Source organism: Monodelphis domestica, chromosome 2 (assembly GCF_027887165.1).
Source record: "Monodelphis domestica isolate mMonDom1 chromosome 2, mMonDom1.pri, whole genome shotgun sequence".
Classification (NCBI taxonomy): domain Eukaryota; kingdom Metazoa; phylum Chordata; class Mammalia; order Didelphimorphia; family Didelphidae; genus Monodelphis; species Monodelphis domestica.
Genome location: NC_077228.1, coordinates 452,838,147 through 452,910,235, shown reverse-complemented (window position 1 = coordinate 452,910,235; position 72,089 = coordinate 452,838,147). Strand labels below are relative to the sequence as shown.

At 37.9% G+C, this 72,089-nt stretch overlaps 1 long non-coding RNA gene across 1 annotated transcript; it reads right to left on the bottom strand.

Annotated features, from left to right (window-relative positions):
• Nucleotides 1–46,891: 46,891 nt before the first annotated feature.
• Nucleotides 46,892–50,987, bottom strand: LOC107650982 (uncharacterized). The gene is made up of 2 exons (XR_001627233.2): nt 50,586–50,987; nt 46,892–47,047 (listed from the first exon to the last, which is right to left on the bottom strand). It is a non-coding gene; the product is annotated as an uncharacterized LOC107650982 (long non-coding RNA).
• Nucleotides 50,988–72,089: the final 21,102 nt, after the last annotated feature.

The following is a 72,089-nucleotide window of genomic DNA, read 5'->3' as shown; positions in this document are numbered from 1 at the left end:
GTTCATTCTAAGAGGCAGGTCAAAACAATGACTCTAGTTGAAAGTGACTCCTGAGACCAACTTTCTTCCTTAAACCAAACTCATTTCTTGAAGCTGACTTCCTTCTTCAAGCTAAACTCCCAGCCCCAGAAATTCAGAGCCTTTTCTAGTGGCTACTTGTCCGTTCTCTTTTTCACAGGGGCCAATCATAGCTTCCAAATTGCCTAGCACTGCCCAAAGGGGCAGTATCTGTGGGATCCACTTCCCATCATCTGGATGTGTGAATTCTCATCAAAGGGGTTCACAGTTTCCTGACTGATTGAGTTTCTGAAGATGTGAAATCTCTAAGTGTTTTGCTAGCTCTGTGACAGAGGTAAGAACTCAAGGAAGAGTGACAGGCTAAAGTGCTGCTGAATCTTCTCTCCTTGGTGGGGAAGGAGTCCCAGGAGGTCTGGAATCTTAAGGAACAAGAAGGTTCTGACTGGTAGGTAGTTAGATCTCTCAGCCTTGAGACAGGAAAGGGGAAGGTCTGACCAAGACTTGATCCTGAGGAAAGACTCATCTTTCTCTCCTGGTGACTAGACATCCTTTCCCCAATCAATTCCCAACCAAAGTGGCCCCAGCTGGAAAAGACATTAAGCCTCTGGCAAGACTACCTCACAACTCCTGATGCCCTGGGTCTGAACTGTGCCAATTGGACCGAGACCAGGGCTAGCCAAGCCTGACTCTTTCAGGAGGCCCAAGGCTGCCAAGGCCTGGGTTCCCCAATTTGAGGAGGGAGGAAGGGGTAGCTAGAATAGGGACCCCTTTCCCTCTTTCTTCACGAACTTTTCCTGCAGCCATTTCCCTGTGCTATCCCCAACTGAATTGATTTAAAATAAAGGTTGTTTTCTTTCCCAAATTGACTTGAGTGTGAGTGGGCCAGCTTGAGAGGGAGAGTAATCTCCCTGAGGAGGAAAGCTCTAGACATTAGTAGTAGAGGAAGACAAGAGTCAGTTTGGAAGAGCAGCCATAGCTGAGGGAAGGCTGAAGGGGGAAAATACTCACTCCCCCTCTCCTCTCTCTTGGCCCATTTTAACATCAGCTGTCTCCCCTGAACCCTGCTTTGAGAGAGAAGATATATCCATTCTTCCTCTCTCCTTTTACCATCATCTAATTCCTCTATTACATCTTCTCCACCTAATTCAAGCTTCTGTTGACTCAATCAAAAGGTAAACAAAGGAGAGTCTTCACAATCTGGTGAGGTACTAAGAAGGGGTACTAAAATTATTGTTAACCAAGTGTTAACTTAAAATAGGCAAAGAGAATAAAGGATTCCCTTTTTACACATATAAACTCAAAATAGACAAAGAGAACCAAGAATTTCCTTTCACACTTATATGCACTTACCAACCTCCTCCCTTCATTTCTAGCTCTGTAATATCAGGAAATTTCCTTCCTTCTTCATCAAGATACTAATTGCCATTTTTACTATACGGGTTCAAATCTTGACTCTCCATCTTACTTTAAGACTGAAACTTTTGAACCCAACTTAGATCTTTTAATGATAACACATGGAGTATCATCTATTCTACACATCTAAATTCATACCAATTATGGACAATTGAGCTCTCTACAGCCATTGTTGGGTTCTTATTTCAACAAACAAGTTTCGAACTATGTCCCAAAAGCCACTAAATCATTGACTCAAATGATATCACTACTAGGCATATACCCCCAAAAACATAAAATGAAAAGGGAAAGGATACATTTAAACAAAAACATCCATGACAGAACTTCTTTTTGTTATTATCTTTCAAAGATATTTTATTTTCCCAATTATATATAATAGCAATTTTCAGCATACATTTTCCAAAATCTTGAGATCCAAGTGATAGCACATTTTATGAAAGCAAAGTACTAAAAATTAAGGGAATGCTCATCAAATGGGCACTCAAAAAAATCATGGTATATGTTCTAAATAGAATTTTTTTTGACCATAAGAAATCATGAAATGAATGGATTCAGAGAAACCTGAGAAGAGTTGTATGAATTTATGTAGAGAGCATTTCATTGTACCATGAGTATAGAAATATTTAAAAATTGCTTTCTTCTGAACAACCAACAAAACAAATATACCAAGCCTTCATTTGTAGCAGTCATCAATTTCAAAATTATTAATCATCTCATTGAAAATTTAACTGCCTTCCAACATTTTGCAAATTAGAAAATTGAAGCACAGAGAATTTAATGAGTTACCAGAGTCAGCCAGCTAATAAGTGTTTGGAATAAGTTTTGAACTTTGAGTTCCTAACCCCAGTTCCCGAATACTGTGTCATACAGTGTTTTCTTCCTTGTACCCCAACTCAGGCATCTTTTAGTCACAACAGAAGTTGGGCCCAAATTATGTTCAGGGAGCTCTGTTTCTCCCAGGTTCCAATGCTTTTCAAGTCAATATCTCCCTGAAATTCAGCTGACAAACTAATGCAACCTATGGGGATAAAGGAGCATATTAGAGTTGTGATCACTGCATTTTCATTTGTATATGTCAGAACCTGTCATTTCATTGTCTTAGCAGATACCTACTGAGGACATTTTCTCTACCAAATTGAATTGGCTATTATTCTGCAATTTATAGTTTTTAAGAGTTATCTGGGTCTGAGGAGTTTAAGTGATTTCCCAAACACAAAACCAGACTATATCAGAGAAGGAACTCGAACCTGGGTCTTCTGATTCTTAAAGCTATTCTCTAGCCCTTAAACCAGGCTGCTTCTCATGGTGCTGAAACCCATGGGATTGGAGGAGATGCTGGGATCATATTCTTTCAGTAACAGTCAATAGGCATTTGCAATGTACTTATTCCCAGCAAAGTACTGAGGAGAAGGAGAATGAAAGGTCCCTTGGCCACTGAATTTATAATCTAATTGGGGAAACAAGAACTGGACCAAATAACTCTAATACCAAGTAGAATGTGAAAGTGTTTGAAAGATACCAAGTTAACTATTGTATATATGAAGAGAGTTGAAAGAAGAGTAATAACAAAGAAGAGGTCTGGCCCCCCTGAAAAGCTTCAAGGCCACTAAAGAGACTAAAAAAGAATCAGGTGTGGCCTGTTAACAGCCTGCTGCTTTTGACTTCTAATCCAGACTCTGAGGAAAGCCTGTCTCCAGTTCTGGCTGAGACCCAAAGCAAGTCTCTGCCTGCTTCCCTCCCAGCATTCCCTTACATCATTGAGGTTTACATAAGGGTTAATTATTTTGTGTCTCTAAAGTACTTTGAAGATGAAACACTGGTGAATATTATATCGGTTGTGTCCCAAGAGCTGATGGTGTCCAATTGCAGTTAACTAATGTTAACCTGCCCAGATGGAAAATTAAAGATAGCAGCCTCCTTAAGTGAAGTAACCTGAGTGACCAGGTACCAGCAAAGGTCCCAATGACCTTAGCTCATCTATTCAGAGAAGCATTTTGCAGTGTGTTGCAAAGGAGGCACAACATCCTCCAGACATAACACATACCCACACACACGTACACACAACAAGACCCAGTGCATCATAGGCAGCAATCACCAGAAAGGCTATTTTCCTTGAGAGTTAATGAAAGGAAAACTGTGCAGATGGATGGTCTTGCAGGCAGACAGCAATTTAGATTTTCTATCCTGTCATCAAACTGACTGTCACTTTCAGTGTGTGGCAATTTTTGAGTCTGCTTGGTAACTTTTTCCAGAAGCTAATTTAAATCTCCTTCTGTGACCCAAAGAACCCTTTCTTTTGGTCAAACCTTTGGGACTCTTGTTTAGGAGGTGTTACTGCTACTCCTTGAAGCCATGGCAGTGCTTTCTTTCCCTGATCACCAGGTTGCCAGAGGTACAGAACACATGACCCAAACTCTTCCATTGTGCCTTGGCTGGCTTCATGAAGCATCCTACCACTTCCCTTGAAGTCTCTCTGGGTGACTGCTTACAATGTCTCAAATGGAAAGGAGATAGGAACTGAAGCTTACTCTTCCCTGTGAGGTCTCAGTAGAAAAAGAACCCTCCTGGACCATTCATTCAACGAACTCTTTGGCAGGGATAGTTAACAAAAGCTTAAAATGAAGTTGGAGGGAATGAAGAAGTGGGTTTCTGGTAAATTCCTACATGGCTTAACACAAGCTCCCTTCCCTTTCAGGTGCTGGGCTTTCCATAGCATTATGTTATAAATCTAATTTTACGATTAGGTCAAACTAATGAAAAGAGTAAGTGTGATGTGGATTCAAGAAAGATCTATAACTCAACTGGTTTTGTTAACTAACTGCTTCATAAATGTGGCTCTATCTTTAAAACAGTTAAAGTCTGAAAAGCCTCTTTCATGAGCAAACAATCTAATTTGGAGCTGGTATCTCTGTTTTGGGTCTTAAGCCTGAAAGAAGCTAGAATTCTATGTCATGCGCTGCTCATCTTATTCATTCGAAACCCTTTTCTTCTGTGGCTTTGTTGTAAGAGTGCAGGTACACTTTGAGGGCTGCTCAAATCTCACTGGTTCATCTGCTCCTATCTAGGGAAAACCTGAGGATATCAGTATCTGGCACTTCCCACAGTTTGGCCATCTTCTCACTACTCATACTAATTAACCCAGTTCATCTGCTCCTACCCAAATTCCATGCACTTGGGGATGTTAACATATGGCACTTCCCCCAAAAAAGTAGTCATATGTTCCCCAAATATAAGCACTCAGACTCACAGGGTATCACACAGAATAGAATGTATTTAATAGGGTAAAGAACACAGAAAAGACTTATGTCCAAATCCAAAAACAGTCAAGAAATCTACATTCCCTCTATAGTGTACCACCCACCACCTTTTTCACAGGGACCAAACAAACCTCCAAATTTGTACTGTTCTATGGGCCCTGCCCCCAAAGGGAAAGAACTTAAAGTCCTTTTACATATTTTATTTATAATTTTTAACACTTTCCTTTCATCTTAGAGTCAATACTGTATATTGGTTCCAAGGTAGTAGAAGGGTAAAAGCTAGGTACTGGGGGTTAAGTGACTCCCCAGGGTCACACAGCTAGGAAGTATCTGAAGCCAAATTTGAATTCAGGATTTCCCAAGTCTAGATCTAACTTTCTATCCACTAAGCCACCAAACTGCCCCTCAGACATGTTTTTAACCATCTTTTTGCTTCCCAAATATGCCTTTGCCTCCTGAAACCCTGACTTACCAGAAGCAAGTATAATAAAATCACCACCTACTTACCAAAGATCTTCAGTTTCTGGCCCAAAAATTCATACTCACTAGATTCCTAAACATGATGGTCATTCCTTGGAAAGACAAAATATTCAGTTATCATTCACGTCAGGTCAACATATAACCACACTGGTCTCTCTCAACAGAGCTTCACCAGATACTATGACTCATCTTCTTCATTAACCAAAGCCATATAGCCTTCCTTCCAGTGGTACCTGTGCATCTTCACCAATATTCCACAAGGAACTACTTCCTCCTCAGAAAGGCAATCCCTGCCGCTTTGGCAATATCACCAAAAAAAAAAAAAATAGTCTGTCTCTTAGGGAACCTGCATCCTCCTGAAGGAATACATGAGATATAAACAGATAATATAATGAAAAATAATTTAAGGAGTGAGAGCACTGTGAATTTAAGGAGTCATGGAAAACTTCACCAAAGAGGTAACACCTCAACTGAGCCTTGATGGAAGATCAGGATTTCTAAAGGTAGAAATGAAAAAGAGTTACATTCCTGAATTGGAACAGCTTGTGAAAATGCATAGAGGCAAGATATAGAATGTCAAGTTTGGTGAATAGCTAATAATACAGTTTAACTAGAATGAAAAATTTGGGAAAGGAAATAACGTCAAATATGTCTAAAAGGGAAGGTGTGAGTCAGATTGTTAAGGATCTTGAATGCCAGACTGAGAGGCAATGAAGAATCACTAAAGATTTTCAGAAAGGAAATGGCTTGTCACAGTAGACGTATGCCATAGGAAAGTTATTTCAGCAGTAGTGGTGAGAATAATATGACAAGGGGAGAGACTAGACTAGAGGAAAGCAAACAGGCTATTATGATAGTCAAGGCAAGAGGTGAAAAAGACCTGAAGTAAAGTGGTGACCATATTAGTAGAGAAAAAAGTGCAAAAGATATTGTGAATAGACTCAATATTTGTCAACTGATTGGACATAGGATAGGATATAGACCAGTCAAATATAATGCCAAGATACCTGACTCAGATGCCTAAGAGGATGGTGGAACCCTCAACAGAAACAGGAAAGTTTTGAAAAAGTAGAATAGTGGATAAAATGACAAGATCTGTCTTCAATGTATTAAGCTCCATATAAATCAAAGATCTTGGGGTAAAATGGAGGTGAGAAAATAGTAATGATTATATCTTTTCTCTCCTTTCAAAACTGATCAGATTTCAGATATATTCAGCTCATTTCTTGCTACTTTAATATCTCAGAATCTTATGTATGTAGTAGGCATAGAGATCATGGAAATGGCCCCCAGCTATCTCCAGGATCTTTCTTCTTGGGTGAGGGCTGGCTCTCTCACCCCCAATAAACCCATGCTGTCAAGTCAAAGTGATTCCCCAAAGAGGAATCATTCTGAGGCAGTTAAGTGGATAGTCAGGCCTAAAATAGGAGGTCCTGGGTTCAAATATGACCTCAGAAACTACCTCATTGTGTCTCCTTGGTCAAGTCACTTAAACACAGTTGCCTAGTTCTAGGCTCTCTTCTGCCTTGGGACTGATAGTTATTGATTTTAAAACAGAAAGTAAGGGTTTAAAAAAAAAGAGGAATCATGCTGCTATAATTCATTCTTAAGGTCATAGGATAAGAATTACTTTCCTTCTACTTGCCACTCTAGTTCTTAAAACCCCAAATTATATTCTTATTTATGTAAAGCAGTTTACAAAGGCACCATTAATTCTTAAAACACAAAATATTTTCTAAACTAGAAAAAATGAGAATATTCATAATATAACATTTACTAAATAAAATAGCAAAAATAATCAAAGCAGAACATTCCATCCAAAAGCCTCAGTCACACTTTCTTTCTAATGCACATAGTTTTAAGATTGGATTGAGGAAGGAAAAATAAGCATAAATTTACATAAATTTAGTAGTGAGGCACATGAATAAGGATATCCATATGCCAGGGGGGCATCACTCAGCTCTGAGTCTAGATGTCTATAGTTTCTTTGGAGAACAGTCTACACTACTTATCTTCTCTTAAGTGGACCTGTTCCTCTTCTGATACTCTGCCCTCTTGCCTAACAAATTTGTTTCTCTGTTATCCTCAAGATATAGAAAGGAACAAACAAAAAGATGGAAAAGTAATGTCGAACTCTCAGCAAACAGAGAGAGGTTGGATCTGCAGGACTTCCCAGGGCTGTTCTGTTGGCAAAACACTAAAATCACATGAGACTTTCAGTGAAAGCAATTTTCTTTAAGCCTGGGATGGCCAAATATTGTTAGGTCTTCTTTTTATGAGTTTTGTGGGGTCTCTCCCTCTTGAGCCACATAAGTCAATAAAGGGCAATATAGGAGAGCTTTTAAAGGCTTTTAAGTTGTGAGTGACGTTAAAGAGTAAGGCAGCCTTTCCCTAAACAGATTTGCACATAGCATAGTATACTTTTTTTTCCCAGTCAGCTTCCAACACTCAAAGGTTTCTTACATTCAGATCAGTTCTCTGCATCAATTGCAGAGCCTTTCTGTTTCTAAACAGCTGGTCTTCTAATCTTCAACTGTCAGCTTTCAGCTCTGACAATTCAGATCCTGTCTTCTGAAATCTTTGTTTCTATATACTGCTTTTCTCATCAGTTTCTCTGTTCTGATTTGGCCTATAAAGCCTCTAATCAGGACCTCTTCATACATAGTGACAGTGTAAGAAACCCAAAATCCACTTTTCTGCCAAATAATCATATACAAGAATCCCATAGTTTCCCACTCACCCCTCCCCTCCCAAAAAAAAGTTCTTTGACTTAACGGTCTCTAGCAATAAATTTCCAAGTCCTAAAAATAAAACATAAAAACCATAAATTAGCAGCTTAGAAACAATGCAAGTCTCAACCATTCTTACAATCAGTTGATGCATTTACCTCTCATGAGAATGCTTTCACTCTGGTCCTCACAGAACTTTGTCTCTCCTCACACTTTTATCTAAGGGGTTGTGTTATCGCCTGGGTCCTTTTAGAACAATTTGTATTTTTCCTCAAGCAGCTTATCTCTGTGTTTTGCATTAAATGTACTTTTTCTGCTTTTTCAGTGAATAAAATGCTCACTTAAGAAAGGCACAGTGCCTTGTTCATCTACATCGATAAACGTCAATATTTCAAACTATCTATGATCTTATCAAGGTGGACATTTATTGAATGAGTGCAAACTGTAACCCTTCCATTCTCTCTGTGGAATTTGTTCTCATCTTTCCATAAACTCTCCATTGGGGGGAAAAAAAACGAAAAGAACTGGGCAAAGATCTGAGCAAAAACTGACTTTTATTGTAAGCTCTACAGATCACAAAAGCCAGGATCTAGAAATATACCCAGAATGCTCTGAGACCCCAAGTTCGTAGATCCTACAGATTTTATAATCATTGGCCATAACACAACACTATTCAACCAAAGTGTTTTGACTAGGGTTTTTGAACAGAGATAACAACAGAGTAAGGAACAGGAATTTTGAGTAGGGGTTCTAAGCAGGGCACACTTCCTCTTTTCTACACTCTCTCAGATAGCTTGGTCATGAAACTGTGGGGCTATGGGCCTGATTTCCTTATGTCACAACTTCCAGAGTGTATGGTAAGGAGAAGTGTACAGGCACTTTCAACATAGCAGAGGCTTCTAATATTATTCCTATTATCTTATTTCTAAGACACAATCTTGTATCTATTTTTAGCTACTCTTCTGAGTACTATATTCTATACAGTTATTCAAATCAACTACTATAAAACACATAGTTACAACTTATCAAACTATTAGAGAGGAATCTTTATAAGTGATTAAAAGTTACTTCATTAAGTTTCTTCTAACACCATGAGGATCTACTTAATACATTGGCAGCCTTCCCCTAGTGCTTCACATCACAATACTTGCTGTCCACTTGTTATCCCTCACTTTCATTACATGGCAAGCCCACCCAACAGAATTTCATTATGTGGGGAAAATTTATTTTTCTTCTATTTTGCTTTTCCTCTGTATATGAATAGATTTATCCTTTTAAGTGGTTGGGTTTTGATTTCGTTGAATGAGACACTTTGCTGAGCTTGATGCAATCAGAAGAATGCATCTACATATATATCTGAAGAGACTAATCATTTATATACAAAATTCTTCTTTCATTTGGATTTTTCACACGACAACAATCTTGGCAATGCCAAACAATGGTGAGAAGCATATGTTGCATAGTTTTATGCCTTATTTTCAGCTAGGGGTGACCTCCAAGCCTTTTTCAATAAGGAAATTAAAATACCATTCAAATGTACTGTGTATGTAAGAAAAAGAAAGGAATTGATGGGGTTTTCAGGAGACAGAAAATGAGGGGGTAAAGACAATATTAAGAGTTCTCCTGGTTCCACTGTTTAATTAACTATATGACTTTGGCCAAACAACAAACTCTACAGTTTTTTTATTGGTAAAGTGATGGTTAATAATGTTTCCACTATCTTCATCATATTGTTTGGGTAATGATCTGGTACCCTGTAAAGCTCTATTAGTAAATTGTCAATGTGATATTAGATATGTTGAGTTTGAAGTGAAGAGACAGCCAAATGAAAATTCCTATTAGTCACTTGGAGATCTGGAACTAGAATTTAAAAGAGAAGCCAAGGATGGAGATAGAGAATTGAGGGATAATGTGTAATGCCAACAAAATAAGAAACCTTATAAACAAAGAATCAAAGTTAAGAGATCTGAATTACATCAAAAACATACAAAACTTAAAAAAAAAAGATGAGCTGATCATTTGGTAAGAGGAAGGAATGACCTTTGAACAGCCGTTATGTTTCATTGGTATCTCCAGTGTTAAGAGAAAATAAGGAAGGTTCCTGGGTCAATATCTAGATTCACCCCCTTCCCCATAGGGAGTTTAGAGAAGGACATAGACAAAAGTCACACGGCAACACTCATCCATTTGTATTTTCAAAATGTATGGAGAAAAAATAGAGAACTTTGTATTTCCCCCAGAATCTCCATACAATAGGACCAGAATCAATGAATCTATGAACAAAAGAAGAGAGCCAGCACTGACATTGGGAGATGATTATCTTATCTAACCTGTGGATGGTCATACTCTAGTTTATGTAAAACGAATGTTGGAAACTAAGTTAGAAATTATTTCAACTTAAGAAATAAAAAATTTAATGAACCCTGATAACTATTTTGTTAAGCTAGACCTGTCAGAAACTTGTCTGAGAAGATTGCACAATATATAATTTCATGAAGATCGATGGGATAACTTCTAGCTATGTTATCTTGGGTTTAAATCACTCCCAAGTTCATTAAAATGAAGACTGTCAGTGGCCAGTGCCTTAAGACAGGATCATAAAACTATAAAGGTAAGTTAATAACTAACAGAAATGTAAACCCATCTTTAAAATATTTTTTTCAGAAATGTAGAGGTAATGTAGGCAGAGTGCTGGTCTTAGAATCAGGAAAGTCTAGGTTCAAATTTCATTTCTGATGTTTACTAATTCTGTGACCCTGGAGAGGTCACTGAAGACTTTTCTGCTAAAGCACAGATGTTGTGAATCCTTTTGCTTTGTCTTGTTTTAAGTAAGTTTTTTTTTTTATTTTTATTTGGTCATTTCCAAACACTATTCATTGGAAACAAAGATCATTTTCTTTTCTTCCCTTCCCCCTCCCACCACCTCTCCCATAGCCCACGCGCGATTCCATTGGGTATCACATGTGTTCTTGATTCAAACCCATTTCCATGTTGTTGGTATTTGCATTAGAGTGTTCATTTAGAGTCTCTCCTCAGTCATATCCCATCCACCCCTGTAGTCAAGCAGTTGTTTTTTCTCGATGTTTTTACTCCCACAGTTTGTCCTCTGCTTGTGGATAGTGTTTTTTAGATCCCTGCAGATTGTTCAGGGACATTGCATCGCCACTAATGGAGAAGTCCATTACCTTCGATTGTACCACAGTGTATCAGTCTCTGTGTACAATGTTTTCCTGGTTCTGCTCCTTTCGCTCTGCATCACTTCCTGGAGGTTGTTCCAGTCTCCATGGAATTCCTCCACTTTATTATTCCTTTTAGCACAATAGTATTCCATCACCAACATATACCACAATTTGTTCAGCCATTCCCCAATTGAAGGGCATCCCCTCATTTTCCAATTTTGGGCCACCACAAAGAGTGCAGCTATGAATATTCTTGTACAAGTCTTTTTCCTTATTATCTCTTTGGGGTACAAGCCCAGTAGTGCTATGGCTGGATCAAAGGGCAGACAGTCTTTTATCACCCTTTGGACATAGTTCCAAATTGCCCTCCAGAATGGTTGGATCAATTCACAACTCCACCAGCAATGAATTAGTGTCCCCACTTTGCCACATCCCCTCCAGCATTCATTACTTTCCATATTAAATAAGTTTTAATTAATGATTTGGGGGAGTTTTTATCATCATAAATTCCCTCCAAATCTCTTCCCTCCTCCTCCTCCCACAGAACTAGACTATATATATATATATATATATATATATATATATATATATTTTTATATATATGTGTGTGTGTGTGTGTGTGTGTGTGGTATATGTATACATATATATGTATATACACATATATGTATATGCATATATATATATAATTTTCTAAAATCAAAGGAAAAGAGAAAAGGAAATAATCAGGACAACTGATCAAAACATCCAAAAATGCAAAAATGTGTGCATTGTACATTTTGTATCTCTCAGTTATACAAAGGGTGGTTTAGGGGTATCTTCTCATATCTCTTCTTTTGAGCTATGTTTGTTCTTTATAATTTTGTTCATTTACTTTTGAGTTTTGCTATTGTTCTTAATTGTTACATTGTTGTAGTCATATATATTGTTTTCTCAGCTCTGCTTACTTTCCACAGAATCCATTCATTTCATGCTTCTCAGTATTCGTTACATTCATTATTGTTTTAAAGACAGAAATGTTCTATTCCATTCATGTATTAAACAATTTATTTAACCACTCCCCAATCAAAGGACATCTACTTTACTTCTAATTCTTTGTTATCTCAAAGAGTACTGCCATAAAAATTTTGATGTAAATTAGAACTTTTTTCTTATCAATGACCTACTTAGAATGTAAACCTAGCAATGGAATCTCTCCATCCAAAGGGATGAAACTTCTGGTCACTTTATTTGCATAATTCCAAATTGCTTTTCATAATGTTTATGCTGATTCACAGCTCCACCAACCATGCATTACTGTGCCTATCTTCCCACAACCCTTCCAATATTTAATATTCCCATCCTTTGTCATCCCTGCCAACTTGTAGTGTCTGAGGGAAAACCTCAGAGTTCTTATTTGCATTTCCCATGTTTTTATGCTTCAGAGTATTGTGTTATTATTCATGATTCAGAACATTCATATGTTTGTAATAACTTGCAATTCCTCTTTCAAGAACTGTTTGTACATATCCTTTAACTATTTATCTCTTGGGAAATGACTCTGGTTTTACATATTTGTTATTTATTTGTTTATCTTTCATACCAAGCCCTTATCAGAAAACTTTAATACAAAGATTTTTATGATAAAGATCTTTTTATGGCAAGGATTCCTACACTAGAGTAGGAAGTTACAAAGGAAATCACAAGTCATTTATTTTAGACATGAGCAAAGATAGTGCTAAATTTCCTATTGCAAAAACCAAGTACTACCTAATCAGACATAGTAATAAATATATGTAGTAATATAATCATCATAAAGCTTTATGGTTTGCAAAACTCTACAAATAGTCTCTCATTTGATCTCATATACATTCTAGATTAGTAAAGCCAAGCGGAAAATAAAGTTCAGTTTAGTTATTGATTCTTGGTCCTACATGGGGCTAGATTTAATATCTCCATGTGAAAAGTCTATAGGTTTCAGCTGAAAAACATCTCTTTTTTCTTCTGGTTATCATTTGAATTAAATGAAGAAAACTATATCTATACAATTGCCATGAGTTTCTCTTTATCTTTGCAGTATGGACAAAGTAGTGATTAAAATTAAATGTTGCTACTTTTAAAATATTTTAACAGACTCTAGTACTCATACTTTGACTTCAGTATAGAATCTTATTAGTGTTGATGATTTTTACTATGTATTTTTCTTACATTTGACTTCCAATAAATAGTGGCTGCTTAGAAAATGGGATTTTCTAGTGTCCAGGAAAAATGAGAACTATTAGAAATGCTCCCTTCTCTATAAGAAGGGGAGGAGGAAAAGTAACCTTCAAGTTTTTTCTACATGAAAACTTTCCTGTTTCCCCAACTGTTAATGCCCTCCCTATCTTGTATTTAACTACTTGGAAGATATTTGTATTTATTCAATTTACACATACACACGTGTTTGTGTACATAAAACATGAAAACGTATTTGAGTGTATACATATATGTAAATATGTATGGGCATAAATACTGCATATACACTCATCTAACCCCAAAAGAATGTAAGTTCTCAGACAGTAAAGATTATTTTATTTTATTTATACTGATGTCTGGCAGTAGAAGGCACTTTATAAAAGTTTGTCAATTAATTGATAACAACCCTTGCAAAAGAGGAGAAATGTAAAGGAGTTGGTCCTTGAAAGTCCAAGGACCAAATCACAGAAAAGGATCTGAAAACAAGGTGTTAAAACTAATTGTAAAGATAGAACCAGTGATCCCTTTATGTGATGTGAATAGATCCCTTGAGTGAAATGCAAAAGAAGCAACAGGATTGGATGAACAAGGATGGGCCACTCTTCTTAGTGAACAGTGGAGGTCCTCTAAGTGAAAGACAAAGAAAGGGGAAAGACAATGCTTGAACATGGAGGATAAAAGCAAATGCCTCTTTCCACCTCCAGAAATACTTTTCCTGCGGGCAGCTGGGTGGCCCAGTGGTTTGAGAGCAGGGCCCAGAGATGGGTGGTCCCAGGTTCAAATTTTACCTCAGACACTTCCTAGCTGTGTGACCCTGGGCAAGTCACTTAACCCCCATTGCCTAGTCCTTACCACTCTTCTGCTTTGGAATTGACACTTAGTATTGATCCTAAGATGGACAGTAAGGGTTTAAAAAAATAATAAAAATGAAAATAAAAATACTTTTCCCAAGCATTTCCAAATAAGAGCCAGACTGGAAAGAAGACAGTGGCAATTAGAGGATCCAGATGTTTTACCACAAGCATTCTCATATCTTTTCCAAAGGCTATTACAATAAGCAAGCAAGCTTCCAGGACTATCATTTTAATACTTGCATATATAGTATATGTATATACATATATATATATATATATACATATATATATTCTGCTTTCTTCATAAATAACAAACTGCTCTTTGAGCACAGGTTCTTAGCATGAGGTCTGCCATTTTTTAATATTTTTAGACTGCATTCAAAATATTTGGTTTCCCTTGTAATCTTACAGGTTTCTTTTTATTTTATGAATTTAAAAGCATTTGAGTTGATGCCCATAGACTTCACCAGACTATTAAAGTGAAGTCTAAGACACAAAAATGTTTTAAAACTGCTACTCTAGAATTTTTTAGGGTTTTGTCCCTCCACCTTCCAGGTTAACTCCCTAGATTAAAGAGATTGTTGGCCCCGAGATTCTTCCCAGTGAATAACTAGAGGATACCCTGAGGGGTTGTTTAAATAGTCTTTAGGAAAGCAAGTGCTGCCTTTAGGTGTCTTTCTTCTGCAGATGGGAGAAAAAAATCACTGGATTAGAAGAAAAGTAAATGGAGTGAGAATGAAAGAAAAGAACCCTAGAAAGCTAAGAAGAAAAATAATAAAAAGAAAGAAGGAAAGGAGGGAGGGAGGAAAGGAAGGAAGGAAGGGAAGGAAGGAAGGAAGGAAGGGAGGGAAAGAAGGAAGGAAGGAAGGAAGGAAGGAAGGAAGGAAGGAAGGAAGGAAGGAAGGAAGGAAGGAAGGAAGGAAGGAAGGAAGGAAGGAAGGAAGGAAGGAAAGAAGGAAGGGAGGGAGGGAGGGAGGGAGGAAGGAAGGAAGGAAGGGAGAGAGGGAGAGAGAGAGAGAGAGGGAGGGAGGGAGAGAGAGAGAGAGAGAGAGAGAGAGAGAGAGAGAGAGAGAGAAAGAGAAAGAGAGAAAGAGAAAGAGAGAAAGAGAGAAAGAGAGAAAGAAAGAAAGAAAGAAAGAAAGAAAGAAAGAAAGAAAGAAAGAAAGAAAGAAAGAAAGAAAGAAAGAAAGAAAGAGAGAAAGAGAGAAAGAGAGAAAGAGAGAAAGAGAGAAAGAAAGAAAGAGAGAGAGAAAGAAAGAAAGAGAGAGAGAAAGAAAGAAAGAGAGAGAGAAAGAAAGAAAGAGAGAGAGAAAGAAAGAAAGAAAGAAAGAAAGAAAGAAAGAAAGAAAGAAAGAAAGAAAGAAAGAAAGAAAGAAAGAAAGAAAGAAAGAAAGAAAGAAAGAAAGAAAGAAAGAAAGAAAGAAAGAAAGAAAGAAAGAAAGAAAGAAAGAAAGAAAGAAAGAAAGAAAGAAAGAAAGATCCGAATGAAGGGGACTTAATAGGAATGCTTTCAGAGGAATGAGCACAATTCATCATCTCAAACCAAGAGAGAGAGAGAATGTCATTTAAAAGAGAGAGCTCATGTGTAAAAAGCTGCTGCTTCTACCTCCTGTGGAGAGAATGAGGTCTCTAGGAAAGAAGCAGAGTGAAAATGAGAAATGGGATCTGATTGAAATCTGGATGGCAATTTTATGTGTCTTCTTGGAATGGGCCAACTGTTCGATGATCCCACATCTCTTTGCATCTTAAATTATTACCTTTTTGTTATTGTTTGAAAAATGTGTCAGTTGTTTCCCTTTGCTTGCTGTAACTATTCTCTTAATGTCTGACTTGGGGATGAGAGTGAATATAAAAAATATATATATATACACATATAAATATATATGCACATACACATTCATTCACACTTGGAGGGTGAAATGACATTTGAATCCAAGATCCACTATACACAAATGGAACTTCCCTTTAACTATGGCTGTTAGGTGGTACAATGGGAGCCTGGAGTCAAGAAAGCCTGAATTCAAATTCCACCTCAGAAACTTATTAACTGTGTGTCCCTGGGGGAATCAATTAATCTTTGCTTTAATTTTCTTCACCTGTAAAATGAGGATAAGAATAGGAACTACTTGCCAAGGCTGTTAGGATAAGATAATATTAAGTGCTTTTCAAATCTTAAAGCTCTATGTAAATATTATTAGTATTATTCATTATTGTATTGTTATTCTGTAAGGCTCAGTGTATCCATTATGCTAAAAGAAACTCCCAGCAGGCTTTGTAATTTGGCCTTTCCTTTTTCATTCCAAAGTAACTGACCAATCAGGCCTGACTTGATTTCTTACTATAGGTTGTCCATCTGTGTCACCCATCCTTTGAACATTGGCCACTAGGGGAAATAGGAGTTGCAACCTGAAAAAATAGAAAGTGGATGGTTTGGATATTTAGGCTAGGTGTAGGGGTTTGGGGAGGGGCTGGTTTTTCACTCAAAAGATAAAAGGGGAAAGAGAAGGGTCAGGAGCTCATTTTGTATCTCACTCATTGGCCTGCCCATTCATCTCCTGGAATTTTCCATCTCAATCACTCCTGTCTTATTGTCATTGTCCATAAATGCAACCTGCTAGAGTCTTAATATACCAAGGACACAAGGTGCCAGAATGTGCCTGTTTAACACCCTGCCATGAGTTTTAAGTGCAATTTGGCAGAATGGATTCATACTTTTAAAAGAAAAAAATTTCCCCCAAGACCCTTCCCAAATCAAAAATCATCACAGACTTAATTAAAACCTGGGAATCAGGGCCAAATCACCAGTCAAAATGTCCGTTCCCTTCTCCCAAGTCATTGCTCTATCTGATTGTAGCTAAAGGCAGGTGTTTATATAGTAGATGCACAAATACACACATATGTATGTGCCATATATGTTTCATTTACACAGTGTATATATACATAATTTTCCAAAAATCTTAGCACATTTTTAAGCCTTACCTTTTGTCTTTGCATGAATACTAAGTATTGGTTCCAAGGTAGAATTGTGGTAAGGGCTAGGGATTAAGTGACTTGCCCAGGGTCACACAGCAAAACAGTGCAATTTTAAGTTAGGCTGATCAGTAGATAGAGAACAAGACCTAAATTCAAATCTGACTTCACACTTAGGAAACTGTGTGACCCTAGGCAGGTCATTTAATCTCCATCGCATAGCCCTTACTAATCCTCCATCTTGGAACCAATTCATAGTATTGATTGCAAGATGGAAGGTAATAGTTTTAAAAAGAAAAAAATTTTCCTCTTTCTATTGAAAGTAATCTCAGAAAGTATCTATTCCAAACTTCAATTCCATATAAAAATCACTTCTGCAATATCCCTGAAAGAATGTTATCTAATCACTATTTTAATATTTTCAATGGTGGAAAACCTACCATTACAAAAGTAGCCTATTCCATTTTGGAACAGTTTATGAATCAACTCTTATAGTGAGTCAAATATGCCAAGTCCTTCTCCATTTCCTGATTATGCAGTATAGGTTACCCTGGGTTCATAGAATCATAGAACCAAACATCTAAAGTTGGAAGGGACCCCGGGAGTTGTTGATTATTATACAGATGTATATTATTATACAGAGAAAATATAGGCAAAGAGAGAGTAAATGACTTTCTCAGGGTCACACAACTAATAAGTTTCTGACATTCTTGATGACTTTGCTTGTGGACACAAGACCTGACAAAATCTACCATGTTGGAAAGGCTTTAAGTGTGGCTAATTTATGAAGCTATAAAAGGGAATTAAACTGAGAAAAAAATACATGGTGAGTAATGAAAACAACCAAGCTGACCTACTTAAACTAGTTATTGTTGTTAAAAATGGGAAATGGATGGAAGAAAGGCCATCCACATCAATTATAACAACTTCTTACAGATTAACCAATGTAAATAAATTGCTATAACAAGGAGAGAGAACAAAAGAAGCCCCAAACCACTTTAGTCAGCAAGAGCTTGATTGACTTGCCAAATGGAGTGAGAAAGCAGGCAAGGGCAACACTCATTCAAAATATAAACTCAAATCGTACAGAGAAAGATTATGGGACATTATAAACAGTATTCACTCATAAAACACTGAGATATCATGCTGGGAAAGGAAAATTGAAAGAAAGCTTGACAAGAGACTCAACTGAGCAAAGCCATCCTGAGAACATTCAAGGATGACAAGAGAAGGAAAACAAAACAAAACAAAAAAATAGAAAAGACATGGCGGGGATAGTATTTTCATCCTAAAAGACAGTGGAGCCACCACATTGGGCTTCTAAAGATCACAGTCCCAGATGTGCTTATAGAGGAAATAGAATTGGAAATGAAGAAAACAAAGAGGAGAAGAGGAGATAAACTCCATATACACAATATAAAGTATACCCATAAGTCTATACTGAGGCAATACAATGGTTTGGGTGTTGAGAGTTCAATGCTCAAACTATCTAAAGGAAAGAAAGATTTAAAAAAAGTATAATGTAAAAGTCTTTGGTCTGATTACTACCCCCTCCCAAAAAAAGGTGACAAAAAATAGCATCAATGACTATTGTTCTTTTATTGTTGTTCAGTTGTACCGAACTCTTCATGAGCCTATTTGGGGTTTTCTTGGCAAAGATACTGGAGTGGTTTGCCATTTCCTTCTCTAATTCATTTTACAGATGAGGAAACTGAGGCAAACAGGGTTAAATGATTTGAGCAAAGTCTCAGACCAGATTTGAACTCGATAAGATGTCTTTCTGACTCCAGACCCAATACTGTATCCACTGTCTGACTACTGCCCTACATGACAACTTTATACATCTTTTCTAAGATGTATTATTCAAATAATAATATTCTCCACAACAAGGGTGTTTGAAGAGGGCATTAAAAGCAAACAAGTGATATTCTTTAGTATCATCACACAATTTAGTGAAAGATACAAAGAACACCAGATCCCACTGTGCTGTTTCTTTATTGGCTATTAAAAATACCATCTTAAATGTTATCCTCCAATAAGATGCTTATCATGTACATATCAAAATTCTGAATGATTCATTGAAGCTATGACAATAGAGATAATGTTGTGCAGCAATGTTAATATCAATTAAGACATAAGGCAGGGAGATGGATGCTTGTCAAAATCATTTGCCATTGCCATGAAGAAATCCAGCAAAGCCATTCTCTATAGATAGCGAAGCCCTCCCAATACATCCTTATGGATGGCATTGTGTTGACTATATTCAGTCCTGAAATGCAGCAGATCCTTCTAAATAAGGTCCATTATTGCTCTAAAGTTTCATTTAATTATGCATGTAGTATATGGGGCAGGTAGGTGGTTCAGTGGATAGAGTTCCAAGTCTAGAGTCAGGAAGACTCATCTTCCTGAGTTTAAATCTGACCTCAGATACTTACTAGTTGTGTGACCCTGGGCAAGTCATTTAACCCTCTTTCCCTCAGTTTCTTCATCTGTAAAATGAACTGGAGAAAAAAATGGCAAATCACTCCAGTATCTTTGACAAGAAAACCCCAAATGGGGTCATGAAGAGTCAGAAACAACTAAAAAACAACTGAACAACAACAGGGAAAAACATGTGGATGAATAAAATCCATTGTCTATGGAGAGAATCTGAAAGACTATGATGAAAGGTCAATCCATCCATCACTGTAGCTATCTTGAACTGACATGGCAAATGTACAATAACCCGGGCCCCGAGCAAGTCAGGAGGAGGTAGGTGTGCTAAATGGCCTTTGAGCAAAAGACTGCCTATAATGCCCCCAAGATTCTCCTGGAAACAAAGATCTCCTTTATAATACTGATATTTTTCTAGTGCAGAGACGATGTGCTACAGTCAGTTAAGAAGAGGTGGGTTCAAGTCCATCACATGCCCTCAGTGTGCTGCTTAGCTTTGCAGTGCTCCAGGCAGCTCTCTAAGCTTATAAATCATGTAAGAGTTTCTGGTCTACATCAGTAGAGAATTTCCTGGATAGAAATTCTCAGTAGAGATGAAATTACAAATGACTAAAGAAAACATTTTTTTCTCGAGACCTGCCTTTCCAAACTTCAAATCATTAGTTCTTCCCTATGGAATTACATAAAATGTGTTGTTTCTGTTCCACATGAGAGCCTTTAAGCATTGAAAGGCAGTGATTATATCCACCACCACGCCCTGCTAGCCCCTGCCGCCCCTGTCTTGGTCTTCTCCAGGTAAACATTAGCCTTACACTTGTATGAACCTTAGCTTCAGAGTAAGGCAAAAACATGGAATCAAAATGAATCCAGTGAGTTGGAAATGAGTCTGAACTGTCTAAACAGTCTAGCTTTACACAGGGGGGGTGGGGGGGGGAGGTTCATCTCTGTTTAAACTGCCAGTCGTATTCCTTACAATACAATGCCTAGGATAAGCCTATGAGAGAGACAAACAGACAGAGACAGAGAGAGACAGACACAGAGAAAGAGACAAGGGCAGAAAGAAACAAAGAGAGACAGAGACAGAGGCAAGTGACAGAGAGGAGAGGGAGACAGAAACAGACAGAGAGAGATAGAGGCAGAGAGACAGACACAGAGACACAAACAAACACAGAGACAGAGAGACAGAGACAGAGAAAGAGAGACAAAGAGAGAGACAGAGAGGGAGACAGTGAGACAGAGACAGAGACAGAGTCAAAGATGTGTCTAGCCAAATCTATTCTTAATTTCCATTGGGGATTACTTCATTATCTCAGAAAAAGATGAACCAAGACCCTCTAAGACACCTGAGTTGGTTTCATATGCTTAGTTTGAGCTGGCCATTTTTACATATGTTTTTGGAAAGGGAAAATCACTTTGCTAGTGTATTATATGCCATCAAATATGTACGTATATAATTAGTATAATTGATAGATAATGGAATCAAAAAGTTAAGGTTATTACAGAGTTATTACTTTCATCCAGAAGCAGTCAGAGGACGTTTTGGGGGATTTTCCCATTAGTAACCCTACCATTTATTCTGAACTGTGTTTCCCTTCTAGGCCTCCCAGCTAAACATTACATAAGCCAAACATGACTTAACTTGTGAGATGAAATGAGATCACTTCGTAAGAAGGTATACTTGTAAGTGGTATAATTACTAATTTTTTTTATTCCTTGTTTTAGTAGGTATTTGAGGATGTATCTCTCTCCCTTTTGCCCAAATTTACTATGCATATCTTTTAAATATTGGACTGGTTATGACAACTCACTTCTACGCTTCATCCTCAATGACTTTTACACTGATTTTATGCTGATAAGCAGTGGCAGAAGTGCCAAGAAGAAAAAGAACAAGAAACCAGTTTTGGAAGTAGCATATTGGAATTGGGTCTAAGACACATGGTGCATGTGTCTACAAGTGTTAATTGAAGGAAATGGAGTAGGCAGGGAGTTAGGGACAGGTGGTGTGACACCTTTCAGAAAAAGATTACCAAAAGCAGTTCCCAAGGTAAGAAAGGACACATTGAAGGAGTTGCTGGAAAGAGAATCTCTACTTTCATCCTTTCTTCTCAGAGTCAGCCCACTATGACTTTCACAGGTCTAATTTAAAGTCAGTATCTGACTTCTAACTTTAAAATGAGCTGCAGGGGCTTTCCACTCCCTGACCTGTTCACTGGTAACTCTTAATTATAATTATAATTATAATTATTATTATTATTAAATCATACTCCCTCCATGTTTTTCTTTCTCTTTGTTGAGTCTTGTAAATCACTCATTGACTCTGTTTACTACCTGCATGAATGCTCCCCTATTGACTTGAACTTAATATTCTTCCCAAGAACTGAGCCTTCCTCCAAGCCATTTTGTTCCTCATGGACATCAGTGTCTCTGTATCCTTTTCCTTTTTCTTTACTTTCGTTGCTGGAAAATTCTGAGTTTTCTCCCTGTCAGTCTTCAAGATTCTCTCCTTTAGATCTCTTCTATATTCTGGTTATCTTATTTCTAGACTACCCTAGCCATGTCCTTCAATGGTTCCATGCATTTCTGTCCCTTCTCCCTCTCCTGCTGTCTGTTCTGGGACTGGACCTGTATTTTTCACCCATCACTCAAGGACAGTAATTCGCCTCCTTGAAATTCACAACTTGTTTTTTTTTTTATCTTTTACATTGCCTTATGGTTTGCCTTCCACTTTCAGTCCATTCATTCCACCATTAAAAGAAAAAAAATGTACTCATGATTATATTATTTCCTCTTATCTATCCTTCTCATTCTCTGAGGTCCAGGCAAATATTAGTTCCTATATATAATTCCTTTTCAATATAAAAATAATAATAGTAGATGATATGTATATAGAAATTTAATATTTACAATCAACAATCAACCAATTCTAACTTATTAAGCATCTACCATATGCCAGGCACAATGTTAGACATTTGAGGATACAATACAAAAACAAAACAGTCTGCTCACAAGAAACTTACTCAGTAACATGGGCTCGACCTGTACTTTTACAACATCACTCTGGCAGCTGTGTGGAATATGGACTAGATAAGGAAGAGAGACTTTGAACAAGAAGACTTATAATAGATCAGGTGAGGAGGTACTGAACAATGGAGGTGACTATGAAAATAAAGAAAAGAGTAACACATGTAAGAGATGTTATGGAGGTAGAATCAACAAGACTTAGCAACTAATTGGAAATGTAAAGGAGAGTGAGGATGACTGAGTTTGCAAACCTGAGTAACTGGGAAAGATGGTGATGATTTTGACAATTATAAATATAAGGAAGATCAGAAGTGACTTAGAACTGGGGGAAGTAGAGTAGAGATCATCAGTTCTATTTGGAACATGAAGCACTTGAGATGCTCATGGAACACTAAATTCAAAATACTCTATTGGGTGTCTAGGAGAAACTAAAGCTGAATAAATATATCTTAGAGTCATCTGCCTAGCGCTGATTGAACCCATGAAGAAGTATTCAGACAGATAGGAAACAACCAAGGCAGAGTAGTGAAAAACAGAAAAGGGTGGTCAATAATGTTAAATGCTTCAGAGTAATCAAGTAGGATGAGAACTGTGAAAGATCTGTTTGTTGCATTTGTCAATGAAAAACTCATTGTAACTTTAGAAAGTCAGCCAGAATTTAAGTATCTGCTTTGTGCTATGCTCTATGCTAAACTGTGCTAGGAATACAAAGAAAAGGAAGGAAGGAAGGAAGGAAGGAAGGAAGGAAGGAAGGAAGGAAGGAAGGAAGGAAGGAAGGAAGGAAGGAAGGAAGGAAGGAAGGAAGGAAGGAAGGAAGGAAGGAAGGAAGGAAGGAAGGAAGGAAGGAAACAAACATTTACTAGGTACCTACTAGGTGCCAGGCACTTTGCGAAGCACTTTACAATTATTATTTCATTTGATCCTCACAACAACACTATGAGGTAAGTACTATTATTATTATTTTTACCATGTAGGAAACTGAGGTAAACAGAAATTAAGTAAATTGCTCAGTCACACGACTAGGAAGTGCCTGAGGATGGATTAGAGCAGCATTCCATACATAAAGGACAGACAGTAAAGAAGCATGTTTAGGAGATAAATTATCATGTGCAAGGAAGAAAGAGAGGGAAAACAAGAATTTATTAAATACCTACTATGTGCCAGGCATTGTGCTCATCTCTTAGTTGAGGAAATTGCTGAAAACAGAGTGATTTGTTCAGGTTCACACAGCTAATCTCATTTGAACTTGGGTCTTACCACTCTAGACTCAGCACTTTATGTATCATGGTACCATCTACCTGTTAGAACAGGAAGATCAGTGCCACTGAGTTGTAGGGTGAAGTCAGTTTTGATACAACACTTGTTTTGAAAACCCAAATTTGTTCCAACATGATTGATATATTAAGGATTGATAACAAGTCACATCCTCTGCCTCAATTTCCTCAACTGTAATTGTGAGGTGGGGATAATAATATCTTCATCCCATGGTTATTATGAAGATTAAATAAAGTAACTGAAAAGAATGATTTGAGCATCTGTTCATGAATTTTGAGTTTGCTTATGTGTAATTTTATTGATAAAAAAGAGTGAGAATGAAACATTCCATCACTTCACAATAACTCAAGCTACAACCAGCAAAATTCAGATAATTTTCAAGGTTACATGCTATCTTTATTGTCTGGTGTAGTAAGAACTGGAGGTGGAAGAGAACTGGTCCATACCCACAATCTCCACCAGCAACCCTTCCCCACCAAACCAAGCAGTAACCAAGAAGGATGACATCACTATATATTTAGTATCTATATATTTATTAATCACTTACCATGTATAAAACTGTTACCACTTTTATTAGATTCCTATCTTTTTGTGTTGCCAAACAAGTCTTTTTTTTTTAGTATTGTGCCCTTCACCCATTTTCTTATAAGCCCAGTTGTTTTAACTGTGCAATTTTGTATATTGAGGTGATTTTCATGAACATATAGACCATATGATAGCAGAACTGACGGTATGTGGAGAATAAAGTATAAAAAAAAGGCTGCAAAAGGGTAGGAAGGGACTAGGCTGAGAAGGGTTGTTTTTTTTGTTTGTCTTTTTTTAAGCCAAACAGGATTTTACATCGGATCCCATAGGCAATAGGATGCCACCAAGGTTTATTGAGCAGAGGGGGTAGCATGATCAAACTTGTATGGACATCATTTTGGAAGTTAAGTCAAAGATGGACTTGAATGATGATAGATGAGGCAGGGAGATCCACCTACAGTCTATTGCAGTTGTTTAGGGATGAGGACCTGCATCTGGATGTCAACAATTTGATTATTCAGCATGAGTAGGAGTGAAGAGTTGAAGATGACCCCAAATTCAGTTGAGTGACTAGGAAGATGCTAGTGCACTCAGAAATAACAAGAAAATTGGGAAGAGTGAAGAGTTTGATGGGAAATATGGAATCTGCTGGAACATGATTTAGTTTGAGTTATCTATGAAACATCCAATTCAAGATGTCCAACGGACATTTAATGATGGGAGATTTGGAGATCAATTGAAAGTTTAGAGCTAGATAAAGAAATTTGGGAATCATTTGCATAGGGAAATAATTGCTTCCATGAAAGCTAATAGGATAATCAAATGAGATAGTATAGAAAGAGAAAAAATTAATGTCCAAGACAGAACCTTGGAGGAATTCCCAAAGTTAGAGCAGTTTCAATTGAATGATAAGATCACAAGCTAGACTTCAAGGATTGAAAAGTGAAGAAGAGGAAGTAAAGAGACAATAAATTTTAAAAAGCTTTTTTTTTCTAGGAATAGATTATATGCCATATAAGTATTATTTTTATTGTCCAGTGTCAATATACCTGTTATGCCCTACGTCATTTGATGTTCTGGTGAAGTACATTTATCCCTTCCATATTGCAACTTTCCACATCATGACTTCTCTATCACACAAGAAATTAAATGGGAATTTGGAGGGGGTGGAGTTTTGCAGAAGCTACAGATGCACATGAAAGGCTACAGATGACACTGAAAAAGTTTAGAAATTGAGAGATGCATATTTAAACCAAAATTTACAAGAAGGATACATATAATACAATACAATAAGGATATAAACTAAAGGGCAAATGTAGACTTCTTCTCTAGTATGAAAAGAAGCCAAAAAAATTGATACTAATTTTCCAGATCATTAACCCTGTGATGTAGAAGGGATAACTCTAGACATTTTTGCCCATAGAGGTATTTGGTTTACTCATGGGTTATGCTTTTATGTATAATTAATTCTTTTTATTTCTTACAAAATATTGAGAAATACTTGTATTGAGGGCAACATATCGTAACATTTGCTGTAAGGACTTAATGACTTTTGAAGGTTATCATCTCCTCTGGAGCTTATGTGAGCTTTACTAAGGTAGGATAAAAGGGAGTTCAATAGCTCACTGGATAGAGGACTGGCTCTAGAGTTAAGAAGCTCCAAGTTTAAATTTAACCTCAAATACTTACTAGCTGTGTGACTCTGGGCAAGTCATCTAACCTTTTTTCCCTTAGTGCCCTCCTCTGTAAAATGGGGATAATAGCAGCCACTTTGCAAGGACATTTGTGAGGATCAAATGAAATAGTAATTGTAAAGTACTCCCTAGAACTTCATGAGCACTATATAAATGTTAGCTATTATTTTTACTATTATACCTTCTTCCATCATTGTTCTCATGATAATCATTAATAACCAGAATGTACAGACTGATTATATAAGATAACAATGACATCTCAAGGTGCATCAGGTTATGTGATCTTTGTGCTAATTGTATTTGTCCCTTGTATCTACTGCCTCTGAGGAGAATTAATGTATGCTAAGACTAAACCTACCAAAAGACAGACCATAAATTCAGAAAAAGCTCTCTAGGAATTCTGATGCACATACTCTAGCCAATCAGTCTTTGAAAAACCTCTAATACAAACTCAAAGATAAATCTTTAAAGGACAACTAGATGACTTAGTAAATTGAGAGCCAAGCCTATAGATGGGAAGTTCTGGGTTCAAAATTGACCTCAGATACTTCCAAGCTGTATGACCTATGACACGTCACTTACTCCCCATTGCCTGGTCCTTACTGCTCTTCTGCCTTGGACCAAGTCACAGTATTGGTTCCAAGATGGAAGGTAAGGGTTTTAAAAAAAGATAAATCTTTAATGAATAACATCAGAAACAGTTTTCTCTTTACAAATAAGAATAATCTAGGCTCAAACTGTACTCTGCTGAAGATTTACTCCACCAAATATTTGCTGCCCAAGAGAAGTGTTGCCTGCTCTCTACACATGTCGTAGTTGATGAGACAAATAAGACAAGGAAGAACATTTGAGACAGTCATATTCCTGCATCCTTCTCCACTATCTAGAGACCTGGTGAGCCATCTTATATCCTTAAATAAACCCTACTTAGATTCATATTTTATGCACTGCATACTTCTTTTGCTCCCTAGTGTCATGATGGCAACATTTATCATACAATAATCTATTTAGAGAGAGCATTTGCTGCTAAATGCAGAGGATATGAAGGATGCCAGTTATTAACTATCTAACTTCTAAAATTAGCCCCACAAACCTAGGTTTGGGTTTACCTAGAATATCTGGGATATAAGAATTTTACTAGAGTCTCAGAATAACTCCAGGTAGGTACTTGCAGTATTATTTCAATTTTACACATCAGGAAATTGAGTTAAACAGCTTGTCTACTCATAGTCTATCATTGTTTGAACTCATCACTCCATCTCTCCCTATGTGATTCATCTCAAAGTCACCTTAAGAAAAATGTCATCTACTTGTGAGATTAGGATTGCTTCTTAAGACAAATGTGATCTACAGTATCCCAGTTCCTGGTGTAACCAAAGATGGTCAAAACCTATGTCCATTAGTGGACAGGGATTGCCCATTGTTTTTCTGCTAAGGCCTTGGAGAACTTAGCCCTTCTCATTCCTACAAGAGGAAAAGGAGAAGTTGTACAAGAGGAGCAAGACCTAAAGACAACATCAGATGGAGCTATGAGATGAAGAAAAAAGACTTGTAGACTAGAATCCTGGGGCAGAACTGCCTCTGTTGCCACTTTAGCCACCACAGATGACACTTCTCTAGGAGAGACATCAGGTGTAACCCAGGAAGAAGGCAAGAAGAGCTGCCTCTGTGTTAGGGACTCATGAGCATGAGAGAGATGCTCAGGGAAGCAATTCCCCAAAAAAGGCAGAACAGGACACTAGAGGAGCAGATAATGTGAAGAGCAGGCACCATGGAAGAGGGAGTCGTCACAATGTTGAAATTCTCAGCAGCAAACTCCAGGTCAATAGGATTATCTGAGTAGATGCTGGCTTTACTGGGCAGCAAAGGTGATTCAAAGAATAGAACCAGGGGTCCACAAAGCAAGTTCCAATCCAACCTCAGATACTTTCTAACTGTAAGGCTTGGACAAATCACTTAACCTTGCCCCTCCCCCATCTGCATTAGTTTCCTTGATTGTAGAAATGGGAGGAATTATAATGCCTATCTCACAGGATTGTTGTGAGAATAAAATGAGATAATAATTTAATAAATAATCATTTTAATTTTAATCATTTACAATTTTTAAACAAAAAAATTATTTCTACATTAATGTTGAAGGCTGGACTGAAGTTGAAGAAGAAGAAAAAAAGAAAAGAAAAACATTAGAAGAAAAGGAAAACAGTCTGTGGTACAGAGTCCTGGGCAGAAGAGAGAAGGCAGGTCATGAGAAAGGGAAGAGGCCACATGCACAGACACATACACACAAGATGAAAGCAAAGGAGGCTGGGCAGTCAGGGTCAGGGTTCTTGGCTAGTCTCCTACTTCATGTAGGTTCCCAGCAGGTTCTTTTTAAAGGCTGTAAGGTTTATCCAGAGTGTGTTTTCAATGGACTATCAATATTGGGTTCTCCCAGGAGGCTTTGGATAGAGAGTAGGATGGTGCTGTCATTGTTCAGAGCTGACCACTTGTATTTGAAGATATACAAATAGATATTGCCTTGGGAATCCACATTAGGATGGTAATAGGGTAGCACAGTGACTGGAACATAGTAGGTGTTTAATAAATACTTATTAGATTCTTCCTCATCTAGAGAAAAGGGTAACACCAGGGCAGTGATTCTCTTTTACCTCTTCTCTCTCCATCCCTAAATTGGTATATATTTGTTTTAACAGCTCTCTCTGTTTCATTCATTTTCTACCCTTGTTCACCTTGTATTTTAAACTAATATTAATTTTAAACGGTTAACCATTTGAATTGTTGCTCTGTATTTCATTACTCAAATGCAGCTGAGAAGTCATGGATGGTAAAGAATACTGAATAAACGAGAATTTTTTTCAAAATTCCAATATATATTCACCACACAAGACCAAGTTTCCCGCTAATCACCAGGATCTTCTTAGCTGGGAGAGCAAAATGAGGATAAGAGAATTATTCATTCATACTTTGTAGCCTCACAAAATCAGGGGTCATGTGGGTATGGATTCTATTAGGCAAAGGAGTGAACAGTTGATGGAGGCTAGGTTTGTAAATAAACTGAATGTAGTCTTTCTAAAGCAATCACTTGAGGTAGCTCTTCTTTCCATTGTCTCTCTAAAGCAGGTAAGACAAGAAAATCATTAGAGAGGCATACTAAAGCATTGCAAACAGAACTTCAAATTGGTTCAACCATTTTGGAAAGAAATTTGGAATTATGCAAATAAAATTATGAAAATGTTTAGACCCTTTGACCCAGAGATTGATTCCACTGTTAGGTATATGTTCCTGTAAGATTAAAAATTAATAATCACTCCAAGTGGATATTACTTATAATATATACTTATAATAATACGTATAATAATACTCCAAGTATAAGATTTATTAAAAATAACTTGAAGTAAAGGAACATGATCGAATGAGAAAGAGGAGCTACCCAGATCTCAAAAAGCAGGGTTGGGGTGGGGAGGTGGCAAAGAGAGGGGGAGAGAGAGAGAACCTGACCACAGTTGGTAGGAGGAAGAGCAGGAGAGTGAGGGAAGAAAAAAAAAAGGCAGGATTACAGCAAACTTTTATACAATAGAAGTAAGGATGCAATGTGGGGAACACAGGAAAGGGATGCTGGGAAATGAAGTCCAGGGGTACAAAATTCTATTTACACATTCCCAAGATAGTCATTGACAAAAAGAAAAAGTTCATATACAACAAGATATTAATAGCAACAGTTTTGTGTGTGTGTGTGTGTGTGTGTGTGTGTGTGTGTGTGTGTGTGTGTGGTCACAAGGTAGATGTCCTAAACAACTAATCAAATTGTGTGCATGAATGTAATGGAATATTATCGTACCATAAGAAACAATGAGCATGATGAATACAGAAAATAATGAAAAGAGATGAATTGATACAAAGTGAAATTAATACATCAAGGAAAACAATAGGCATAATGACTATATAATGAAAACAAAAAGAATAATCACAAAACAATTTTAACCAAATGTTGCAAAATTATATAGAGCAGGATCAGCCCCCAAAAACAGATATTAGAATTCACTTCTCCCCCAACCCCTATCCTCCGCAGAGGTCAGGGTCTGTAAGTATGGAACATTGTATATGACATCATGTTTTTTTTCAATGTGTTATAGGTTTTTACTGAAATTTTTTTCTCTTTTTTCTTTTTTTTTTAAACAAATCTTTGATTTAAGGAATGATTCTCTAGATGGGGATTTATGAGAGGGATAGGTGGAGACTAGTGATGTAAAAACAAAAGATGTTTAGCAAAATCTCCTTAAAAAATGGAAAGGAAATGCATTCATCCAAGGGGTGGAACTGAGAGAGTTTGGCTAAAGGGAAAGTCAAAACCCTCAGGAAGAAATTGGCCTCACTCAAATGAAGGTGGAGGTGAGCCAAGAGGGAGTAACTGGCCCCACACCCTCTCCAAGTATATCCTACCTCATATAACTGTTAAAGTACTATTAATACTGAAAATAATTTTTCAAACCTAAGAAATAATCAGAGTTTGGCTACCATTGTGGGGCTTTCCCTAAAATTTGGAGATGCCATAGTTTTTTCCAAGTTATTCTTTCTCCCCACCTTCTCCATAGTTTCTTGTTCCATCAGGTCACCTGATCTACTCAATTCATTAGGCCAAAGGACTTTTCTTTGGTCTAGGAGGGTAAAACAGCATTTTCCTGAGCCCATCCTTTCTTCTCTTTGATCAGAAGGGATCACTTAGAAATCAGTAAGATATTATTCTATTTTCCTGCCCAGTGAGGTGTTCCTTAAGCTATACTCTCATGTGCTTCCAGTTAATTAATCCTTATGAGGTTTCCACTGCAGAGCATGAACAGGGTCTAATAATTGGCTTGTACTACTTAATTACCAATCCTGAGTAGCCCCCAGAAGCCAGGCTCAAGTCCCAAAACAGAGGAGGCAAAGAAAAAGCAACATCTGAAAAATGTATTTGCTATATTTATGAACATTTTACCTTTTGTATCTGCTTGAGGTGTTTATGATTTTAATGAATTTGCTAATAATGAAAATCACGTGCACATTGAGGTCTTTAATCACCCCCAATAATAATCTGAATTTATTCAAGGTAAGGAAAAAGTCTAGCTCTATCACAAAAGTTCACTCCTATACACACATTGACAAACATAGTCTTGATATGCTACCCTTACCATTCACACTGACAAGGCAATATCAGTACTGGTTTCCTGTTGGATACAGGCATGGGCTCCCAAAAGCACGACAAGGCAAAACAGAATTAGACCATTTAATTTGTAACTTGAGTAATCAGTGGCACAAAATTAGAATGGAGTTTCAAGATGTTGATGAGGTTTGTTTATAACATATTAAAAGAACTGGGAAAACATATGGCATATGTCTGTAGAATTCTACTCTAACAATTGGTCCCTTGAAGCCAGAGTCATTTTTGCTTGATACTTTGCTCCAACTTGCCTCAAATGCTTGTTTCTACACAACAGACTTGCTTTGGGTAAATATGTTAATAGTAAAATCGAAAAGGTCTGAAATGCCAAAAAGCTTCGTTCTAAACCCCTAGATAGAGCCTATGAGGTTTCAGTTATAAATCTGTTGTCCCTTAGAATTTATTTTTAGGATCTTGAATAAGGATTCTTGAGAAGAATCAGTTATAACTAGCCTCAGAGCAACCAATGTCTGTCAGCTTTTTTCATGGTCATCCACTGGCTCATGCCCTCAAAGTCCTGTCACAGATGCTTTCTCCTGGGTTCCCTTTCCAGTCTGCCTCTTCTCATGGCTACACAGTTGGCCCTACTCCCACCTGCTCCAAAACTCCATCCCACCCCCAAATAATCTCCTTCTGTTCAATCCAACCCACAACCACCCCATACAAGTAAAAAAAATAAACTTCTAATTATGGCTCTAATTAAAAAAAAAACTGCTATCCACAACATTAACCAGGCTTGTTTTTCTTTCATTCGTGTATTTGTTGGCCCATATGGTGACTTGGAGTCAGAAGCATTGAGTTAAAACCTGGATTTTGAAGTTTACTAACTAGGAGATTTCACCGAGTTGAGCCTCAATGGTCTCATGTGTAAAATGGGGATGAGCACACGTGTACTACCTACTTGTTGTTAGGATCAAATAAAAGTGACTGGTGATAATAAGGGAAAATATGAATGAATTCTTATTTAGCACTTTGTTCCCTAAAGTATTAGGTCTTCATCATTAAATGCTTATAATATAGACAGAATTGAGAACTAAAGTATAACAAAAAATGATTCCATCAAGGTTAGACACAGCCCAATTATTTCTAAGCTGTTTCCCCAGGGCATTCCAGCTTGAGAGGAGATGGTGACAGAGCTGCCAACTAATAAGGTTTTTCAAAATGCTTCACAAAGGCATTGACTGTGAGCTAGAGGCCAGAGTGATAGAAATAGTCCTTTAGACATAATCAAGACAAATGTTCTACCAACCCTTAAGACTCCCAGACTTACTCTCAAATACTCCTGGTGCCTGGGAGGCACAGAACATGAATTCCAGGATTATGCTGGTATGTACAGAACGATTCCGTTTTCTCTAATGTACAAACCTGAGGAAGGCTTTTCCCAGAGGATTCTACTAGCCCTGTCTTGTATTTGAGAAAAAGAGATCAGTATTATTAAAGACCATCAATTAGTCACCATTCAAGGAGTATTTTACAAAATAATCTTCGAAGCCCAAAGGTGTTTTATAGAATGCTGAAAACCCAACCAACCAATCAATAATCAACAACAAACATGTATACTATGTGGTAGGCACTATGCCAAATAGAAATCTACCTGTTGCCAATAAATCAATGTCCCAAATTAAGTCAAATTTTTAAGAAATGATGTCATTCTTCAATTGATCATGAATAGCCAGTTTTTGAAGGAAGAAATCAAGCATATCAATAGCCATATAAAAATGCTCTAAATCACTAATAATTGGAGAAATGAATATTTTAAAACTTCTGATGTGCTACCTCATATCCATCAGGTTGGCTAAGGTGTCAAAAAATAGAATATGACAAATGCTGGAGAATATATGGGATAACATGCACACCAATGTTCTGTTGGTGGAGCTATAAACTAGTCCAACTATTCTGGAAGGCAATTCAGAATCATACTCCAAAAGCTATTCAATTATGAATTCCTTTTGTTATGGGGATTTTAGGAAAGGGGAAAGGGTTTATACACAAAGGAAAAATCACATTTAAATAACGAGTTTATTAACAGAGAAGGGGAAGATGTGGGAAAAGGAATAAGGGGAAGGATAGCATCTGACTTTTACCCACTATATTTGATTACCTAAGCTTACACTGTCTAACTATCTTAACTAAAGACTATTAAGAATAAATCCCACAGTAAACCCAGAATCTTACACACACAGAGTCAGTGGTTGGTCAGATATCAGGAATCCCAGTTGTGGTGTCCTCAGATGATCCCAGCAAGGTAGAGATCTTTTCCCCAGTCAATCTGTCCACTAGGAAGACTGGAGATTTTCCTCTCACCCTTGTCAATTGATCCTCAAAGGCCAGTTGCTTGATAGGTGGTTTGTTCAGGGAGTCTCAGCTACCCACCTTCCTTCTTCACTTTCAGCTCCAAACTCAGTCAGCTGGAAAACTGCCCCTTTGGAACTCTGACTCAACCAGCTCATAAAAGATTCTAAGTCTGAAGACCTGCCAATCATTCTTGCAACTTCTACCTTCCCTTGCTATACCTTTGACCCAGAAATACCACTACTAAGATTACACCCCAAAAAATAAAGAAGAAAAGGACACATGTGACCAAAAATTTAATAGTACCTTTTTGCAGTGGCAAAGAAATGGAGATTCAGGAGATATCAATCCACTGGGGAACAACTAAACAAGTTATGGCATATGATTGTGATGAAACATTATTTGCTCTAAGGAATGATGAAGGGTTTGGTTTCAAAAAAACTTGGGAAGACTTCTATGAACTGATACAAAGCAAAATGAGTAGAATAAAAATGATCTATAAAATAATTGCAATATTGTAAAAATAATCAACTTTGAAAGTCTTAGGAACTCTGATTGATGAAATAATCCATCACAGATCCAAAAGACTTATGATAAAGATTCTATATAGAGAAATGATGAACTGAGAGTATAAAGTATATATATATTTTTTTCTTGCTTTTGGGGAGATGGAGGAGAGAGATGTTGCTAATGTGGACATTTATTTTTGCATGATTATACATCTTTATAATAAATTTTTATTTCCTTGCCTTCCCATTGGGTATGGGATGGGGTGGGGAAGGAAGAGAATTTGGAACTGGAAAAAAAGGATAAAAAGTCTCTATGCTTTAAAAGCAAACAACTCCTGGTTATATCTAAATATCTGTCTTCTTCTCTGATGAAGAAGCTACCCTTATTGTAAATCAGCTCCATTGTACCCTGGACTTCCAGATCTCTCAAATTTATCTGGTCTACTCTACGCCTAGACAGATCCACCTTGAAAATGACATTCGATCCCCTACTCAGAAAAGGAGAAGGGAATGGTACCTGTGAATGAAAGGTGTTGAAAAGCAACAGAGATGTGTCTTAGAGAATCCGAACTCCTCTATTTTCTACAAATTATGGAGGAGATTGATTAGGAACCCCTTTATTAAAAATTCCCTCTCATAGACCAACATAAAGGGGATTGTTTCTCCCACAACAATTCATCCCCAAAGAGTCTAGAGCCAAATATTTCATCCCTATTCTCTGAGACCCATCCTCCATAATGTCAAAGGGCATGTCAATCTCCTCCATAGGAAGACATAGTCAAAGGTACTTTGGGATAGTCAGAACTCTCTCTTCTCTGTAAAGGAATCAGGTTGTTCCAGGAACTCTCCTGTTTCATCTTCCATAGTTGGAATTTTAGCAACTTGGACACTGAATTTTATCTCTGAAGCTGTTGGCCAGAATTATGTGGGTCAAGAAGGTGCTTAAATAAACCCAGATTTCCCCTTTGTTATTACACATTCTGGTCACAACAGAGGGAGAGCCAGAAGAAACAAGAATAAGTGAAGGGAGTCATGGGAATATAGCCACAACCTGTGGCACCCTAAATTGTTTAGATGAGTAATTAGTATGATTCATTTCCCTGAGATTGTCTCTTGCCTGGGTTACACCCTCTAAACTCTTAAAGAACTATAATTATTTAATTAAATATGCACAGGAATTATCAGCTCATCATGAACCCAAGCTGTATAGTCAGTGAAGTAAGAAAGGTGTTCCCCTCCTCTAAAAGGCTGGCCCGTTCTATGCACCATCTTTCCTTTTCTCCTAAATAAACTCTTCTTCCTTCTAGAAGTTAATTACTCCATGAGAAAGGTCAGACAATGCCAAGGAATTTGATCGACCTAGAGTTTGGAAGGGATTATATGAGGTAAAAGTACACTTCCTACCTGATGAAAGCAGCATTTAACTTTTTTTTTAAGTTGTTTCAATGTTTGTTAAAAATATTCTGAGCAAAGAATTACAAACTTGTTTTAAACAGTTTCTGAAAGAGTTTGTATTGAGGATAGTTTGTGAAGCAAATGGTTGCAAAGCTGGTTACACCCTATTCCAACTGATGGGCTTTCATAGTATGGAGAAGCAAGTCAATTATCTGATGGAAAGGAATAAATAAAAACAGGTCAAGGCAGGCTGGCAAAGAATCATTATAACAGGGAAAACAGCCAGGAACTTCTAAGAAACAGTTCAGAGAATACTCAAAAGACAGTATTCTTTCCTTCCATCTTCTGCCATTAGGAAGGAAGAAAAGGATGCCAAGGAGATAAAAGCCTTTAACTATTTCAGCAGCATGCTGTTAAAAAAAGGGGGGGGGTTAATTTTAAGCTGAGATATCTATAACTGATAACTATGACACACTTTTAAGGACTTAGGTTGCCAATTTGACTTGAAGTTCCAGAACTGTAACATCCACAAAAAGGATTTGAGTCCAAAGTAAGATTCGAAGTGAGCTAATGAGCGTGGTAAACAGAGATTGAGGAGAAAATTCAAATGAGATTAAACTATGATATGTAGCACTTATATTAATGAAAAAGCAAAAGGACTTTCAAATGAGAGGGGAGAGGGAAAAAATTGATTATGTCAAGCCACTGTGCTATCTACCTTGGCTAGTAACTATGGGAAATTAGTTTTTGACACTAATAGAAGTTCACAGAAGACAAAAAAAAAAACATCCAATACAATATCTATGGACTCAAATGCCTGTATACAATAGCATAAAGTATGGCTAACAAGCAGGATGGAGGACAGGTAGGGAGCACAGTGAATATAGCTGCCAGGAGGACCTGGGTTCAAATGTGACCTCAGACACTGCCCAACTATATGACCCTGTGCAAGTCACTTAATCATATTTACTTAGCCCTTGCCCTTAAGTCCTAATGTTGTTACTAGGTCAGAAAGGACAGATTAAAAAAAAAAAAGCAAGATGTATTGGATTTCCTAACACGAGGAGGCAAATTTGATGTCATAAGTAATACTGGGGTGGGTAAAATATGATCAATAACTGGATCATAGTTTTGTAAAGGGAAAGTTAGAAAGGCAAAAACAAAGAGGGGAGAGGAAAAGAAGGACTAGGGGACAGGGAAAGAATCAATTTGGGTCAGGAAATCCAGGCATAATAGTGGGAGAATCATGAATCATGGTAGAGAACATTTGGGTAAATATTGGCGCTATCATTAGCAAAAGTAATATTGTCAGTAGGAGAGGGAGGGAGAGAGACAGGCTACCAACTACTTGGGGAGAAAGAGGAATAGATGAGGATTTAGAAAACAGATGATCATGGGTCTGATGCAAATAGCCATTATAGTACTGATGAGAGATTTCAATCATTTAGGCATCTCTTAGAGCTCTCTCTTTATCAAAAGCAGAGCAGCTAATTTTTCACTACTTCGGTTTAATGATCATTTATGTTTTGAATGTTTTATTGATGACATTTTTCTATGCCACAATAATTTCCCAATATGTTCTCCCATTGGATAATCCCTTATAATAAAGAAAAAGAGTTAAGCAAAATCAACTTTATAAAAAGACTCAGTGACATTCATGTTCACCTATCTACAAAGAGAAATAAGGTATGTTTTGTCATTTATTCTTCAGAACCAAGATTGACCATCATGATTAATATGAGTTCAGTTACCTTTTGGCACTGTTTTTATTTGTAGTATTTTAGTCATTGAGTATACCATTCTCCTGGTTCTTATTTCTTAATTTTGCATTAATTCATACAAGTCTTGCCATATTTCTCTTAACTCTTCACATTTGTTTCTTACAATCAGCCAATTTATAAATATTTATTAAGTACCTCCTATGGACTAGACACTGTTAGTCACTGGGGATATGTATACAAAGAATGAAACAACCCCTATTCACAAAAGTGAGCTTATCTTCTAATATAGGTGATAAGTCCCTTACATATACTACAATTTGGTTAGCTGTTCCCCAATGGATTGGTATCTACTTAGACTGGTTTAAATACCACAAAATGTGCTTCTATGAATAATAGCTCTTTTCCTATGACTTTGACTTCCTTGAGATAAATATTCAATAGCATTGATGGTGAACCTTTTAGAGATGGAGTGCCACCTAGTACTGTGCATGCCTCACCCCCCAACACACCTTATCCCAGACAGGGGAGGGGGGAAGCGCTCCCATTGGGCTGCTGGACAGAAAGGCAAAGAGGTGTGGTAGAGAGGAGGATGGGAGCAGCTCCATTTGAGTCCCTCAGCCTTTCTAATAATGAATGCACTCTGGTGGGCGACAGGGCTTGTACCCACAGAGAAGGCTGTGTGTGCCCTCTTTGGCATGCATCTCATAGGTTCACCATTACAGTTCAGTAGTAATATGCTCATTCAAAAGGGATGGTCCTCATAATAAAGAGTAAAACAGGTTCGGTTGTGTTCTTGCAGCTTCTCCTGGACCCAAACCTAGAATCCAAGAGTTCTAAAGAAAAATAAAACTTGGTTTATTTAGTACCCTGAAGTCTTTTCCTCTTAGAATGGGCAAAAGATGAGAAACTACATAACATACTTTCCAAGACCCAACTCACACTTCCTGAAAGGTCAGTTGTAATAGATGAACTTAGCTGTATCTTGACTCTTATTTGAGCATGTTATTGTCTAAAGCCCATAAAGCCCATGTTTTTCTTTCATGCATATTGTCTTGGTAGAGACCTCTGATTGTTTCTTGCTTCAATTAGTTCATTGCTTATGGAACAAGCATTGAAAGAGGATATGGAAGACCTTGACTGGGCAGCTAGTAGCATAATGGACTGGATCCAGGAAGACCTAAATTCAAATCTTGACCTCAGTCACTTCCTAGCTGTATGACCATAGGCAAAGTAACTTAACCACTCTCTGCCTCAATTTCCCAATCTTTAAAATGGGGATAAGAACAACACCTACCACACAGGGTTGTTATGAGGATCAAATGAGATAATATTTGTAAAGCAATTAGAATAGTACCTGGTACAGGTAATAATTTAATAATTGTATAAAATAAAATATTAATTAATTATATAAAATAATTTAATAAATACTAATGCCCCTCCCTTTCCTATCATAAAGGATATTTGTGCATTTAGAGGGTACCTTTGGAAAGAAAAGAAGGAGCAGTTTGCCTTGTTCTCTTGCTATTTCATAAGATCATATATCTTGAAGTATGAAAAATCTTTGAGATTACCTAATCCAATCCTTTCATTTTATAAATAAGAAAATTAAACCAAAAAGAAATGAAGTGACTCTCCCAGGGTCACACAGGAAGTGACAGAGCTGGGATTCAAAGACAGATCTCATGACTACAAATTAAAGTTGCCTCCTAGATAAAAGCTTACTGCATGTGCCCTTTAGGCATTTGTTCATCTTGTATCCAGAAGACATACTATCTCTCAGTTTAATAGAGGTGATGCTTACAACATGTCCAATGTGGGTGGTCACTCTTTAGTCTGGTTCTTGCCAAATCTTAGAGAGGGCATTTTACCCCTGACTCATTGGCCCAGATTCCTCAGGACCAGTCCCTGAAGGCATTGAGCTACAGGGTAGCATGAGCTTTCCATCCAGATGGTGGAGATCATTTGCCTCCAATTATATGAGGAGATAGCAGTGAGGGCAAACTAAGATGATCTTTTTCCCTTTCCTCACATGGCTTTAAAACCATGATGCTTGGAGTCACATGGAACAAGAAAGTACTTGGTAAACCTTAATGATCTATATAAATGTCAGCTATTATTACTAAAGAGGAAAGGATTTAACAAAGAGGCATACTTTCTTTGATTATACAACAACCTACTTTAATTAGTCTAAATTTTTTTTAATTTTATAATATTTTATTTGATCATTTCCATGCATTATTCATTAAAGACAAAGATCATTTTCTTTTCCTCCCCCCACCCACCGTAGCCAACGCGTGATTCCACTGGGTATCACATGTGTTCTTGATTCGAACCCATTGCCATGTTGTTAATATTTGCATTAGAATGTTCATTTAGAGTCTCTCCTCTGTCATGTCCCCTCAACCGCTGTAGTCAGGCAGTTGCTTTTCCTCGATGTTTCTACTCCCACAGTTTGTCCTCTGCTTGTGGATAGTGTTTTTTCTCCTAGATCCCTGCAGATTGTTCAGGGACATTACACCGCTACTAATGGAGAAGTCCATTACGTTCGATTATACCACAGTGTATTAGTCTCTGTGTACAATGTTCTCCTGGTTCTGCTCCTCTCGCTCTGCATCACTTCCTGGAGGTCGTTCCGGTCTCCATGGAATTCCTCCACTTTATTATTCCTTTTTGCACAATAGTATTCCATCACCAATATATACCACAATTTGTTCAGCCATTCCCCAATTGAAGGGCATCCCCTCATTTTCCAATTTTGGGCCACCACAAAGAGTGCAGCTATGAATATTCTTGTACAAGTCTTTTTCTCCATTATCTCTGGGGTACAGACCCAGCAGTGCTATGGCTGGATCAAAAGGTAGACATTCTTTTATCGCCCTTTGGGCATAGTTCCAAATTGCCCTCCAGAATGGTTGGACCAGTTCACAACTCCACCAGCAATGAATTAATGTCCCTACTTTACCACATCCTCTCCAGCATTCACTGCTTTCCTTTGCTATCATGTTAGCCAATCTGCTAGGTGTGAGGTGATACCTCAGAGTTGTTTTGATTTGCATCTCTCTGATTATAAGAGATTTAGAACACTTCTTCATGTGCTTATTAATAGTTTTGATTTCTTTATCTGAAAACTGCCTATCCATGTCCCTTGCCCATTTATCAATTGGAGAATGGCTTGGTTTTTTGTACAATTGATTTAGCTCTTTATAAATTTGAGTAATTAAACCTTTGTCAGAGGTTTTTAATGAAGATTTTTTCCCAATTTGTTGTTTCCCTTCTGATTTTAGTTACATTGGTTTTGTTTGTACAAAAGCTTTTTAATTTGATGTAGTCGAAATTATTTATTTTACATTTTGTGACTCTTTCTATGTCGTGCTTGGTTTTAAAACCTTTCCCCTCCCAAAGGTCTGACATGTATACTATTCTGTGTTTACCCAATTTACTTATGGTTTCCTTCTTTATGTTTAAGTCATTTACCCATTTTGAATTTATCTTGGTGTAGGGTGTGAGGTGTTGATCTATTCCTAATCTGTCCCACACTGTCTTCCAATTTTCCCAGCAGTTTTTATCAAATAGTGGATTTTTGTCCCCAAAGCTGGGATCTTTGGGTTTATTGCATACTGTCTTGCTGAGGTCTCTTGCCCCCAGTCTATTCCACTGATCCTCCTTTCTGTCTCTTAGCCAGTACCAAATTGTTTTGATGACTGCTGCTTTGTAATATAGTTTGAGGTCTGGGACTGCAAGGCCCCCCTCATTTGTGGTTTTTTTTTCATTATTTCCCTGGATATCCTTGATCTTTTGTTCTTCCAAATGAACTTTGTTATGGTTTTTTCTAAATCAGTAAAGAAATTTTTTGGGAGTTCCATGGATATGGCACTGAATAGATAAATAAGTTTGGGTAGGATGGTCATTTTTATTATGTTGGCTCATCCTATCCATGAGCAGTTAATGTTTTTCCAATTGCTCAAGTCTAGTTTTAGTTGTGTGGCGAGTGTTTTGTAGTTGTGTTCATATAGTTCCTGTGTTTGTCTCGGGAGATAGATTCCTAGGTATTTTATTTTGTCTAAGGTGATTTTGAATGGGATTTCTCTTTCTAGTTTTTGCTGCTGAGCTGTGTTGGAGATATATAGAAATGCTGATGACTTATGTGGGTTTATTTTGTATCCTGTAACTTTGCTAAAGTTGTTGATTATTTCAATTAGCTTCTTGTTTGAGTCTCTAGGATTCTTTAAGTAGACCATCATGTCATCTGCAAAGAGTGATAACTTGGTCTCCTCCTTGCCTATTTTGATGCCTTCAATTTCTTTTTCTTCTCTAATTGCTACTGCTAATGTTTCTAGTACTATGTCAAATAGTAGAGGTGATAATGGGCATCCTTGTTTCACTCCTGATCTTATTGGGAATGAGTCTAGTTTATCCCCATTGCAGATGATGCTTGCTGATGGTTTTAGATATATACTGTTTATTATTTTTAGGAACGACCCTTCTATTCCTATGCTTTCTAGTTTTTTTAATAGGAATGGGTGTTGTATTTTATCAAAGGCTTTTTTGCATCTATTGAGATAATCATGTGGTTCTTGTTTGTTTGCTTGTTGATGTGGTCAATTATGTGGATGGTTTTCCTAATATTGAACCAGCCCTGCATCCCTGGTATAAATCCTACTTGATCATGGTGGATGACTCTTCTGATCACTTGCTGAAGTCTTTTTGCTAGTATCCTATTTAAGATTTTTGCATCTATATTCATTAGGGAGATTGGTCTATAGTTTTCTTTCTCTGTTTTTGACCTGCCTGGTTTTGGAATCAGTACCATGTTTGTGTCATAAAAGGAGTTTGGTAGAACTCCCTCTTTGCTTATTATGTCAAATAGTTTGTATAGTATTGGGATTAACTGTTCTCTGAATGTTTGATAGAATTCACTGGTGAATCCATCAGGCCCTGGGGATTTTTTCTTAGGAAGTTCTTTGATGGCCTGTTGGATTTCATTTTCTGATATGGGATTATTTAAGAATTCTATTTCTTCTTCTGTTAGTTTAGGCAGTTTGTATTTTTGTATATATTCATCTATATCACCTAAATTGGTGTATTTATTGCCATATAATTGGGCAAAGTAATTTTTAATGATTGCCTTAATTTCCTCTTCATCAGAGGTGATGTCCCCCTTTTCATCTTTGATGCTGTTAATTTGCTTTTCTTCCTTCCTTTTTTAAATTAGATTGATCAGTACTTTGTCTATTTTGTTTGTTTTTTCAAAGTACCAGCTTCTTGTCTTATTTATTAAATCAATAGTTCTATCACTTTTGATTTTATTAATTTCTCCCTTAATTTTTAGGATCTCTAGTTTGGTTTTCTGCTGGGAGTTTTTAATTTGGTCGCTTTCGAGTTTTTTTATTTGCATTTCCAATTGATTGATCTCTGCTCTCCCTGCTTTGTTAATATATGCACTCAGGGATATAAATTTACCTCTGATTACCACTTTGGCTGCATCCCAAAAGGTTTGAAAGGATGTCTCGCCATTGTCATTTTCCTCAATGAAATTATTGTTTCTATGATTTCTTCTCTAAACAATTTTGGAGTATCATATTGTTTAATTTCCAATTAGTTTTTGATTTGGTTTTCCATGTACCATTACTAATCATTATTTTTATTGCCTTGTGATCTGAAAAGGCTGCATTTATTATTTCTGCTTTTCTGCATTTGTGTGCCATGTTTCTGTGACCTAATGTATGGTCACTCTTTCTGAATGTGCCATGTGGTGCTGAGAAGAAGGTGTATTCCTTTTTATCCCTATTTATTTTTCTCCATATGTCTATTAATTCTAATTTTTCTAAGATTTCATTCACTTCTTTTACCTCTTTCTTATTTATTTTTTTATTTGATTTATCTAAATTTGATAATGGTTGGTTCAAGTCTCCCACTAATATGGTTTTACTGTCTATTTCTTCCTTCAATTCTCCTAGTTTCTCCATTAGAAATTTGGGTGCTATATTATTTGGTGCATACATGTTGATTAGTGATATTTCCTCATTATCTATAGTCCCTTTTAACAAAATATAATTACCTTCCCTATCCCTTTTGATCAGGTCTATTTTTGCTTTGGCTTTATAAGATATCATGATTGCCACTCCTGCCTTCTTTCTGTCAGTTGAGGCCCAGAAGGTATTACTCCATCCTTTAATTCTGACCTTGTGGGTGTCTACCCGCCTCATGTGTGTTTCTTGAAGACAACATATGGTAGGGTTTTGGATTCTAATCCATTCTGCTATTCGTCTACGTTTTATGGGTGAGTTCATCCCATTCACGTTCAAAGTTATGACTGTCACTTGTGGACTCCCTGGCATTTTGATATCCTTAAATTCTAACCTTTCTTCTTCAGCTCTACCTTTTAGTCCAGTGATTTACTTTAAATCAGTCCCTCTTGTACTTCCCTTTCTTCCCCCCTCCCTTCTTATTCCCTCCCTTATTTTCCCCTGTAGTCTTTTTAAAATTCCCCCCCACCCTCTCCCTCCCTTGTACTGCTTCCCTCCCCACCAGTCTGTTTTTTACCATTCTACCCCCCCTATAGGGCGCAAATCTATTCTCTTCCCCAATGGATTGGATTGTTCTTCCCTCTTTGGATCAGTTTCAAAGTACATAAGAGTTGAGCATTTCCTATCTCCAACCTCTTTACCCTTCCAGTGTATCGATGTTCTCCCCACTCCGCCATGAGCTTCTTTGTGACATATAAATTTACCCCCATTTGTTTCTTTTCCCATTTCTTTTAGTCATAACCTCTTTTCTCTTTTAGCTTTAGTCATGTATATATATATACATACACATGTATATGTATTTATGCATGCCTATATCTATATACCTATTTATGTCTTGTCCTTTCATCCTATACAGTTTGTCACTGTTCCCTCTGAGTGTAGTTCTTCTAGCTGCTCAGGTGATAGCAACAGTTTTTAAGAGTTGCCGATGACCTCTTTTCTTATAGGGATACATATCATTTTAACTTATTGAGTCTCTTAAAATTTGTTGTTGTTGTTGTTGTTGTTTCCCCTCTTTTTTAATTACCTTTTGATGATTCTCTTGAGTTCTGTGGTTGGACTTCAAATTTTCTGTTCAGGTCTAGTCTTTTATTTATGAATGCTTGGAACTCTTCTGTTGTGTTAAATGACCATACTTTCCCCTGTAAGAATATAGTCAGTTTTGATGGGTATTTTATTCTTGGCTGTAGACCTAGTTCCCTTGCTTTCTAGAATATCGTATTCCATGTCTTTCAGTCCTTCAGTGTGGATGCAGACAGATCCTGTATTATCCTCACCGTGTTTCCATGGTATCTGAATGGCTTCTTCTTGGCAGCTTGTAATATCTGTTCTTTCATCTGATTGTTTTTGAATTTGGCTATAACATTTCTTGGTGTTGTCAGTTGGGGATTAAATACAGGGGGTGATCTGTGGATTCTTTCAATCTTTCAATCCACTTTCCCCTCTTGTTCTAGGATCTCGGGACAGTTTTCCTGGATAATTTCCTCTAGTATTATGTCCAGGCTTTTTCTCTTGTCATGGTCTTCTGGTAGTCCAATTATTCTTAAATTGTCTCTTCTTGAATGATTTTCTAAATCGTTGTTTTGTGAATGAGATGCTTCACATTTTCCTCATTTTTTTCATTCTTTTTGTTTTGTTTTATAGTGTCCTGATGCCTTGTGAGGTCACTTGATTCTAGTTGTTTTACTCTGGTTCTTAAAGATTGGATTTCATCTCTGGCTTTTTGGTCATCTTTTTCCTTCTGGTCTGATTTTCTTTGAAGAACGTCTTTCATCCTCTTTACCTCGTCTTTCATCTCCTTTGCCTCATCCTTCATCTCCTTTGCCTCATTTTCCAGCTGGATGATTTTGGCTTTCAGGACACTATTTTCTTGTTTTAGTTCAAGTGCCTCTGTTTCCAGATGACTTATCTTAATTTTTAAGTTCTTTTCCCAATTGTCTTCAGTCTCTCTTAGTTGTGTTTTGAGTTCTTCCACAGCCTGTATCCAATTCGCTGGGATTTCTGGTTTATCGTTTGCTGATCTCTCCCCTTCTGTTCCATTTGCTGAGTAATAGCTGTCTATTGTAGTTTCTTTCTTCTGTTTCTGTTGTTTGTTCAAATTCACCCCTTCTTTACTCCCTGTATTTGTCTGTGTTCTTGTTCCTCTCGTTTTTTTGTTTTTTGGGAACTTCTATCAGTCTCCCCTCTTGGAGCTTTAACAGAAGATCTCTTGGTGTAATCTCTGGGGGAGGGTTGTTGGGGGTTTGAGCTTTCCTGTCCTCTGGAGGCTTTTGATTGGCTTAAAGTCCAGCAGTCAATGAGGATGGATGGGGAGCCTGGGCTTCCCTACGTTCTGGAGACTTTTGGTGGGATTGAGTTCAGCTTAGTTGGGCTGGGTTTACTCTGAGTTTTAAACTTTCTGGATGGCTGGAGCAAATATGGAGGATCTCCAAAGCTCTGGCCAGGCTGCCAGGTCTATGCTCCTTCTAGGCTGCCATCTTGACTTCCCCTCTCGGTTTCTATTTTTTTTTCAGAAGACCCTGCTCTCTAAGGGGGGAGGTAAGCTGCCTCCCTGGGCTCTGAGGGCTCCTGATGGGATTAGGTTCACCTGGTTTGGGCCAAATGGGCCCTGAAGCAAAAAACCTCCTCCTCCACAATCTGTGTTGAATGCCTGGAGACTGGCCCAGGTTGTTTTCAAGGTAAGCCCTTCACCGGCCCTGAGGTTTTTGTTCTTTTAGAAGCTCTGAGGGCTCCTGACAGGATTAGGTTCAGGTGGTGTGGGCCGAATGATCCCCGAGTCAAAAAAAGGAAGAAAAAAAACCTCCTCCTTCACAGTCTGTGTTGAATGCCCAGAGACTGGCCCAGGTTACTTTCAAGGTGAGCTCTTCGGAGCAACCCCTTTGCCAGCCCTGAGTTTTCTGTCCTTTCAGTAGCTCTGAGGGCTCCTGATGGGATTCGGTTCAGCTGGTGCCCTAAAGCTGGGACCTCCTTTGAGACTAAGATGGAAGGACCCAGCCAGGGGGCTACAGGCATCCCCCTTCTCTCTATGTTTCCCTGCCGTCTATGTTGGGCGCCCCGGAGACTGGCTCAGGTGCTTTCAAGGTGAGTCCTCAGAGCCCTGAGGTTCCCACTGCTGCCATGGGCTCAGCACTCTGGGTTGGGGGGGGGATGGGTCCTGGGACCTTCCTTCTGCCTACCCCTTAGATCCGAGTGATCTAGGGTTCTGGCTTTTGGGGTGCGGTATCTTTTGATCCAGGTCCAGGAGGAGGGTTCCCCAGTTCTATCCTGTTGTTCAGCTTGAATTTCGGTGTCCTAGGAGCACTCTGTTTGCGAATGGTAAGGAAGGGTTTCCGAGGTCTGAACTTTCACTGCTTCTACGCCACCATCTTGACTGGAAATCTCTAGTCTAAAATTTTTGTCCTTTTCACTTGCCTAAAGTTATCAAGAGTCTCCAAAGCATAGAAAATGGATTGGAATGCAAGCCAAAGTGAAACAAATAGAGTGTGGGGATTTAATATAAATTGCACCTACTTATTCTGTTTGAAAACCCATCTTTGATCAGTATCATTCCTACCTTTTAACTACCTGTTGTGTTGGTGGTCTGGCATAAGGAAGGAGGCTGGTAAGGGGAGTAGTAATCACCAGCTGATGGGTGGAGTGGTCAGGACTCAGACCCAGAATGAGATTAGGCTTATCCAAACAGAGTCCAAGGAGGAGTGGCAAAAACTAGCTTTATAAGAGAGGGGACACAGGATGCTCATGCTCTCTTACTGGATACTCACTCTCCCTTCTCTGGAGTGTTTTACACTTGGCACACACTGGATTATTGAAATAGCCATTTGTGGGAGAAGTCAATGCAGCCCAACATCCTGTAAAGTGACTAAGAATTAGGGCAGACAAGTGATCATGTGATCTCTCTCTCTCTTTCTTTCTCCCTACCTCTGTCCCTCTTTCTCTCTCTCCCTCCCTCCTTGCCTCTTCCCTTCCTCTCTCCCTCCCTCCCTCTCTATTTCTCTTTCCCTCCCTCCTCTTTCTCTCTCTACCTCCCTCTCTCTTTCTCCCTCCCTCCATTTTTCCCTCCCTTCCTCTTTCTTTCTCTCCCTCCCTGTTTCTCTGTCTATCTCTCTCTCCCTCCCCCCTCAATCTCTCTCACTTTTATTAATAAATAATTAGGAATTAATATACAGTCTTCAGAGAACCTTAATCATAACAAAAAACAATTGTCTGATCTTGACTATTTTAATTCTGAGCAATTACTAGGTGGTACAGTGGACAGAGCACCAAGCCTGAAGTCAAGAAGACTCGTCTTCCTGAGTTCAAATTTGGCTTCAGACAGTTACAAGCTACATGACCCTGGGCAAGTCACTTAACCCTGTTTGCCTCATTTTTCTCATCTGTAAAATGAGCTGGAGAAGGAAATGACAAACCACCCCAGTATTTTTAGCAAGAAAACCTCAAATGGGACCGTGAAGAATTGGATGCGACTAAAAACAACTGAACAGGTATCAGGAATCCCCAAAGCATGGAAAATGGATTAGAACAAAAGCCCAAATGAGACAAGAGTAGAAAGTAATTGACTGATCTTGACCATTCTAACTTATTTGTACATAAATGACTAGAAAACTAGCATTTTTATTTGAAGCTACATGTTAACTGCTTTGCAAATTCTTTTCATTCTCAATGACTGAGCTAAATTTAAAGCATTTATCTCTCCCTTTGATGACAGTGATACTGTTTGAAGTCTTTCTTACAACAGTCATCTGTCAACATCCCATGATCTGAGGAGTTATGAGTCTCCTTGAATTAGACAAGAAAGCAAAACAAAGTCAGTTCCTTGATTTGGGTTTCTCTCTTGCCTCTCCTGCTTTTGTCCTGAATGCAGAATGCCTTTGGAATTTTAGAAAGAGAAGGCATCTCATAGGTCGCCTGATCCAATTCCTTCCTTTTACACATGAAGACATGAAGCCCAGAGAAGAGAAGGATCTCACCCAAGGGCTAATTAATAATAAGGCCAGGCAGGAATGTAAACTTCAGAAACATCAGCATTCTGGGTCTGAATCCTGACCAGACATTTTGCTTTTAATTTGCATCTCCATGGATAACATTTTCTCTGTCACTTTCTCAAGTCTCAAAAATCAACAGATCAATAGGCAAAGCCTCAATGTACAAAATTGCCAATTTCTGGGGTATAAATGCTCACACTGAATATTGTCCAATGGGCTCTCCTGAACTAACTCCGGCAAATCTCTCAAAACAGGACTATGTAAGAGAGGTATTCTAGCTTCTGGTACAATTCTTATTATATCAAACTGTCTCTTTCTATTTAATATCAATACAAGAACCCTGAAAATGAGTGTCAGAAGAAGTAAGACTTGGAGTTCTATTTAATCCTGGGTAAATCTTAACAAATCTCTTAATCTTGCAGAGCCCCTTTTTTGTTATTTACAATATCAATCAATATGCATTTATTAAGTGCCTACTATGTGCCATGTACTATGTTAAGTTCTGGCAATGAAACTCTCACTAAAGTAATTGTTAAGACAACCAACCATCCAATCAATCAGCAAACAATTTAGTAAGTGTATTTTAGGTACCAGGCACTACAAAAAGTTGAGGATAGAGGATAGTGCCTTAGACTCAGGAGGACCTGAATTTGAATCCTACTTCACTTGTAAGCTTCATAACCCTCCCCCCCCCAAAAAAAAATCCACTTAACCTCACTTTAGACTTGAGTTTCTCTTCTACCAAAAACGAGTATAATATTCACAGTATAAGATAGGAAAGTCAGATTCAGCATGCAAGAAAAGCACCCCAAGGGGGAGAGGAGCAAGGGAAGACAGAGAACTCTGAAAAAGAGCAAAAGAGCTGAGAAGATTCAAAACAGTTACTCCACTTCTCTTTGGGAACTCCTCAAAGGTAGTTGGTCCAAGGGAAACCTCTGAAGCAGAAAGACCTTCTGATCATTTGACCATCTCTCTATGAACTCAACCCTCTTGGATCCAGCTGATGAGAAAAGGAGTGGATAGGACTTTTATTATAAAGCCATCCATCCAAAGAAGACTTTCCTCTCTCTCCCCTAAAGTCTGTCATTGAACTTTGTACTAAACCTGGGTAGATAAAAGTCAAGACAGCTCTCACAACTGACCTAGGAGGGTCAGGCAAGCATCCTGACCCTTCTGAGTTTGGAGAGGGGGTCAGTTGTTAACCTTAGGGATCTCATACTTCCCACTTTCCACTTCCTTGCCCAATAATCTTATTTACCCTATCTTATGTGTGTCCCTTTAGAATAAATAGTTATTCCTTAGATCAAAGGCTTGCCTCATAATATCCAGGAATAGAGACCTGAAGCTTGGGGAGGAAGGCTGTACTTTCTCCTCAAGGAAGAAGAACCAGTTTCAGTCCTTGACTTTACATTCAACCCAGTCTCTGAAGAAATATATTCTGTAATTCTGAAGACAACCAGTGCTGGTTTTCCTAAGGAAAGAGAGGGGAGGAACAATCTATCCCTCCTCTCCACCTTCTTGCTCCATTTCATCTCTCTCACTGTCTAACATCAAAGTAGATGTAGTAGGTGGCTCCATTTCCCCATTCATTACAACAGGGTTGTTGCAAATGGTGTCCATCTTTAAGCAGCAAGTTTAGTCAGCTGCCAGAGCTATACTTAGAAGCCTTTCCAACTTGTTATAACATGTCTGAGTTTATGTCCAAATGGCTTAGACTTTGAGATGATATATTTGTATTAAGTGACAACAATGCATGTTGATATGTAATCGTGAGGAAGAGATTGATAGATATGTCATAGAAGCATCAAACATGAACTTGGATAGACTTCAGGAAATATTGAAGGCTGGAAGGACCTAGTAGGCTATGATCCATGGGGTCATGAAGAGTCTGGCATGACTGAATGAATACTGAACAACAAAAGTAATGAGGTAATACCTATGTGTATTAAAATGTTTTGCAAATCTTAAGGTGCTATATAAATATTTATTATTATTATGTCCCTAGAACACAAAAACAAGAATGCTCTCTTCTAATGAGACTATTCTAATGACTATTTATCTCAGAGAGTTGTGAGGCAAACACTTTGTTATTCAAAAACACTATGTAAATGTGAGCTATTACTATTATTATTACTGTTACCAAAAAATAGAAACAATATATTTTTAAACCTAATTCATTCAAAATCTCACAGATTTGGACATGCCTCCTACAAATACAAATTATAAAACATCTATATCTCATCCTGTGTTATTTTTGTCTGTGTTCTCCCACTAATCTTCCATAAAGGATCTCTCATGGGTCTTGGAGATATGACCCCCAATGAATCTTGTTTGTTCTAACATTTCCCTGATACAGACAATAGAATCCCTCTCCATTATTCCTTATTCTTATTGACCAACTCACTTCCTTTTCCAGTTATATATTCTCTTGTGTGATAGAGGTCTAATCCAAGAACTTGAATGATGTTTGTTCTTGATCCTGTGTATTAACTCTTAGGCAGTGTCACTCAAGATGGCTATCTTGCCCTAAGAGTTCCAACTGTCAGTTTGTGATAGTTGGTAATGGTGGATTTTCCTCTGGGGTGCCACTTGTGTCAGAGGGTTGGTTTGGGTGTAATGGAAGAAGGGAGAAAGAATAGAGTCTTCCCCCCAACTCAAGTTTAGGACAAGGGATATAAGGAGTTGCTGTTATATGCCCCAGAAAGTAGAAGGAGGGTGAGATGGGTTATTCCCCCCTTCAGTCCTCACCAGGTATGCCTCCTCACTAAAACTGCCTTTTACTCCCCTCTATTAACTAGTCTTATAGATGAACTTCTTCCCTTGGGGAAAAAAGAGAGAAATCAGCTCTCTCTCTCTCTCTTCTGCTGTGACTGTTTCCTTCATTCACAATGAAGTCATTTGAGGATAGATGACAATCTTTATTCTAAACAATTATTGTCAGGGATAAAACAGGAAGATGTATGAAGGTTTGGGGTTTAGAGGAAGAAGGGGAAAGAAAGTCCCTGTCTGTCTAAATCTTCCTTCCCTCCCTCCAAAGTTGAGAGACCCAGGCTTGACAGCCTGGCCCCTGAGAGGTTCAGATTGGGTGAACTCTGGTCTTTGTCACAGCAGAGCAATGTCCAGACCCAGGGTATCCAAGGAGCTGTGAGAGATTCTTGTCAGGGCTGCTTCTTCCTTCTGCTCAGGTTTCTGCCACTTCTTACTAGGATGGGGATGATGATCTCAGATAAGACTTTCCCCTCTGCTGTTGAGAGAGAGACAGAGACAGAGAGAGACAGAGACAGAGAGAGACAGAGACAGAGAGAGACAGAGAGAGAGAGAGACAGAGAGAGAGAGAGAGAGAGAGAGAGAGAGAGAGAGAGAGAGAGAGAGAGAGAGAGAGAGAGAGAGAGCAAGGGTTTCCACTCTTAGAATCTTCTCCTCCCTCGGGATTCGAATCCTCTTGAGCCCCTCCCCCATTGTGGATGAGAAGCCTCTGCATCTTTTCTTGGATTAGACCTCTATCACACTTGTCTATGTCTTGCATATCACTTCTTGTGTTCAGATCTTCAGGGGTAATATACTACAGTGAATTTATACTCAGAATATCCTCTCCATTGATCTTTGGGTTAGTCATAATTTTGAGTTTTCATAGCTCATAATAGTCTATATTTCACCTGGATTTCTGGGTTCCAATTCTAACTCTGAAACCATTTCTTATCTACCCTTGGGCAATGATACTCTGAGACTCAGTTTCTTTATCTGTACAAATGAGGATGTTGGACTAGATGGCATCTTATTTTCCTTCTGATTCTAAACTGTGGTCCTATGCAATGAAGAAAATTTCTACCCATTTCAATGTCACTACTATTTCATGCAACATATACCACTACCAGAACAATATTGGAGTTTAGAAGATGAGGTTTGGGCTCAGGTTATTCCAATCCTTTATCATGACATGAAGATGACCCTGAATCTTCTAAGGCTATATCTTTTTGAGTATAAATTCTGGAATATAGAAACAAGCTAAAAAGACTTCCAAAGACTACCCTGGAAACAGACTAAACCTACTATTCAAGAGCTAACATCCCTAAATCCAAGGAGGTTCATTACCTAGGCTGACTGTGAGGTAATAAGTTCTTTGACGACCTATAAAGCACATTCTACATTTTTAAAACCCACAAATTTAAAATAATGATAAAAACTGACACTTGATAACATGTTGGTGTTTACAAAGTTCTTTGTTCATCTATCATCCCATGTTGCTCCACCAACAGTTCTATTAGCTAGATAGGGTATTGTTAGCCCTATTTTTGTCAGCTATGTGGCAAAGTGAATAAGTACTGGATCTAGAATCAGAAAGATGAGTTCAAATCCATCCTTGGACATTTACTAGCTATGTGAATCTGGGCAAGTCACTTAATCCTGTCTGTCTCAGTTTCCGCATCTATAAAATGAACTGGAGAAGGAAATGGCAAACCACTCCAGTAACTTTGACAAGGAAAAACCCAAAAGGGGTCAGAGTCAGACATGACTAAAAACAGCTAAACAGAAGCAATCAGATGAAAAAATTGATAGGTTAAATGACATTCTCAAGATTATTTCCTCAGTCTTCAAATCCAGGCATCTTTCTACTCTGGCATAATGCCTTTCCTAAGAAATATAACATAGATGCTATTGAAAGAAACTTGGATTTGGAGTCAGAAGACCTGAGTTCCAATTCTGGCTTTGAAACTGATTACTTGTGTACCCTGGGGCAATGGTGCTCTGAGGCTTAGTTTCTTTATCTGTAAAAATAAGGAGGTTGGACTAGTTGGCTTCTTAGTTCTTTCTAACTCAAAACTCCTTAGTAGTGAAGAAAATTTCTGCCCATATCAAAGTCACTACTATTTTATACAGCATCTACCACTTAATATGGTGATTCTGTCCCTCATTATATTCATAATATCTAAAACTGGTCACTGCTATCTGGGAACAATGAAAAGAATCACATGGTAAGAAAATTCTAAAGTATCTCAGTTTATTTGTGTTTATATGTGTGTATGTGTATGGTGTGCATGTGTGCCCAGGCACCTTATAATGTTTATTATTGTTTTTTTGTGTCCAATCTTTTCAAGTACAATATAAATTGCTTGAAGGTAGTGGCCATTTCTAATATTGTCTGCATTCAAAATATCTTTGGCAGTATCCTACACAAAGATAGAGTATATCTCATTTTGAATAGGAAGATGCTGTTTGCCTGGAGAACTGGTAATCCACTCAAGATCTTAAACTAAACATAGAAAGGGGAAGAACTATGCATCTGGGCATAATACCTAAATTATATATCATAGAGAGCAATGGAAATTTTGGAGTATTCCCAAAAGAAAATATCTAAGGGTCATCTGTCTGTCAATGGATAGAGTATGAAAAATAAACAAAATAAACTTGGTATCAGTAAAAAGAAATACAAGGAACTAGCAAGTCCCAAAAGTAGAGAGAATAGCTGATAATATTTTATAATGTAATGGATCATTTTGTCTTTGAATTTGTGACAGATGAAATGGGCAAAAACAAGCATTGTTTGACTTATCCCAATGACACAAGGAGAAAAAGTTTCAGAATTCAGATGTAGTATGAACAGGTATCATAGTACCAGACTTTAAAAGAAAAGTCAGTTCAAAGCCATGTGAAAGTCTCATGGATTGAATTACAAAGGACCATGTTAAGAATTATTCCAGTGAAGAAGAAAAATGATAGGAGTCTAAAGAGACTAATATTGCTACATCATAAAAGAGGAAAGAAAGAAAGAAAGAAAGAAAGAAAGAAAGAAAGAAAGAAAGAAAGAAAGAAAGAAAGAAAGAAAGAAAGAAAGAAAGAAAGAAAGAAAGAAAGAAAGAAAGAAGGAAAGAAGGAAGGAAGGAAGGAAAGAAGGAAAGAAGGAAAGAAAGAAAGAAAGAAAGAAAGAAAGAAAGAAAGAAAGAAAGAAAGAAAGAAAGAAAGAAAGAAAGAAAGAAAGAAAGAAAGAAAGAAAGAAAGAAAGAAAGAAAGAAAGAAAGAAGGAAAGAAGGAAGGAAGGAAGGAAAGAAGGAAAGAAGGAAAGAAAGAAAGAAAGAAAGAAAGAAAGAAAGAAAGAAAGAAAGAAAGAAAGAAAGAAAGAAAGAAAGAAAGAAAGAAAGAAAGAAAGAAAGAAAGAAAGAAAGAAAGAAAGAAAAAGAAAGAAAGAAAGAAAGAAAGAAGCTAATTTTCATTCAAGGAATTACAGTATCTCGAACAATGAGGTTAATATAGTTTTAGGAAGGTTCAGAATACCAAGATCCAGTACGGGGAAAGGAGGCAATCTCCCTCCTCTGCCATTGAGGCATGGGGAGGGGAGGCTGGAGGACACTCAGTTTGGGACAGAGTCTCTAGTCAATACCCTGGTATTGGATATAGCAGGGGAGTCCTGCCATAAGGTCATGAGTTTCTTCGATGTCCAACCTTTGTCTTCTACCTTCCCTAGGTCAAAGCCTTGAGATTTAGGTGCAACTGCTGAGAAAATTAGTCACAGTGACTCATGCTTCTAAAGAAAAAACTAGAGGGCAGCTGGGTGACTCAGTGGATTGAGAGTCAGGCCCAGAGGTGGGAGGTCCTGGGTTCAAATATGGCCTCAGACACTTCCCAGCTGTGTGACCCTGGGCAAGTCACTTAACCTCCATTGCCTAGCCCTTACCACTCTTCTGCCTTGGAATCAATACATAGTATTGATTCCAAGATGGAAGGTAAGCGTTTAAAAAAAAATAAAGAGAAAACTAGCATAACTGGGAGACAGAGCACCATGGAAAAAACTTAGCCCAAGGAATAGTAAACAAAGGAAGTAATCTTTACTGAGGAGAGATACATAATGGATAGGTAGTTAGGGAGGAGAGGCACAGAAATGTCCAGTGGAATTCTGGATGTAGTTGGATGCCCAAAACAGGCAGAGCAGGGTGGGTTTTATCTGGGCCAAACAGGACCTTTCAGGCAGGAGGTAAAGGTGATAGAAATGCCTGGAGAACTCAAAGCTAGTTAATATTTGAACTCCCCACTGCAAAGGGGGACTACTCTACTACTTCAGGTCTTTACTCTGGCAGGGTATCAAGCTTCTTTGGAACATCTCCATTTAACCATATGGAGAAGCCATTGTATTCCTACATGGTCCTCTGTCTTGACCAGAACACATATTTCAATCAGTCAACAAGCATTTGTTGAGAGCCTGCTATGTAGGGGCAGGTAGGTGCCTCAAGAGCCAGGTCTGGAGACAGGAAGTCTTGGGGACAAATCTGGCCTCCTTGCTGTGTGGCAGTGGGCTCACTTAAGCCCAACTGCCTGGCCTTTTCCTCTTTTGTTCCTCAGAACTGATACTTTGTTTTGATTCTAAGACAGAAGATAAGGCTTTGAAGAAAAAAAGAGTTTATAATGTGGCAGGCACTATGCTAAGCCCAGGAATCTGGTTCTGAGAACACCATTTTATAAAGCAATTGACAAAATAGAGTATTCCAGATGCAAGCAACAAAGAGAGTGAAAAACTCAAAAAGATGCCACTTGGGGGAATCTCTTTTTTTTAACCCCTTACCTCCCATCTTAGAATCAATACTGTGGATTGTTTCCAAGGCAGATGAGTGATAAGGACTAGGCAATGGGGGTTAAGTGACTTGCCCAGGGTCACACAGCTAGGAACACTTGAGCATCTCTTGAAGAAGCCTGCTTTAAGTGGTAGAAGAAACCTATCTGCAGGTATTTGAGGATGGCCATGTGGAAGAAGTATGAGCTTTAATCTGATCAACCAGTACACAGTAGAAGGTAGAGAGACTCAATCACATGTTATCCCAATTTATGCCTGATCTTGGAATATTCCTGAGCTGTAAGAAATGATGAGCAGGATTATTTTTTTTAACATGGAAAGATCTACATGAACTTATCAGGAGTGAAACGAGCAGGACCAAGAGAATATTATATACAACAACAAAAATATTATTTGAAGAAGGACTTGTGGATGCCCACCTCTAGAGAGAGAACTGATAAATAAAAATAAGTAATACACACACACACACACACACACACACACACACACACACACATATATATATATATGTCAAGTGATGCCTTCTCTAATAGGGAGAAGGGAGGGAAAGGAGATCATTTCCTGAGGATTTTAATGTAACAAACAAAGAAACTTGAATTAAAAAAAAAGATTTCCTAACAATTACAAATATCCAAAGTGATGAAATAGACAGTTTGTATGATGGAGAGTTCTCCATCACTGGTCCTGTTGCCAACATTCAAATAGAATCCTATTCAAATAAAAGCTAAATCACTATTTGCCAGGAATGTTGGAGCTAAGTTTCATGGCTCAGGAAAGAAGCTGATTAGATAACCTCTGAGGTCTCACTCATTGATGCTTCATTGATTCTAAGACAACTGGGCAGGCATTCCATAAATAGTTAAGGGTGGTGATGATGGTTGATACTGCTGTCGGTAATAATAATGGGGATGATATAGGCTATGGGTGTAAATCAGAGATTAAAATGGACAGTCTACCTGCAAATGCCTCTGGGTTAGCCTTGCCTAAGTGTGAAGGATTGTTATAGAGTGCTGCAAAACAAACTGCAATGTTAGGTGAGGAAAAATTTCTGGCCCATGGTTCAGATCTCTGTAGCTATGGAATGTGAAATTATCTGGCCCATGTGATAAGGACAATAAACAAAACAATGAAATCAGTCAGAAGGTACTTCTGAGACTTTTGAAAACTTGGCTTTGAGGGGTTAGAAAAGCAGGGAAAGACAGCAAGGCTAGTTCCCACAGAGGCTGAGGTTTGTTTATCCTGCTTATCTGAAGTCAGAGCCAACAATGCTAATGGTTTTGAATAGATCCTAAATATTTCTTTCAGTAAAGACTGATTAGCCCATTTGTAGATAAAGCCTAGACTGCAATATGTTCTCCGGGGAGGCAGCCTGGCTTAGTTATGGAGGATTGGACTCATGTAAGGAAGACCTGAGTTCAAAGCCTGCCTCTGAGACATACTGACTGTTATCCCATAGGTAACCTCTTAGTATTCCAGACAATTCTTTAAGACTACGGATTGCAGAGCAGTTTTTCTATCTGCATTAGTAGAGGAAGCATCTCTCTAGAATCCTCTACATCTATGAAATCACAGGTCTGACCTGTTCAAAAGAAAACAACAAAGTAATAATAACTAGCATTTATATAGAGCCTATTATGTACCAGGCACTGGGATAAGGGCTTTTCCAAAATAGTATATCATTTGATGCTTCCAACAATTCAGGGAGGCAGGTTAACTATTATTATCTTCATTTGGTAGTTGAAGAAACTGAGGCACACAGAGGTTCAAAGATTTAGCCACGATCATGCAAATAGTAAATATATATGGTTGGATGTGAACCCAGTCTTCCTGATTCCAAGTCCAGCACTCTAATCACTGTACTACCAGCTGCCTCTATATATTGTTGTTCATCCTTCATTTTTTAAAAATCAAGGACATCTCGATTTCAGTGTAGATTTAAGTGAGGCAGAGATAAACAAAGTCATCAGCCTCACTCTTTTTTCCAGTCATCCAAGTCTGGTGGCAAGACAAAAGTCAGGGTGACTGGCATTCACCTGGGCTGCAGTCAATGACCTTAGCATCTCTGATGTCTAACCAGGCTCTCAGGGCTCATCTTTTTCCACTTCAGCCTCCTTCATGACCATTGGCAAGAATTGTTCTCATCCACCCATTCTGCCGGGGGGGGAGCGGGGGGGGGAAGTCTTTACTTATTTATGGCAGACATTTTCCTAGCCCACACTGGGTTTGAGGCTTGTTGGTCATGCTCAACCTGATTTAGACTGTCTGCTGATATGGTCTTGCTGGGGATACGACTACTGCGCACTCAGCTTTTTGGAGCCACAGGTTAGAGTTGGGTGAAAGGTGGACACCAAAAACGAATAGACATCCCTGAAAAGGGATTGGCAAGCCTTCATACCAGAAGAGCTAGTCTTCCCTCAGATTCCCATACACCACTGCCTTTACTTAAAAACATGCCTCTAGTTACCAAAAATACATACATTCTTAAATATCCAGGATCCTTCAAATGAGCGCATGCTGAGACAGAATGGAGTAGTGTAAAGACTGGTTTGCAGAGAGTTTCTTTTCAATTTGACTTATTAGCTATGTAACCTTGTGCAAATTATTTTCTCTCTCGAGTCCTTTTCCCCCTTCTGAAAAATGGGAATCATTATATTTGTTATACCTAACTCACAGAGCTCTTGTGAGGAAATTGAATGGTAAAGCTAAAACATAGTACAAATATAAACCAGTGTCATACAAGGAAATGGGGTGTGAGTAATTATGGTGAGGTGTGTTGAAGACAGAAAGGAAGATTTTTTTTTTAACTCCTGCAAGTCACAATTTCAGAATTCTAGAACTGAAAGGGATTTCAGAAGCCATATAGCCCAAATGTGTTCAGAAAGTTCATCTGTAAGTTGGTTGTCTAAAATTTGCTGTGATTTCCCCTTAATAATAAGGTATTTAATAAATGATGACTTCTAGATTCCAAACAGCTCACCTCTTAATTTCACCATAGCCAGAATCACCAATAAATTCCTTTGTCCATCTTTAAACACCTAGATGTCTCCATTACTACAAATGCTTTAAGATCCCATTGAAATTTTATTAATGGCTCTTAGAAAGTCATGATAACTATATGAAAATGAAAGGTAAAACTGCTTAGCTCAGAAATGGATAATAATGATTATAATAAACTATTCCCCAGTCCTACCCCCAACTTCCATCTTTAGCTAACATTACCCCTGAGTATATGTTTTTCTACAAATGGGGGTCATTTCTACTTCAGATATAGATATCTATAGAAGCTTATCTGTGTGTATGTCTGTGTGTGTGTATTAACACACTAAGGCAGCCTGGATAGAATATTAGACCTAACCTCTGAAGAACTGTGTTCAAGTCTTGGCTCAGACATTTATTATCTGTGATCATAGGCAAATTCTATAAACTCTCAGAGAATAAGCTTTCTTATCTGTAACATGGGAATAATACTTGTACTCCCTCTCAATGGGATTATTCTGAGGGAAGTGATTTAAAAATCTTTAAGTACTATATAAAATATATTGTTATAATTCTGATGTCACTAACACAGCTAGGATATAGGGTATAAAATCCATGGCAATTGTCCATCAAGATGACTGGGGAAGAACGTGATGCCTTTATATCCCAGGGTATGCTATTATACTATTTTTAATAGGCAAGAGATTTTGAATTCAGTAATAACAGGAATCTGGTTACAATCAGTCACTAATTTTCAGAAATGTTCCTTTGAGAAGATATAGAATACGAATGCAGACCCTTTGATCAATTCATAGAAAACAAGGGAACAAAATGTTAAATCTAAGTCTGCATAGAGACTAGGAAATAGTGGAAGTTGCAAATAGTGAAAATAAGAAAGAAAAGAAAATAGAGGGAAAGTGAAATTACCCTAATGAAATTGAAATGTGTTTACAGATTCAAAATTAGGGTATGGTCAAGTACTTTGAAGTGTCATATGAAAGAACTAGCCTGACCTTTGGCCTTTGCTCATCAGCCATCACTTCTGGATCTCTGACTCTGGCTTTAAGTATTTGACTTTTGACTTTTGACCTGGAATTTTGCTCAGGCTTCTTAACCTCTTGGGTCTCCTCAGTTTATTCTTAGATAGAATGGGTAATACGTTGATCTCACAGAAGGATGGCCGCATGATTGCCGCATCAAATGACTTTTTAGTCATTTCTAAACCTAATGGTACACTAATGAATTTGTGTTACAGGACACAAAATAAGATCCACCATTTTGATGGGTTTATACCAATGTATATAATGACCATTGGCCAACAGGACATGTTTTCAATTCTTGAAACACAGTACTATGAAAGAATGATTACTACAAATTGCATTCACCTAGACTCCTCAGGAAAAAAAATTATCATTTTCCTTCATAGATACAATTCTGCTCTGTTAGTATTATATTAAGGAGATACCTTGTAAAAATTCACTTATTGTAAACTTAGTAACTGCAAATGAAACCCACACTGAAACATACATATATGAATAAAATTATATTCCATTAATCCAGAAACTCTGATTATTAACAGTTTGAAAGAGGATCATTTGTGGTATTGATGCAAAGGGTCAAAATGGAGATTCCTAGACTTTTAGCTACAAAGTTGGACCAGTTAGGGTTGATAGTGTGTGTGTGTGTGTGTGTGTGTGTGTGTGTGTGTGTGTGTGTGTGTGTGTGTACTGAGTATATGAAATTAATTCAGAGTAAGGACTGATTTTGAGCAAGAGCCAAGCTATTTCCTTCATTTTGAAGAGCTTTATGGAAGACCCTAGGGCACTGCTTGTGCACTGAAGCAATGACCTTTTTCAAGGTGGCTTAACATGGCTTTACCTTTATTGATTTTTAAGTGGATGACAAGAGATTAGCAAAGCTGGTGTGGCCAGTCAAGTTTATTAAATTCTAATTTCTTGATGACACTTGACTTCTCTGAAATGTCAAGCATTTAATGGTTTGGGATTTGGATTGAGGAACAAAGAAAAAGAGAGGATGATGGGAGAGGTGGCAAAAGGAGTGGCTAGAAGGAATGGGTGCCATGATACCAAAGTCTTGTCCTCTCACGTGTGCCTCTGATATTCTGTGCTATATTGGGTAATGACTCATCCCATATCTCTGCTTTACCTTTCCTTTTCACAAAATGCCTTCTTCCCAAAAGAGATTTAGAAGCATTAACTGGATGCCACTTACACAACTCTAAGCTTTTGGATTAGAGTGAGATCTAAATATCCCTTTGGTAAATCTTGGATTTAGATATTCCAGGGGTGAAATTATAACCCTCATCATATAAAGTGGTTTCAGGAAACGACATGATAAAGCAGTAAGAGCACTCTACTCAAAATATCTAAGCTCTAATATGAGATCTTACTATGTGATTTCCCTGCTCAAAGACCTTTAATGGCTCACATTGTGTTGCCTATAAAATCAAATACATACTCTTTAGTTTAGCATATAAGATCCTTTGCAATCTGGCAACCACATAATTTTTCAGAAAATGAATTTCATACTATTCTCTTGCTTTCTTAAGCCCTTTCCTTCTGTCTTAGAATCAGTATTAGGTATCAGCTCCAAGGCTGAGTGGTAAAGGCTATGCAATTGGGGTTAAATGACTTACCCAGGATCCCATAGCTAGAAAGTGTCTGAGGCTAGATTTGAACCAAAGACCTCCCATCTCCAGGCTTGGATCTCCATCCACCAAGTCACTAGCTGCCCCCATCCTATTCCCTTTGATAAAGTTCATACTCCAGCTAAACTAGTCTACTAGTTCTACCCCAACTTGAATCTCCATCTCAATTCATTTGCACAATGGGGTCTGGAATGCACTCCTCCTCATTTCTGCCTTTCAGAATCCCAGTCTTCCATCTAGGCTTAGCTCTGGTGCCACTAGCTCCAGGGAGCCTCCCTTGATTCTTCCCGTTAGCAGTGTTCTCCCTTTCCATTAAGATTCCTTTGAAATTTTATTAATGGCTTTCAGAGAATAATAATGATGACTATATGAGAATGGAAAGTAAAACTACTCAGTGATGAAACAAATACTAATGATTGTAATAAAATATTACCCAGTCCTACCTCCAGTTTCTATCTTTGGCTGACATTACCTTTTTCTGAGTATAACTTGGTTTTTTGCCTTGATTAGTTGTATAAATACTGAATCCTCCCACCAAAATATAAATTCCTTTAGGGCAGAGCCTTGAACTGTGAGATGCTGAGGAAATGCATGGTGTATGGGAGCCATGGCTTCTAGCCCTGGCTGGCATGTATCACTTCACCCAGTGTCTGGTACTTTCTCACCAACAGTGGAGAAACACTGTGGAAGGTACAGAATATCTGGATGTGATGTACTTTGAGCAAAGTCCTACCTACAGGAGGACAGGATCCCTATATTAGCCACCCACATCACACTTTCAAGGGGCAGGTTCCTCTGCTCCAACAGGAAGCGTGTATAGAGCAAAGGTCCTGTCCTTATTTACACCTGGGGCACTACATCCCAGGATTAAGGACACTTTGGGGTCAAGAGAACCATTTAAAACATCTGTGCCTGCTTAGGTCCATCTTGAGACAGCCACATTCTTTCTATCTTCTTGCATCCTTAAATAAAGCCTCTGTAAGCAAACCAACCAAAACAATTCCATTTGTCAGATGCAGGAATCTTTTGAACTGAATAGCTCATACTGAGACAACACAGTATGCACTTAGTAAACATGAGTTGAAGGGAGTTCCTGAATTTCAACCCTATCATTAAACTTGCTGAAAAACCCTGATCATACAGGTTATAAATCTATTGTCAAATATAGCTGCTGAATTAGTTGGTTTTGCTAGACTTTTTTTTAATGTTACTAGGAAGGCTTTGATGGGATGAAGCAATGTTGGGAAAGGACAGTGATATAAAAATAAAACGCATCAGTAAAACTTCATTTTACTGATGAGGAGAGATTTGGATCTTTCATCCCCAGGTCACTTGATGTAGACAGTATATAATCAGAGAGATCATGATTTGTTCAAACTCTATAAAGGGATAACAGAATATAAAACACTTTAACTCATTAACACCTCAGCATCTTTGTTTATAACCTGTAACTATGATAAACTAAACTGAGGGGATAGAGGTTTGGGGCTGTGGTACCAAATTCCATCCCACCATCACCCTTATCAAAGAAAAAAAAGATTATTTTTAGAAATATATTTACAACAAAGACCTCTTTTGATTTCTTGCACAGCTTTAAAGAGCAAGAGCCATTAGAGAGAGTTCCCATTGAAGAAGACCAAGGAGTAAGAAGTCTGACTCTTGGATGGCAAGACAAGGGCAGTGTTATCTTTTCTTTTCCTTTTCTTTTTGCTGCAGTGGAATTATGTAAAAGTCTGCCTTTCTAAGCCCTCCAAACACACTATTCTCTCTGATCATGTTTAGAAGAGACTTTGTAATGGCATTGAATTAGGTAACAGTGGGGATAAGAGAAGTATTAAGAGATTATTCATTTTCAGGGCAGGATGCTGATGCATAGAAAGCTAAAGGAGGGAGCAGGGGACCATCAATTTCCCAGACATGAACTCTTTACTTGCTATCTCCTTCCCAGGTGTTGCACTAAAATATTTTGACTGACTTGAAATACCATTTAAGGGCCAAAGTACTCCAGGCAATGTGACTTTTCATCATTGTTGAAAGAGAAAAATGTTAAACCATGTAAAGAGAGAAGAGCTGAACATCCAAGGGAGATCAGAGGCTCTTGCTTTTCTTTCTTTTTTTTTTAAGAGGGCTTTTTTTTTTATCTCATAAAGTATGCAAGAATTTTCCCATGGTCTCCTCCTGGCCAGGTTCAAACAACATGCTTTGCACATAAGCAGCTGATGCTGGAATGTGGCGTCCCCATGACAACTATTAACCCCCAGTGAACACAGCCAACCTCTTTCCATTGTGTGAAGCTTGACTGAAAGATGCTTTGTGGAATGATGTAATGTGATGTATGCAAACTAAGCAAAGGCCTGAAATGGCCCTTGAACACCCATTCACTGACTTTGAGAGAGGGTCTGGTTGACATGAGCAGAGAGTGCTTAGCCCTGGAAGGAACAGGTCATTTTCAGAATTTCATAGGACTAGAAGCTCCAGTGGACTCATAGGGACTTTTCTGAATAGAAGTCTCAAGTAGCCATCCTCTCTCCAGCTCCTAACTCAGTGCCTTGCACATAGTAGGTCCTGAAGAAATGACTTTGTTCAATTGATTGAGATTTCCAACATGTAGTAAGAGCTGCAAACCTGTATCTCAAAAGGGAAATCAGGGGTGAAGAGATAGATTTAGAAGTCATCTGTCTAGAGGTAGTAGTTGAAGTTGTAGGAATTAATAAGACTGCCAAAAGAGTATGGAAAAGGGTGACGAGGACAGACCTTTGAGGAACCTTTAACAGTCACAAAAAGGATGATTTCAGTCATTGAGACTGTGAGTTTGGCACTCAGAACCATAGATTTTGATTTAGAAGTTATTAAATCTTTAGTCAACCTGCAAAGGAAATAGAGAAGGATGGATTAGACAGGTAAAAGGAAAACCATGAAAGTACATGGTCTCTGAAACTGAGGGAGGAGATAATGCTCAGGAGGAGGTGATGACCAATATTGTTGAAAGCTACAAAGAAGACAAGGGGTATAAGAAAAGGAGGAGGGGGGAAAGCCATTTAATTTGGCAATTATGAGATTGTTGATAGCCTTGGAGAGAGCAATTTCAGTCAATTAGTGCAGAGACAAATCTCATTAAAATGGTTAAAGAAGAGCCAGGTAGGTAGCTCAGAGGTTTGAAAGCCAGACTCAGAGATGGGAGGTTTGGGGTTCAAATATGACCTTAGACATGTCTTAGCTATCTGATCCTGGAAAGTCAATCCCAGCTGCATAGCCCCTACCACTTTTCTGCTGAGGAATTGATATTTAGTATTGATTCTAAGGCAGAAGGAAAGGTTGTGTTTTTTTTTTTTTAAGTGGGGTGGTTGAAGAAAGACACGCTGGGTTGTCAAATATAGGTATCAGATGGAGACAATTTATATTCAAGAAATTTAGCAGAACTGAGGATGGTTACTGGTTGAGCTAGAATCATCACCAAGAAAACTTTTTTAATTTTGTTTTGAGGATTGAGGGTCACCTGAACCTGTTTGGAGATAAATAGGAAGTAGTCACTTGATGAAGAAGTGACTGAAGAATCACTGGAGGGGATGACTATTAGAGAAAGATCCCAGAAAAGACAGAAAAGAATGGTATCAAGAATACAGAAAGCAAATGGTAGAACATCAGTTCTACTTGTACTCTTTTCAGCAAGTTAACAGACATTTATTAAGTACCTTTTGGCTCTCTCCAGTCTAGCCCCCACTCAGTAGTCAAACAGATCTTTCTAGAGAATAAGTCTAACTGGCCCCCCATTCAGTAAATTTCAATGGCTCCCTATCATCATTTCATCCTCTGTTTGGCATTCAAGACTTTTCATAATCCTGGCTCCAGCTATTTTTCCAACCTTACTTTCTCTAACATATACTCTGATATCCAGACCCACTAACTTTGTTCTTCTTTACACAAGATGCTCCATCATCCAATTCTCAAACACATTTAAGCCTTTCCCTATATTCATTGCCATAATCATCATCTACACCTAGAGTGATATAATTCTAAAAACAATTCTAAAATTCAAAAACACAAATAAGTAGGATTAAAAAAAAAAACCTTACCTTCTGTCTGAGAACCAATACTATGTATTGAATACAAGGCAGAAGAGTGGTAAGGGCTAGGCAATGGGGGTTAAGTGACTTGCCCAGGGTCACACAGCTAGGACGTGTCTGAGGTCAGATTTGACCACTAGGACCTCCCGTCTCTAATCCTGGCTCTCAATCCACTGAGTTACCCAGCTACCCCCCATATGTAGGATTTTTTAAATTTCACTGGAAAGTATTATGGACAACAGTGTAATCATCTCTTAAACAAAGGGAAGTCAATCATCTTCTATTATCACCATATCAAGAATATGTATAGAACAGTGAATTCACTCAATTATTTTTCTAAAGCAACTGCTTAAAAAATATTACATCAATGCAATTAGCCCTTCCCACTCTTCTGCCTTGAAACCAATAGATAGTATTGATTGTAAGATGGAAGGTAAGGGTTTAAAAAAATAAAAATAAAAAAATAAAGAGGAAGTCATTAAAATGTCTATGTGGAAACATCAATTTAGATACATATGGCTCTTTTAATTAAAGCCAGATTCTCCATATTTTCTTCAGGTAACTCCATCCTGCCGACCAAAGGCAGGCACTTGGGAAGAGCTGTCAAGATTGAAATTCCCTTTGTGATTACTTTGAAAAAATGGAGAGAGAAATAAGATGGCTTCTTAAAAGACCTATGGGGCAAGACATGCCAAGTTTGCCAGCACTAAAGCTCAGAAATTGATAATGGAAGTAGTAAAGGAAAAGGGGGAAGAAAGGCTAGTACCCAGCGGGAGGGTTCAGTAGTTCAGAGCTTTTGGAATCATACAGTTTTCCCTACATGAGCTGCTTTTATCAGAATGTGTGACTACTCAGTTTCAGGTAAAGATTCCATGAGCTTGCTGCTCCCGAACAGAGATGCACTAGTAAATGTGAGCAAGATGCTAGTAGTATAATATTCATATTGACTGTGTAACAGCTATACATGTGATATTACTCTTGTTTCAAATGTGTTATAACCATAGAGGCAATCTGATGAAATAAGAGAAAGAACAGCCTTGCCCCGCTTGTTTTGAGAAAGTAATTTTTAAAAAAGACAGAGAGAGAGAGAGAGAGAGAGAGAGAGAGAGAGAGAGAGAGAGAGAGAGAGAGAGAGAGAAAGTAATCACTTGGAAGAATAATACCAATTCCTTCCTTTTTAAAAACATAGGATAATGTATAACATATAATCTACTGCACATGTTTAATCTACATCAAATTACTTTCTATTCTCAAAGAAGGGGAAGGAAGGAGAGAATTTGGAACTCAAAATTTTAAAAATGAATGCTAAAAATTCTTGTTTATGTCATTGAGAAAAGAAATTAAATAAACAAAAGAGAAAAATATTTTAGAATAGCATAAAGTTATGATTTTATCACAGAGCAACATGGCCCCTTACAGGACTCTGACATCCTAAAGGCTTCATTTCTGTTTTTCCTTCTGGATGCCTGGAACATTGGGGGAGGGTACAAAGAGGGCAGTAGTACTGATGCAGGACTGAGGTCACAGAAGTTTAATGTGTAAGACAGTGTGGGAGACCTGGAACTATGGCAAGTGGAAAGGGAGAGGATGGGGTAAGGAGGGAGGTTTCTCTTCCCATCCATTCCCCAGGAGGAGGGAAGCCTACTGCTTCACTAATAGTGGAAGCAAATGGGGAGGGAGGGTGAAAGGGGCCAGATCTTAGTTTGGACAGTAAAGCTAACAAACTGAAAAATTAATATCATGGAGATGAAACAAAATCCTGCAGTCAGCATCATACTGACCTTTTTTTTATCATACATCTTCAACCATGAGAAATACCCAAAGCTTCTTCAGTGCTCTGAAATTGAGGTGTAAACAAAGTGATCTAAAACCATTGGGGACACCAAATATAGACAGTTTTTTCAAAGAGTTTGACTGGAAATTTGAGGGTAAACATGAGAGGACACCTAGTAGAGATGATGGGTTTAGTGAGAATTTTTTTTCAAGATGGAGAAGATTTGGACATATTTTTAGACAGTAAGAAAGAATCTAGTAGGTAAAAATTATGGCTTAAAAGAGAAGATATGCAGCTATAAATTTAAAATTGAAGAATAACTTGTGAATGTTCACCTGCAGAAAATAAACTGAAAAATGGAAACATGAAAGACATAATCTATATATACATATGTTTGCTAGATGATGTCTTCTATGATGTGGGGAGGGGAGAAAGGGGCTGAGATACCTGGAAATAAGTTCTATTAATTAACAAAAAGATAGAAGGCATGCTAAATGCTGAAGAAGATGGGAGAAAAAAGGCACACAGGGATTTGCCTTAATCAGAGACTGAAGTAAAAAAAGAAATGGTGAGGAAAAATGAGAAGATGAAGATGAATTGTGCTCTTCATTCACTATTGAAAAGAGTACTCACATAAGATCCATTTAAAAAATAAACAACTATTTCATAGTGATGATGAAGATCAAATGTGATAATGCATGTATAGCACTTTGCAACCCCTAAAACACTTCATAAATGTAACCTAGCATTAATATTTTTAAATCCTTACCTTCCATCTTAGAAACAATATTACATATTGATTCCAAGGCAGAAAAGTGTATGTACTAGACAATGAGGATTTAGTGACTTGCCCAGGGTCATATAGCTAGGAAGTGTCTGGGGCTACATTTGAACCCAGGACCTCTCATCTCTAGGCCTGGCTCTCAATCCACTGAGCCATCTAGCTGCCCCAACTTATCATTATTATAATGATGTTGTGCCTAACAACTATTTCAAAGGCTCTATTTTTTTAAAAAGCATCATATATAGCATGGACTATGTTGTATATTTAATATATATTTATTATATTTTGTCAGTTTTGTCAATGAGCACTCATTAAGTGATTATTATGTGCCAGATCCTATAAGAAGCACTGGGGATACAGAGAAATACAAAACATAGCCTCTATCCTTAAGGAACTCATATTCTAATGGGGAGACAACATGAAAACGCCAATGTACAAACCAGCTATGTACAGTATAAATAGGAAATAATCCACTGGGGGGAGGCACTAGCATTAAAGATATTGGAGAAAGGCTTCCATGTTCTGGTGGGATTTTATCTAAGATCTGAAAGAATCCCAGGAAGCCAGAAGATGATGATTAAGAGAGAACATTTCCAAGCTAGGGACAGAGTTGAAAGATGGTTGAAGGAACAGCAAGGAACAGTGTCACTGGATTGTAGAATGTTCTACAATCAACTAAGTGAGGGAAAAGGTGTAAAAAGACTGGAAAGATCAGAAGGGGGTCTATTATGAAGGACTTTAAAAGATAAACAGAAGATTTTATATTTGATTCTGGAAATATTAGGGAGCCATTGGAATTTACCAAATGGGGGATAACAAGCAATTTGGGAAGATCAGTTTGACAGCCAATTGGAAGCTGTACAGGTGTAAAGAAATACTTGAAGAACGATGACCAACCAGAAGGTTAATGCAACAATCCAAGCAAGAATTGATGAGGACCTCCAATAGGACAGCAACTTTATCAAAAGAGAGAAGGGAGCATATGCTAAAGATGTCTCAAAGGTAGAAACTCCAATACTTGGCAACAGAAGTGTAGTGTGGAGAGTGAGTGAAAGTTAGGCATCAAGGACAACATCCTGGTTGGATGTGTGACAGAGAAGATGTGGTGGGTGCTCTTGATAGTAATAAGCAATCTAGGAGCAGGAGAAAGTTTAAAGGCAGGGAATGGCAGGGGGGAAGAATTAATTCAGTTTTGTACATTTTGAGTTTAAGATGTATTCTGGTCATCTAGTTCAAGATGTTCATTAGACATTAAGGAGGTTAGGAGAGAATTTTGGACTGGATAAAGAGATCTGGGAATCATTACTATAGAGATGCTTGTTAAATCCATGAGGGCTGATGAGATGATCAAAATAGCATAAAGGAAAAGAAAAGTGCCCAGGAAAGAGCCTTGGGAAAAATCCATGCTCAGTAGGTACAACCTGAATGAAGATAGATAGGAGAACCAGGAGAGATCAGTGTCATGAAAACCTCAAGAAAAGAGAATGTCAAGAAGAAGATGATCAAGAGTGTCAAAGGCTGCAAAGAGATCAAGAAGGATGAGGACTGAGAAAAAGCCATTGGATTTGGCAACTAAGAGATCACTGGGAACTGAAGAAAATTAAACAGAATTATCAAGTAGATCAGTTAGTTCTAACAACAGACCCTATTCAAAAAAAAAAAAAAGCTATAATTGAGTTGTGTCAAGTTTGCTACCTGACCTAACATTCAGCTTTCTTTCCCAGAAAAAAAAATTACTGAAATATAAAAAGGGATCCTTGAGATTTTTTTCTGGAACAGAATGAAATAATCCCTCTAATCTTCAATCTTCTTAGGGCATAAGAGCCCAATTACCAGAATATGATGGGCACGATAATACCAGACTACCTATATCTACCAGTAACTATGCTGATTAACAATGCTTGGATCTTGGAGGCAGCTAGATGGCTCAGTGAACTTAGAGCCCAGCCTAGAGAAGGGAGATCCTGAGTTCAAATCTGAACTCAGACACTTCCTAACTGTGGGACCCTGGGCAAGTCACTTAACCCCCATTGTCTAGCCCTTACTGCTTTTCTGCTTTAGAATCAGAACAAAGTATTAAGGTAAGAGTTTTTAAAAAAATACATTGTGGCAACAGGAAACTAGCCTTTTTTATCTTTGTACCATTCCCAGGGCTTAGTATTGAGAATTTCCCATAGTAAGTGTTTAGTAAATAGTTAGAGTTTATTAGTGAATGAATGGGCTTCCCATTTGAGCAGTGTGTTATCTCTGAAGAGGAAAATTAAGATTTCAGATCATAGTCATCAACCACAATACAGAACAAGGTTAGGGTTACTTACCAAGATCAAGGCTGGTTTTCAAAAAAGACAACCCTATGGGAGAATGCCAGCCTGTTTTTAGAACAAATATTTCATGAGATGAGCTGTCAGGATCATAAAAGCACAGCATAATGACTGGATCATTAATATTGCAACTTTGCCAGCAAACTTATCCAAGATTACTCCCCTGCTTCAGGATAAATGGTAATTACTGGCAACACTGGTAATAAGTTTTCTCAGTTTTCCATGAATGCTTGCCAGGGCCCATTTAACTAAATCAAGTCAAATCAAAAAACATTCATTACAACTTCCTATGAACCAGGCACCGGACTAAGTGGTAAGGATGCAAAGAAAGACAAAAAAATTCCTGTTTATCCAACAATGGCAAACTACCAGAATTGGTGAACCTTCCTACTAGTGATGATCCATATGTTTTATATTGACTGCATTATTATATTGGCAATATTGTTATATTGACTAACATACCAGCCTCATATCAAAGCCCATTCCTGCCATTTGCCTAGAAAAAAAAAATGTCAAAGAGCAGAGAGTTGGAAATGGACGAGTCAAAGAATGGCAAACCTCTTGTTTTTGTTGGAATGAATTTTAATCAAATCCCCAATATTGAGATTTTTACATGTATTCTTCCAGATCTCTCTTCTCTTGACAATTATCAGCCCCTCTTTATTATAGAACTCATAATACTTGGCTGCTCTCCCTCCTTCTACATCAGGAGTTCTTAGCCTAGGATAAGGGAGCTTCCTTTTTTTAGTTTTGATAACTGTATTTCAAATTATAGTTGTACTCTATATTCTGTACAGTTATATGTATTTTATCTAATGCATTTAAAATCATTCTAACAAGGGAATGGATTCTTAAGCTTTACTAGACTGCCAAAGGGGTCTACACTGGTTTAAAAAATTCTGTTCTAGATCTTTTTTTATGATTGTCTTCCTAAAAAATTTTTGCCTCATCATCAACAAGACCACATAATATGTCAGAAAGAGCCTTTGGCTGAGGACAAAGATCCATGAATTCTAGCATCAGTTCTGTTACTAATTGTGATATGAAACTAAATACACCACAAAACCTCTTTTGCCTTCAAGAGCATCTTCATCTTCAGCATAGAGTTGGGACCAGCTCTGACAATGAAAGAGTTTCAATCACTAAACCTGAAAAAATAAAACTATTATCAACTTTGCCCTCTTTTAGTCTGTCCTGCCCTCAGTCTTCCTGACATTCACACTAGCAAAGTCTTTTATGTTACTGAAATTGAGAGAGCTAGAAAATATACTCTCACTGAAGAAACTAACTCTGTTACGGAAAAAGAAAACGGATTTTTTTAAGGGAGTAGCTAGGTAGCTCTGTGAATTAAGAGTCAGGCCTGGAGATGAGAGGTCCTGGGTTCAAATCTAGTATCAGACAATTCCTAGATTGGGGACCCTGGGTAAGTCACTTAACCCCCATTGCCTAGCCTTTACTGCTTTTTTCTAACTTGGAACCAATTCACATTATTGATTTCAAGATGGGTCTGAAAGAAAAAGGACCTCAGGTACTGCCTCACTGTGTGATGCTGGGCAAGTCACTTAACCTTCAGTACCTAGACCTTACCATTCTTCTGCCTTGGAATAAATATAATAAATAGCTTTCATTCTAAGATGGAAGGTAAGAGTTTAAAAAAAAACTTTTTCAATAAGAAAATTCAATGGAAAATTTCAAAGGCTTTTGAAGTCATGATGAAGTCTTGCCTGTTTTGATTCTTGCTTGTTTAGAGTGTTCTGGAC